The 72,089-nt window shown below is 34.4% G+C and overlaps 5 protein-coding genes and 1 pseudogene across 5 annotated transcripts; 2 read left to right on the plus strand and 4 right to left on the minus strand.

Moving 5' to 3' along the window:
• The first annotated feature begins 670 nt into the window (after positions 1–670).
• LOC133812808 (cytochrome P450 81Q32-like) lies at positions 671–3,875 on the plus strand. Its single transcript, XM_062246625.1, has 2 exons — positions 671–1,561; positions 3,113–3,875. The coding sequence occupies exons 1-2, from the start codon at positions 686–688 to the stop codon at positions 3,737–3,739; spliced, it is 1,503 nt and encodes a 500-aa protein (XP_062102609.1). The 5' UTR covers positions 671–685; the 3' UTR covers positions 3,740–3,875.
• A 1,713-nt stretch (positions 3,876–5,588) lies between these two features.
• Positions 5,589–6,254, minus strand: LOC133781878 (isoflavone 3'-hydroxylase-like; annotated as a pseudogene).
• Positions 6,255–29,956: 23,702 nt separating this feature from the next.
• Positions 29,957–33,197, plus strand: LOC133812809 (cytochrome P450 81Q32-like). The gene is made up of 2 exons (XM_062246626.1): positions 29,957–30,855; positions 32,435–33,197. The coding sequence occupies exons 1-2, from the start codon at positions 29,980–29,982 to the stop codon at positions 33,059–33,061; spliced, it is 1,503 nt and encodes a 500-aa protein (XP_062102610.1). The 5' UTR covers positions 29,957–29,979; the 3' UTR covers positions 33,062–33,197.
• A 1,583-nt stretch (positions 33,198–34,780) lies between these two features.
• LOC133812810 (cytochrome P450 81Q32-like) lies at positions 34,781–37,117 on the minus strand. The gene is made up of 2 exons (XM_062246627.1): positions 36,196–37,117; positions 34,781–35,531 (listed from the first exon to the last, which is right to left on the minus strand). Exons 1-2 carry the CDS (start codon positions 37,096–37,098, stop codon positions 34,902–34,904), a joined length of 1,533 nt encoding a protein of 510 aa, XP_062102611.1. The 5' UTR covers positions 37,099–37,117; the 3' UTR covers positions 34,781–34,901.
• Positions 37,118–38,505: 1,388 nt separating this feature from the next.
• LOC133812812 (cytochrome P450 81Q32-like) lies at positions 38,506–40,941 on the minus strand. Its single transcript, XM_062246628.1, has 2 exons — positions 39,833–40,941; positions 38,506–39,265 (listed from the first exon to the last, which is right to left on the minus strand). Exons 1-2 carry the CDS (start codon positions 40,715–40,717, stop codon positions 38,633–38,635), a joined length of 1,518 nt encoding a protein of 505 aa, XP_062102612.1. The 5' UTR covers positions 40,718–40,941; the 3' UTR covers positions 38,506–38,632.
• A 16,484-nt stretch (positions 40,942–57,425) lies between these two features.
• Positions 57,426–59,747, minus strand: LOC133812813 (cytochrome P450 81Q32-like). Its single transcript, XM_062246629.1, has 2 exons — positions 58,855–59,747; positions 57,426–58,169 (listed from the first exon to the last, which is right to left on the minus strand). The coding sequence occupies exons 1-2, from the start codon at positions 59,728–59,730 to the stop codon at positions 57,549–57,551; spliced, it is 1,497 nt and encodes a 498-aa protein (XP_062102613.1). The 5' UTR covers positions 59,731–59,747; the 3' UTR covers positions 57,426–57,548.
• Between the last annotated feature and the right edge of the window lie 12,342 nt (positions 59,748–72,089).

Consider the following 72,089-nt stretch of genomic DNA (forward strand, 5'->3'; position numbering starts at 1 on the left):
GTCGTTGGCCAAAAACGCGGTCAACAACTATATTATTTTTTTTACCATTAATAATTTTTTTATATTATCAATAAATATTAAATTAATTATGTACTTTTTTTTTATTAATTTGCAACATTAAATATTGAGGCAAATATATTTTAAACGGTTAATTTGTGTGAACTTAAGGCTTTATTTTTAAGTAAAATATATATATTTAGGACAATTCTTCTACAGGGGCTTCACTTTAAACCCTACCGGTAGGGCTCTCAGTGTTTCTCAACCCGTGAACAGTTTTCGGCGCGATATTTTTTTATGACCGTGTATATTGTAGCTATTTTAAGCATCCTGTAAATTTTTTGAAAATTTCGAATAGTTTACAGTACCAAAAACTAGGTTCAAACATGTTATTTTCCACGTGCATAAAAAAAATTAGTCACGCGTGCAATAATATGTTTGAACCTAGTTTTCGATATTGTAAACTATTCGGAATTTTCTGAAAATTTGCCGATGCTCTAAATAGCTACAATATACACGGTCATACAAAAAATCGCGCTGAAAACTATTCACGAGTTATAAACACTGAGAACCCTACCGGTAAAGCTTAAAGTGAAGCACCTGGAAGAGAATTCCACTGTCTATTTATATGTATATATCAACCACCACATGACTACATCTTCTTCATCGATTAAACGATCCATCTAAGATGGATCAGATTCAGGATCCATTACTGTACGCATCTCTCTCCTTTATCTTCGTCCTCTTGGCTTACAAGCTCTTCTTCCAAACCAAGAAACGACACTACAAAAACCTACCACCATCACCGCCCTCCTACCCCATAATCGGCCACCTCCATCTCCTCAAACCACCACTCCACCGAGCTCTGCATGGTCTCTCCTCCAAATACGGCGACGTTTACTCCCTCTGGTTCGGAACACGCCGCGTGGTCGTTGTGTCATCCCCAGCTGCCGTAGAGGAATGCTTCACCAAAAACGACATCGTTTTGGCCAACCGCCCACCTCTCATCATGGGCAAGCACGTGAGCTACAACTACACCACCATCGTCGCCTCCCCTTACGGCGACCACTGGCGGAACCTCCGCCGGATCGGGGCCGTCGAGATCTTCTCCTCCACCCGTCTCAACCTCTTCCTCGACATCCGTAAAGACGAGATTAGGCGACTCCTTCGAAAAATCTCGCCAAGAGTGGAGCTGAAATCGATGTTGCCGGAGCTTACTTTCAACATCATAATGAGAATGATGGCCGGAAAACGCTACTACGGCGATGACGTCACGGATGAGGAGGAAGCTCGGCATTTTCGGGAGATTATGACAGAGGTTTTCGAGAAGGGCGGAGCTGGGAATCCGGCAGATTTTTTGCCGATATTGAATTGGATTCCGAATGGTTTTGAGAAGAAGGTGAAGAGGCTTGCGAAGAGGGCAGACTCGTTCTTGCAGGGATTGATCGAAGAGATTCGGAGTAGCAAAGATGAGAATCGGAACACCATGATCGACCATTTACTCTCTCTGCAGGAGTCTCAACCGGAATATTATACCGACCAAATCATCAAAGGCTTCGTACTGGTAATATTTTCTATTTTTCCTGGTTACTTTTTATACTTTTTTATTTTTGATAAAATTCTATTGGTTTTAATAATAATAATAATAATATGATTTTAAAATTCTATTTTAATATTGATATTTGATATTTTAAGGTTTTGAATACTATTTGAATTATCATTTTCTTTAGTTATTAAATTCTAATGAGTAATACTCGATATTAGATTATACTAATAATAATAATAATAAGACATTTTTTTATAGCATTGGACACAAAAATATTCCTTAGCAATTCTATTTTTTTATATGTTTCTATACAAATATTTATTAGACAAAATCTTATTATTAATTATGGGTTATATGTTTCTATTCAATTATTTATTAGACAAAATCTTATTATTAATAATAATAAGGATTAATAATTGCATAGAAGAATATTCAATAATTATAAATATATATGTGAATATATAAATAATCGGCATCCAATATTTTGTTGAGATACTATTTCTACTATTTTTTATTAAAAAATACATAAATAATAATATTCTAAATCTTTAGACATAAAAAGACTAAAAAAGAAAAGATATAACAAAACTATGTAAAATTAAAAAAATTATGTATGGAAAATTATTCGGTTTTTAACTCACTACCTATACTTACTAAGTTTTTATGATAAGTATTTCAAAAAAAGTATTTTATGGAGAGAATATATACTGTTTTAAAAATATAATAATATAGTGTTTAATATAATAAATTTATATACACATTTTTTTTATAATTTATTTGAAATTTTTATATTAATATGACTTTACATATATTTTTTTTTTAAAAAAATGAGAATATAAAAACCAAAATGATAAAATTAAATAAATTGTATTTTATTTATATTTTTATTTTTAAAAAAAATGAAAGGGTATTATTTAAAAAAAGTTTTGATTTATTGAAAGAGTGAAAAGAAAAAATAGGAACATAGTGAATAATTTTTTTTAATGGAGTAAATAAATATTTGATAAATTAGAATTTATTATTGTGAAGAATTTTTTAATCCTATTTATACATTATCATCCAATAGTTAGTTAGAAACAATGTATAGTAATTATTTTCAAACACTAATATAAAAAGAAGGAATTTATAAAGATATGGAGACAAAAAAAAAATTATCTCAAAAAATAAAAGCAAGTGAATAAGATAAAAATGTGAGGGCTAAATTAATAAAACAAATTAATTATTTTATGTGTAGATGGGTGTCTATATACGTTTTTTGGTGTAAATTAATTTCGTCCCCCAATATTAGAGATATATATATATATATATATATATATATTAAGATTTTAACTCCTCCTACCACGCACACTCACACACCCAACCACTTAAACTAGGCACAAGTGGCTCATAATTCAAATAGTATTTGTGTCAAATAAATATATCACTAGAGTATCTTATTTTATTTTAAATGATTAGACACCAACTAAAAAAAATTAAATCCTTAGTGAACACGTTTTTATCTTCCTTTTACTATTAATTCCTTACTAACGATAAACTTATTTTTTTATATGTGCGTATATATATATATAGATATTATTATTGGCTGGAACTGATACATCAGCTGTGACACTAGAATGGGCAATGTCCAATTTGCTCAACCATCCTCACGTCTTGCAAAAAGTCAAAGATGAGCTAGATACTCAAGTTGGTCAACAACAGTTAGTGGACGAATCTGACCTCTCCAAACTGCCTTACCTTCAAAATGTAATTTCTGAAACCTTACGATTGTATCCAGCAACCCCACTCCTTGTGCCTCACTATTCCTCCAACGATTGCACCATTGGTGGATTTGATGTGCCACGTGATACAATGATATTAGTGAATGCATGGGCCATACACAGAGATCCTAAGTTATGGGAGGACGCAGAGAGTTTCAAGCCCGAGAGGTTTGAGAATAATGGTGAGAGTCAAGGGTATAAGTTAATGCCATTTGGAGTTGGAAGACGGGCTTGTCCAGGTATTGGATTGGCCCAACGTGTAGTAGGTTTAACATTGGGGTCATTGATCCAATGCTTTGAGTGGGAGAAGGTTAGCAAGGAAAAAGTTGACATGACAGAAGGTACAGGACTCACTATGCCTAAAGTTGTGGGATTGGAGGCCTTATGTAAAGCACGCCCCATCATGAATCTCCTCTCGAAACCCATTGATGAAATTTAAAATTTGTTAAAGACTAATTTAATACTTTGTCTAGGTAATGTACTTTTCTAAGGCTATTATATATGTATTTTTAATAGAATAATTAAATTTATAAGTTTTTCATAAGTAATATAATAACTTAGTTTTTCTATTCTTACTCTTATTTTCTTAGCCATGCATGTGCACTTGTTTTTGTTTTGTTTTTTTACGGTTTTTATTTTTTTTCTTCAAAAATACGCACTCAAGTTTTAAAAAATGCGATCTTTAAAGTTTCATATTTACGAAAATACAATTTTTAGGAAAAACTACCAAAAAACAACTTGAAAACAAGGATCAACAAAAAATTAACAAAAATAATATAAATATATGTCATAATAACTAAACATCAATAAAAAAACCTAAAAACAATGTGAAAACAACACAAAAAAAGAAAAAAAGACAATCATACAAATGTAAAAATTTCCTTAAAACCGTAAAAGTGAAAGAAAAAAAAAATTGACTGTAATTTTTAGCAAAAATTAGTATTTTATGTAAAACAAAACTGCAATGCTCACTTAAAATATATTTATATATATATATATATATGTATTTCTTTTATAAATATTTAACAAAACCTAAAATTCAAAATATGTGTGTCATTTTTTTGTGTTCATTAATATATTTTAAAAAAAACAATTTATAAACTTGATTAATAAAATTAATAAATAAAATTCCAAACTAAAACTAAAGCAAAAATAAGTATATTTCATTTTGGATTTAGATATTATTAATAAACTTTATAGATTATTTATATAAAATATCTATTAATGTATTTTAAGTAAAAATATTTTTGTATTTTGATTTTTTTTTTTTTTTTTTTTACTAAAAACAGATAGAAGGAGTAAGCTTTTAATACTTTTTTGTTATTTTTTAGTTTCTTCAAAAGCTGAAGGTTAAACTTAGAAATGAACTTAAATCAAGGAAGTCAAATTGATAATTTTCAATAATATCTATACATTTTTTTTATATATATATGTATATTTTATATATAATTTCTATACAAATTATGCTATCTTGAAATTAATTATTTACCTTCTTTTTTCCATCTAAAAAACAGTGCTAAATTATTAAAAAAAATTGATGATAATAATAAATGGTTAAAATATTAATATTACTTAGTAACTTCTTTAAATCAAAGATAATTATAATAAATTACTCTGTTTCTCCATAAAATCTTATCTTTGTATGTGCTATCATCCTACCCGCCACCTCAACGCATGCCTTCTTCTTCGGATTGGATGATGATCCATACCAAGTCGATGAAGATGAAGATGAAACCCAAAAATCGATTCAGATTTTTTTTTTTCTTTTCTTGATAAAGTTTTCTAATTTTTTAGAATTTAAATAATTTTAAACGAAACCCTTAAAATATGAATTTTAAATAATTTGAATATTTTATTAGATTTTAAATAATTTTTATTTGATTATTTAAGATTTAGATAAATTTTGAAATAAATGATCTGGACCCATGTAGGCGATTACTTAGGATTCAACGACCAGGTAGACAACAAATAAATACTGACTTAATGTATTTTAGCCCTAAAAAAACAAATAATTATGTATTAACGTGTTACAAAGTGTAGAACTTAGGATATTTTCACCGTAAACTACTCTTTTTTTTTTTTTTTATGTATTGATACATGATTATATGTGAAATTTTACAACCGGTGATATATTCATAGCCAAGAAAGTGAGAATGAGAGTAAAAGAGACTAAGTTATATTTTATTACTATGGTAGAATATATATAATTATTATATACTAAACATATATATTGTATTATTCCATGGAAAGAACCCTATCTAGTGAAAGTATTTAGCCATTAACAAATGTTAAATTTCTTCAATGGACTCTGAGAGGATGATATTCATGATGGGGCGAGCTTTCAACAATGCCTCTAATGGCACGAGTTTAGGCATAGTGAGTCATTTACCTTCAGCCATGTCAACTTTCTCCTTACTAACCCTCTCCCACTCAAAGCACTGAATCAATGACCCCAATGTTAAACCTATTACACGTTGAGCCAGGCCAATACCAGGACAAGCTCGTCTCCTAAATCCAAATGGCATTAATTTATATCTTTCATTCTCATGATTACTCTCAAACCTCTCAGCTTTGAAACTCTCTGCGTCTTCCCATAACTTAGGGTCTCTGTGTATGGCCCATGTATTTACAATTACCATTGTGTCACGTGGTACATCAAATCCACTAATAGTGCAGTCATTAGAGGAATAGTGTGGTATAAGGAGCGGAGCTATTGGGTACAATCGTAAAGTTTACGAAATAACATTTTCAAGATAAGATAGTTTAGAGAGATCTGATTCATCCACCCATTGTTGTTGACCAATTTGAGAATCGAGCTCAGCTCTAAGTTTTTGTAAAACGTGAGGATGATATAGTAGATTGGACATTGTCCATTCCAATGTCACAGCAGAAGTCTCCATTCCTGCAAGTAGTAATATCTAAAAAAAACAAGTTTATTATTAGTATTGAAAAATTAATTATATAAAGAAGATAAAATTATATACAGGTTATATAGAAGTATACAAAATATTCAATTCCTATATCATTATTAACTGTTGCCCATTAAAATAAGACACTTCATGAATGTTTTTATTATTGTGTGGAAAAAAAACATGATATTGATATGTCTTATGATAAATAGTCGGATACTAATTAAAACACACTAAATTTGATTGCCATAACAAAATCCAAAAGAATTAATTAACAAGTGATATGTATAAATAAATGTCACTGTAATGCCCAAATTTTCTAATAAGGTTTAGAATCTTGATTAGGAGGTCGGGAGGGCCATAATTGATTTATTATAATATTTAATGATTATATGCATGTTTACGTGAATTATATTATTATATGATGGTGAATGCATGCATATGGGTTCATATTTTAATTATGAGGGCATTTTGGTAATTTGGCCACTGTGGGCGTAATTGTGTATTTTTGGTGCATGATTGTGATTAATTAATATGGCCACATTATAAGGTGGATTGGTTCGAGCTATTCGGCATGAGACGATCATGAAATGTAAGTGTTCGGTCTAGTCATAACAGGTTTAAGTTCGGGGCAAGGGGTGAGTCTCGGGGTCATTTTGATGATTAGAGCATTACCGGGAATAAAAGGGTAATGGGATATGATTTATTGGTATTTGAGAATATTGAGGATAGCAGGAATTGGAGAGCGTTAATTATGATTAACGGGATAGGTGGAAAGTACCAATTTTACCCTTGGAATGGTGTTAGAGGCTTTAAGTGGCTTAAGGGTATTTTGGTCATTTGGGTTTGGATATGTATGACTTTAAGGCTGTAGAAAAACAGAACCAAAACAGAGCCTATCCTCACCTCCTCATCCTCTCTCCCTTTCTTCCCGTACAAGCTTCTCCCTTCACTTTTCTTTGAATTTTGAGAGCCCAAATTGAGGAGTTGAGCTAGGAGATCAAAGGCGGGAGCTAGGGAACTTGATTCAGACATTTAAGGGGATTCAAAATCGTTTTTAAGGTGAGTTCTAGCCATTGAATTCAGATTATGCTCTGTTTTCCTTTTGGTTTTCAGCTTAAGGTTTTTGATGTAAAAAGTGGGAATCAAGGGGAGTTTTTGTGCATGTTTGATTGGGTTTTGATGAGGAGGAGTTATGGGTGATGTTTAGAGGTTTAATTGTGTGTTTGGAGAAGGTTTGGAACTGGTTTGAAGGCTTGGTTCTAAGGGAATATGCAGGGGAGGTCGAGCTGGTGCGTTGCTGGTTTTTAGCTGATCTGGGTAATGAGTCGCGGCCTGGCTTTTGTGTGCCGCGGCCTAAGGTGGCTTCTGAGGCAAAAATGCCTCTGTCAGGGAGATGATCCGCGGCATGGCTCTGGTGAGCCGCGGCCCATCAGGGCAGATTTGACCAAAATTGTGTTTTTAGCTTAGGGATGCTTACCATAGGCCTCGGGGTTGATCCTACTACTGGGTTAAGTGGGGATTGATGTCCCGGAGGCTAGATAATGGTTTGGGAACTTGTGTTGATCATTTTTTTATTGATGGTATCCTATATTTGGTTATGACTAGGTGACCGCTAAAGGACTAAAAGTTGATCGTTCTCAAGGGTCGTTCTTTTAATCGTTCTAGCTCGACTTTGAGGTAAGAAAACTGCACCCTGTGTATATGTGACATGCATGGCTATTAATGATGCATGTTGGTTGATTATTGAGTATGACATGCATGGCTATTATTGATGCATGTTGGTTGATTACTGAGTATGACATGTATGGCTATTCTTGATGCATGTTGGTTGATTATTGAACGTGACATGCATGGCTATTATTGGTGCATGTTGGATTGTGGAATATTATGCATATGATGCTTGAGAAACATGTGATTAGGACATGCTTTGTATACTGTATATGATATCGTTCAGAGCTTGAGCCTCTGTGTTTATGCATAGTCCTAATTGTACTAATACCTGTTAAGTAAGCATGCTGAATACCTTGTTTATGGATAATAGACATGTGATATATGTTTGGTGGCATGGCTTACCTGTGTATGGCGCTGACTTATTAGTCAGAATCGACAATGGTGTCAGATCCGTCTGTGAAGCTGTGACTTATTAGTTAAGTTCACAACGGGCTGAGCACTGGTCGTGTTTCACTGACCCAAGGGTCAGAAGTGGCAGTGCGTTGTAAACGCCGGGCCAAATGGAGATTAGATCTAATCGAGGTCGGCATTGAATGACTCATATGGGGTATTAATGCTGGACCAACTGGAAGTCAATGAAAACTATAAGCGCTTGCCTGGTCTAAGACCAGATGATCATCAGCCAAGGTATATGACCCCGGTGACTGTTTGTCACATGGCTGGGGGACGCTGTCCTTAGTTACGACTCTAGGGTCGAGAGGATGGTTATGTTGGTGACTAATCACCATGCACCTATCCTAACCAAGCTTATGAAAGAATCATTTGTCAGTTAAGCCCTGGTGACCCTATTGTCACATGGCTAGAGGGAGCTATGCTCATTATTGTGACTTTTGGCTATTGTCACCCATCTGTATGGACCGTTGGTTCCGAATGGCTATTATGGTTAATGTTGATATTATATCATGTTATATTGTGTTTTCTTGCTGGGCTTCGGCTCACGGGTGCTATGTGGTGCAGGTAAAGGCAAGAGGAAGCTGGACCATCCTTGAGTTGAAGAGCTTATGTGATGATGTGTACATATGCAGCTGCTCGTCCTCCACAGCCGAGGTTTAAAGTGGAACTAAGGTTGAACCCTGTTTTGCCGCTTAGAACGGCCTGTTGTAAATATTTTCTGTAATAGACTCTGAAACTATATTTTCGGGATCCCAATGTATATATATATTAAACGTTCTAGTGAAACGTTACATCTTAACCAAAATGTTTAATCCCTAAACCGCTAATCATACTTAGTTACACGTTTTTGGCCAAATGACTCGATTAGCGAGTTTAGCACTGTTTACAAGGCACACCGTAACAGTCCCTGGAGTTTGGGGCGTTACAGTCATTGTGTCATGATGGACTGTATAACAAAAAAACCCAAAATGAATATATATCGATACAATCATAAATTTGTCATGTGCTTTCTTTTCAAATTAAGGCATTGATTATATATGGACATCTCTCCTTATCTTTTAGGCATTAATTATATATGTACATCCTTATCTTATGGATTGATGGGTCTTGAATACATTTAATTCAAGCATATTTGAATAAAAATAGACAAATAAAAATTACACAAATATAAGATCTAATATCTTTAGAAATAATTGAAAAGCTACTTTCAATCTTGGTCGCTTACAAAATATGTCTTCTGTCACGCGAATTCTTTGCTGGTCGATGGTCGACCAAAACATAGCCGCATAAATAGCCACGTGCATCCCTCATGCGTACTAATCCTGCCACGTCATAATGCGAATCTTTTTTGGGTAAACAATATATAACTTTTTATTGACTTCAAAATTTTTTAAATTAAATAATTAAAATTATATCAAATAAACTTGTCGGATTCATAGTTTTTAATTGAGAGTTTTTGAATATTTTATTATATTGAATATTTTTTTTTAAAACTAGAATTACCATATATTGTATATAAATCAAAACATAAAAAAAATACCAAAATTTAAATTATTGTAAACACTAAATTTGAAACTAATAAACAACATCAAATAGTTTACTTTAAAACTAGAATACACCATATTTTTATATGTAAACATATCATATTTTTTTAGGCTATAAACAATGTTTTAGCTTAATTTTTTATAATATATGTTGACCCTAGATTTGGGCAACTGACACGGAGTCAAAATATGCTTGACGTGTATGAATGCGTTGAAAAGAACGTAATGACGAAAAGAATAAGAACACGATGTTTTATAGTGGTTCGGCCCCAGGATCTGGTAATGACCTACGTCCACTTAGATTGTTATTAGATTGAGATTCAAATGAGTGATCAAAGAACTAGGGTTCAATGAGTTTCACTAACCTCTGATGAAAGATACAAGTATTCTCGTCTGTTTTTCTCTAATCTCAAAGCTCAAGATATAAAAAATCAGATTTGGATCGGATCCCTTTTACCTGAGCCCTTCTTTTCTATTTATAAGCTCAGAGAAAATTTACATTAATTGTTACAGATATTATTTCCTAAACAATCGGATATTCAGGAAATCATGGGAGAAAATCTCGGATTCTATCATAACTGCTCAAGATCTTTTCCACATATAATGTGCGTACGACTAGGCTGGTCATATGGAAAAAACTGATCGTCTGATACGGGATGCTTTCCTGGTCGATAGTCGAACACAAATTCTTCCAGGTGTCAGCCACGTGTAATTAATGCTTGCCATGTCATTCACTTCTAATTTTTTGGATAACATTTGCCCCCCAAGTTTGTTTGTTGCGACTAACAATGAAGAAACTTAATGGAACAACCGTTCATATCCCCACGATGTTTGTCAGAACCCCCGTGTGTTCTTGGAAATCGTGACATAATTATGTTTAATCAAACCTTTTCAGCTTCCAAAAAGATAATTTTGACGGCTTGTCCACTTCCCCGCGTTTCGAAAGTGGGAAGTGATGATTACCGCCTTTTGGCTGTCCCTTCGCTTTTTATAAGTAGGTCTTTCTTCTCTTTCAAGAAATTTTTACCCATCAACTTTGCTAAAATCTTCAAGAACTCGCACCAGTGTTCAGAGCTTCGAAAACCAGTCCGACGTCGTGTCGCAGGTCTTCCGATTCAAGTTTTCACCTTCCTTCGAATCTTCATTTTGCCCAGGTAAGAACTTTGTTCCTTTAAGATCTGTATTACACCATGCATGCTATTTTTCTACTATGATGTGCCTGCGCTCTTGAATAGGGTTTTTAGGGTTTTTGGTATAAACCGCCTAATAGTATGTAGAAATGCGTCTTTATACTTTGTATGGGTTAGATCAATACTTTGATAGATAGAGTTTCTGATTTGGGACGTTAGGTTGTCGAAAGATTCAACCTTTAAGCTAGACGGAAAAAAAAAACTGAATTTTTTTCTCGCCCTCTAGGAGTTGAAAAAAGTTTTTTTCAGAAAACGTTATTCTTTCCCTTTTTTTTTTATTTTCCCACGTTGAAGTTATCGTAGGATTAGGATGCTGCTGGCTATTTAGGCACGAGCAACGTTATCCCAGCTTCCCCACACTACTTCGTGGATTGTGTCTTATCTCCTCCATTGTCTGTTTGCAGTTCATATGCAAGACCCTTGGGGGGGGGGGGGGGGGAGAGACCTATCGAAGACGAACTCTTAGCCCAACTGCTCGAAGGCGAAGAGAATCCATCCACATTGATTCCAGAAATCCCATTTTCACACTCTAACCCAAATCCTCCACCAGCTCCTGCCCAGAAAATGGCCAGAACAAAAACCAAGGCCAGAAAAAGACGCGACCCTTCTCAAAGTCAGCCTTCTACTGACGCCCCCTCGACCAGTGGTCGAGGGGAATTCCCTCCCGAGATCGAAGTTCAGGCACGTGCCCGTCCTCGTCATGCCAACCAGCCGGCTGTCGAATGGCACGTGGTATCTCCGAGCACGGTGACCATTCTTATGGTTTCCAATTATTTAACTAAGTATAATCTGACGGGGGTGACCCTAGTCAGACCTACCATCGACCAGCGAGCCAACCTGCCAGGGGGGGCTTATAGCGCCTGGTCAAGATACCACCTTGAGGCAGGTGCCACCCTGCCTCTGCATTCATTTTTTCAAGGGGTGGTTAATTACTTCGGGGTGGCCCCTTTTCAGATTACCCCGAACGGATATAGGATGCTGACCACGCTCTATATCCTTTACAAACTCATGAAATGGCCAGCCCCCTCCCCTCATGAGGTCAATTATCTATTTGACCTCAAGTCCAACCCCAACCAAGACGGTACGGGGTTCTTCCATTCTTGCCATCAAGAGACCGGACGCACCTTCCTGTCCTAGACCACCCATATCTCCAATGTGGGGAAGTATCATCTGGAGTACTTTCTCACACCTGACATTGCTGCGGATAACCTGGCATTCACCCGAGGAGGTAAGGGGAATAACGAGCCTTAAACTAGTAGTTCTTGCCCTTAAAATTTTTCTTGTCATAATACTCTACTGTTCCACTGTATTTCAGGTCCATGGTTGCGCCCGACCCCCACTCCAAGAATGGAGTCGAGGGTAGCACTTTTACCCAGTATGTCCAATGCTGCTAAGAGTGTAAAAAATTTGATCACCGAGGCTAACCTTAGGTTGGTTGGCCTTAAGGGCTCCCCACCTGCGACCAGTGAACTTGCGACGGGTGGTGTCCATCCTAGGGGACGTGAGCAGGGTCCCGAGCAGCAACCTCAGTCACCTCCTCCTAGGAGGAGGCCAACTGGGGTTACAATCAGGGAACCTGCTGCTACCCACCGAGCAGCAGAACCGTCGGTCCCCAAGGGCAAGGGGAAACAAAAGGCTGCTAAGCCTGCCGAACAGTCTGACGACTCGTCGGATGTATACGGTACACCATTCTCGTTTTTAAATAACTTGCCAATTCCCATCCACCTATTTTATGGGGATGGCAACTTTAGGAACGCTCCTTCTTTAAATTCAGATTTCTTCCAGGAACTAGGTAGTTCTGTAGATAATTTTACGACCAGTAGGTGTAGCTCGGGTACCTTACTTTTGCAACTCTTATACTCTAACTTCTGTTTCTTTGTGATTCTTTAATCTCATTGTTTGAAATTTTATTCTTTGTGCAGGCATGGACTCCGGGGACTTCTTTGCACACTACCAAGCTGCTGCCGAAGCTTCTGTCCCGAAGAAGGACGGCAAAAGGGCTCGAGGGGAAAGTAGCAAGACCCCTTCGAAGAAAGCCCGAACAGAAGATGCTCCCACTGACGCCCCCTCCAAAGAGGACTTAACACGTCCGCCTGCTCCTGAGCAGCAAACTCCCACTCCTACTGATCCTCGGTCCTCCTCGAAGGCCATAGACAAAGAGACCACGAACCATTTTTCCGAAGGCTCCCTGCCCAGCCACACAGTTAGCATGGCCAGGGAGAGAATATATCGGCTCTCCAAGCACAAGCGCTCCCAGGTCGCCATCAATGACACTGCCACAATGGACATCAACGAAATCATTAACAGAGGGCTGAACGAGATAACTAGTGTAAGTAGTCGTTTGCTGCTTTGTCATTTATGCTAAACTTCCTTTCTTAACCCATTTCTTCCTTTCTTCAGGGGTTTTTTTCCTTAACTGCTAGCTGGCGTCGAGCTGGGCCAATGGTCTCTCGAGAGAAGAACTTTGACTCCAGGCTTGCCCAGGCTAAGCAAGCGCTTGAGGATGAGAAGACAAAGCTGCTCGAGGAAAAAATAAGCTGCTTGTGGAGAACAAGGAGTTGGCTAAGCTGAACGAGCAGCTATGCGAGCACTAATCCACTCTTACCCGGGAGCTTCAGGAGAGTGAAGAGGCCCGAGATAAAGCCTTCGAGGAGCGGAAAAAATGGAAGGAGAGTGTTGTCCTCAATACCCAAGAGTGTAAGCAGTACATTCTTGATCTGACCGCCAGCAGAAATGAGGTGACAAGGCTCGGGGAGCAGGTACAGGAACTCGAGGGGCGCATTCAATAGCTTGAGGAGGATGGTGCCAGAAATCTGGAGAAGTATAAGGAAGCCACCTTCCTAAGCTTTTATGATTTCTGGAACCACAACCAGGGGGCTAGAATCGACTACTTAGCCGAGAATTTGCAACAGTCGCTAATGGCGCAATGCACTGCTCGGCTGGAGGCAGAAGAGAAGGCCAAGGCCAAGACCCCTGCTGCTGGTGCCAAGGTTGATCCTCCAGCTGACAAGAATGCTCCTGCTCCAAAGGACCCTCCTGTTCCAAAATAACTATTATATTTTTCACAATTTTTGCGGCCCACAGGCCTACTTGTAAAGACAATTTCCTTTTATTGCTGCATGGGCAGCTTATTTTACATATGTTTGAACAATTACATCCGAGCAGTACTGCTCGCAGTGTAAAGGTTTTTCCTTTTAATTTCATATTTACATCCGAGCACTAATGCTTGCGGTGTAAACGATTGCCTTAATGATATTATAGTATTTCTATTGTAATACCTGTTCGCATGACCGAACTTAGCATGATACTTTCGCTTGATTTAACAAAATCATAAATTTTGAAAAATGCTCTAAGTACTGTAGCATGCTTTCACTTATTTTGTTCATGTGTTTACATACCTCATGGTATGCTTTGCTATCGATGTACCTTATATGCCCCCCAAGTGATCGAGGAGCTTTAGGCCCTTGGTCACTTGCCTTGACCACGACCTGTTCGAACATTACTGTTCGGTATGAAATTCAACACTTGTAATACAGCAAAACAACACACGTAATGAACAAATACTTGTAAAAATAAATTCACAAAAGTTGGCAAGAATGACTGGCTGCGCACAGTCCCTTATATTCTCGTATTAAAATGGACTAAACATGTCTTTACGAGGAATCCTAAAAAAGGATTTTACATATATAAGCGATTAGCCATATAAGCGATTTTCCAAAACTTGCAAAAAAGGAAAATTTAATACAAGCCAGTCCTTTAAAAGGGACTGTTCACTGATAATACTTGCGCAGGTGTTCTCCATTCCAATAACGTGGAACGAGATCTCCGTTCAAGCGTGCAAGTTTGTAGGTGCCTGGGTGAAGGACTTCTTCGATTTGGTACGGTCCTTCCCAGTTTGATCCGAGTACTCCAGCAGTGGGGTCGCGGGTATTCAAGAAAACTCGTCGTAGCACTAGGTCTCCGACGTGGAATTTTCTTTCTTTTACTTTTGAATTAAAGTACCGAGCGACCTTTTGCTGGTATGCAGATACTCGGAGTTGGGCTCTTTCTCGTATTTCATCAATTGAGTCTAGGGTCTCCATCATCAATTGGTTGTTTTGATCCTGGTCGTATGTAATGCGTCGATGTGAGGGGGGATCTAACTCGACAGGTAACATAGCCTCATATCCGTAGGCTAAGGAAAATGGGGTATGACCTGTCGCTGTTCGGTGTGATGTTCTATACGACCAGAGGACTTCAGGAAACTGCTCTGGCCATGCTCCTTTAGCGTCTTCAAGCCTTTTCTTCAGGGTATCTTTAAGAGTTTTATTCACGGCCTCTACCTGCCCGTTTGCTTGTGGATGCGCAACTGAAGAAAAGCTTTTAATAATCCCGTGCCTTTCGCAGAAGTCTGTAAATAGATCACTGTCAAACTGGGTTCCGTTGTCTGAGACAATCTTTCGGGGCAAACCATATCGGCAAATTATGTTCTTGATGACGAAGTCAAGAGCTTTTTTGGTCGTTATGGTGGCGAGTGGTTCAGCTTCGGCCCATTTGGTGAAGTAGTCGACGGCTACAATTGCATACTTTACTCCACCTTTTCTTGTTGGCAGTGAGCCAATCAGATCTATGCCCCATACTGCAAAAGGCCATGGACTCTGCATCTGTTTTAATTCGTTCGGAGCTGCGCGTGGAATTTTGGAAAATCTTTGACACTTATCGCATTTCTGCACGTATCCCGCAGAGTCTTCCTTCATCGTTGGCCAGAAATAGCCCTGCCTTAGGATCTTCTTCGCCAAACTTTGCCCCCCAGCATGATCTCCACAGAAGCCCTCATGCACCTCCTTCATCAGTTCCTTAGCTTTCTCAGGCATATCTGAGCAGTGGCATGGAATAACCCCTTCAGTACAAAATACCATCGACCAGTATATATCTCGCGGCTTGCCTTTGAAGAGTTCTGGCTTTGTTTCTATCTGTTGGCAGGGCACCACTGGTAAGATACTCCAAGTATGGTGCCATCCAGGTATCTCCCATCCGAATTTCCATACTAGTCACATCTGCTCGGATGCTCGGCTCGCTCAATCTCTCTACTGGCACGATGTTCAAAGTGTCAGCATCTTTAGCGCTTGCAAGTTTTGCTAAGGCGACTGCATTTGAATTCAGGTCTCGAGGTATCTGCTGGAGGGTATACTTTTGGAACTGTGCCAATAGATCTCGAGTTTTATTTAAGTAGGCCCCCATTTTTAGACCCCGCGCTTGATATTCCCCTAGAACTTGATTCACCACCAGTTGTGAATCACTGTAAATATCGAGCACCTTTATATTCATGTCTTTCGCCAATCTCAATCCTGCGAGGAGGGCCTCGTATTCTGCTTCATTGTTCGAGGCTACGAAGTCAAACCTGATGGCACAGTGAAATCGATGCCCTTCCGGCGTTATCAATATCACTCCTGCCCCTGAGTGGGATTCGTTTGACGATCCATCTGTAAAGAACTTCCACGAGGGAGCTTCATCATGAGGGTCAGGTGCATTAGGTTTTTTGCATTGCTCGTCATCTGTGAGTTCGGTGAACTCCGCAATGAGATCAGCTAAGACTTGTCCTTTTATTGCTGCTCGCGGTGAATATGTGATATCGAACTGCCCTAGTTCGACTGCCCATTTTAACAGACGCCCAGCCGCATCTGGCTTCAGGAGGACTTGTCGAAGGGGCTGGTCGGTCAAAACTATGATTGGATGGGCTTGGAAGTAAGGACGTAGTTTCCTAGAGGCCAAAATTAAGCAATACGCTAACCTTTCGATGGGCGGATACCTCTGTTCTGCTCCGATTAGCCTTTTGCTTACATAGTAAACTGCTTTTTGTACGCCTTCTTCCTCTCGTACTAGTACCGCACTTGCAGCAACTTCAGTGATCGCCAGGTAAACAAACAAAGTTTCTCCTTCTATGGGCTTCGATAGAACGGTAGGCTGTGCCATATGGGTTTTTATAGCCTGGAAGGCTCACTCGCAGCCTTCCGTCCATTCAAATTTCTTATTGCCCCTAAGTATATTAAAGAAAGGGACACATTTGTCTGTTGATTTCGAAATAAATCTACTTAGGGCTGCAATCCTCCCGGTCAAACTTTGTACATCCTTGATCTTTTCGGGCGACTTCATATCGATCAGGGCTTTTATCTTGTCGGGGTTGGCCTCGATTCCTCTTAAATTAACAATAAACCCCAAAAACTTCCCTGATCCGACTCCGAAGGAACACTTAAGAGGATTCAGTTTCATTTGGTACTTGTTCAATACGTCGAAACATTCCTGCAAGTCCTTCACGTGTCCTTCTGCCTTTCTAGACTTTACCAGCATGTCATCCACGTATACCTCCATGTTCACTCCGATCAACTCCTTAAACATGTGGTTAACTAACCGCTGGTAAGTCGCACCTGCGTTTTTCAGTCCGAAGGGCATTACTTTATAGCAGTATAAGCCCGTATCGGTCCGAAAGCTGGTGTGATCCTCATCAGGGGGATGCATGCTAATCTGGTTGTAGCCTAAATATGCATCTATGAATGAGAGGATCTCGTTTCCTGCAGTAGCATCGACCAACTGGTCGATTCTGGGGAGTGGGAAGCAGTCCTTTGGGCAGGCTTTATTAAGGTTTGTAAAATCCACACAGGTTCGCCATTTGCCATTAGGCTTGGGAACCAGCACTGGATTGGAGACCCGCGATGGATAAAATGCCACCCTGATGAACCCATCCTCCTTTAACCTTTCAACTTCTTCTTTTAAGGCTCTCGATCGATCCTTATCGAGCAGCCTTCTTTTTTGTTGCACGGGTGGAAAGGTCTTGTCTATGTTCAGGACATGGCTGATAACTGCAGGGTCTATCCCAGCCATGTCTTTGTGCGACCAGGCAAAGACTTCTTGGTTCTTCCGCAAAAGTTCCACCAGTGCATGCTTTGTGGTTGGTTCTAGGTTTTTCCCGACCTTTACGACTCTGGCCGGGTCTTTTTCGTCGAGTTGGACCTCTTCCAGGTCCTCGACGGGTCCAACGTTTTCTTCAAAATCCCCAAAGAGAGGATCTAGATCTCTATCCTCACTTTGGGCAACACCCTATTTGGTGACTTCATCACCGAATTGGGCTTGCGTATCTATTGCCATCTGCAACCTATCTGAGGTAGTGCTCTTTGACGTCCCCTTTTTTGCCTTCGCGATAGAGGCGTTGTAACACTCTCTGGCCTCCCTCTGGTTTCCCAATACGCATCCTACTCCTGCGTCTGTCGGGAATTTCATGGCCAAGTGCCATATGGAGGTGACGGCCCGTAGATCAACTAGTATGGGCCTCCTAATGATGGCATTGTACGCCGAAGGACAATCGACTACTATAAAAGTAGGGAGTAATGTCCTGGTAGCAGGCGATGTACCTGTCGTTACTGGTAGTTTGATTGATCCTGCGGGGGCGAGTCCCTCACCAGAGAAGCTGTATATCGTCTGGTTGCAAGGCTCCAGGTCCTTGACAGACAAATTCATGCGTTCCAGCGAAGACTTATACAGGATATTCACCGAACTTCCCGTATCGACTAGCACTCTCTTCACCATCATGTTGGCCATTTGGATATCCACGACCAGCGGATCAGAATGTGGGAACCGAACATGTTGGGCATCGCTATCAGAGAAGGTTATCTCACCTTCCTCTGATCGAGCCTTTTTGGCGCGCGGTCCTCCACAGTCATCATCTCGATGTCCTGGTCGTGATGAAGAGTTCGAGCGTATCGTTCTCTGGCCTTTCTGCTATTTCCCGCGAGGTGCGGGCCTCCACAGATGGTTAATAATGTGCCAGTCACAGGGGCAGGCTGCAAAGGTGGCGAGCGTTGGTGCGTGGGCGCTTGCTCATTGCCACCTGGAGCTTCTCGTTGGGAATTTCCCGAGGCCCGTACGTATCTTCTCAAGTGTCCTTGTCTAATAAGGAACTCGATCTCATCTTTCAACTGGTTGCATTCGTTGGTATCATGTCCGTAGTCGTTATGATAACGACAGAACTTGGAAGTGTCTCTTTTCAAAATATCTTTTCGAATGGGGGCAGGCTTCTTACAGGGCACACTGGAACTCGTGGCCTGATAAACCTCTCCCCGAGACTCAACAAGGGCAGTATAGTTAGTGAACCGAGGTTCATAATGATTACCCTTGGCTCGTTTATTGTCAGAGGTGGAAGGCTCATTGTGTGGCCGTTTTCCACCATACTTGTCATTGCCGTTGCCGTTGCCGTTAGGTTTAGACCCATTGGCGGCTTTGGCGGGCTCGACAGCCTTCTTACCCTTGCTCGGATGCTTTCCATCATCGGCAATGGCATCTTCGAGTTTGATGTACCGATCAGCCCGGTCCAAGAATTCCTGGGTAGTTCTAACCCCTTCCTTTCGGAGGCTTTTCCAGAGGGGGGAGCGACGCCTAACCCCTGCGGTTATGGCCATCATTTTGCCTTCGTCCCCCACCGTTTTTGCTCCAGCGGCTGCTCGCATAAAGCGCTGGATGTAATCCTTAAGCGATTCTCCATCTTGCTGGCGAATTTCAACCAGCTGGTTTGCCTGGGTCGGATGCACACGACCTGCGTAGAATTGTCCGTAAAACTCCCTTACGAACATCTCCCAGGAAACTATGCTTGCAGGAGGGAACTTGAAAAACCACTCCTGTGCGGCATCAGAAAGTGTTGCAGGAAAGATCCTGCACCGAGCGTCTTCAGACACTTTCTGAATGTCCATTTGTATCTCGAACTTATTGACGTGAGATACTGGGTCACCGTACCCGTCAAATTTAGGAAGCGTAGTCATTTTAAACTTGCTAGGAGTCTCTGCCATAGTTATTCTTTGGACGAAAGGAGTGCCTTTCCTCCTGTCGTGGTCGATATAAGATGTTCTTCCCTCGACCAGCTGTTGCACCGCCTGGTTGAGGGCATCTATCTGGGCCTGTACCACGAGAGGAATCGCTGTGGCCTCTGTTGCTGGGGGATGTTCTCGCCATGTCGCTCACGGCGATCATTGAGCACATCTCTCAAATCCACGTCTCTTTTCCGCTGCTCGCTAGCTCCGAGCCAGTTGAAGACGTTATTTTGCCTAGGCTGCCCCCCAGCATCCCGTCTGTCGGGTTGGTCATCCTGAGGTGGCTGACTCCTGCCTCCACCTCTTTCATCATTCCTACGACCGGCGTTTCCTCTGCCGGAATCGGCTTCATCATAACCATTGCCATCTCTGAATCGTGACTGACCATGACGGGATTGACTGTTCCCTCGATTTCCATCCCGGGCTGAAACGTCCCGAGCGTTAGCGGATAGCCTGCGTTGGTCGTTGGGTTCCCGTGCATTACCATGCCGTTGGGGACCACGGACCGCAAAGCCTAACTCTGAGTTCCTCCTGTTATTAGGAGGATGCTGTCCTCTGTTCAGAAGGTTTGGCTCGTCGCCCCTATGGCATCTAGGACTGCGAGGCTGATGCCTGGTCCTATTCTGCCTCTCATGTGGGGGATTGCCGCGATCAGCTTGGGATGGAGGCTGTGCCTCAGGGTCCTGCGGGACATCATCATGGGGCACCTGAGGCTGTTCGAGCCTTTGGGGACTTAAGGGTTGGATAGGAGGACTAGGATTGGGACCCCTGTGGGGTGGCCCATTTGTGGGTTGATCAGGGTGCGTGGCAGGTGCAGCCTGATTCCTAGCCAATTGCAAGGCTGCCTCTAGGGCTGCCATGGCCTCACTCTGGCGACGGTCCATCTCCGCCTGCCTTTCGCTTAACTCCGCGCTCTGCCATTCAATCTCTTGCTACTGCCGCGTCATAATTTCAGCAGCACTTTCTTGACTGGCCCTCAAATTAGCCAGCTCTTCATGCAACGCCCCCAGGGTATTCTTCAGCGTTGCGTCATCCATTTCTTCCTCCTCAAAGTCCAAATGTGACTCATCCTCAGCCACGCTTGTAGGAGGAGGAGGAGGTGAGTTTGATGGTGCAGCGGCGACCGCCTGTCCAGTTTTCCTTGCAGTTTTCGCCATTGGTTTTCTCAACAGTGATAAATCAAGCTCTCAATGAAAGCACCAGAATGTTGACCCTAGATTTGGGCAACTGACACGGAGTCAAAATATGCTTGACGTGTATGAATGCGTTGAAAAGAACGTAATGACGAAAAGAATAAGAACATGATGTTTTATAGTGGTTCGGCCCCAGGATCTGGTAATGACCTACGTCCACTTAGATTGTTATTAGATTGAGATTTAAAGGAGTGATCAAAGAACTAGGGTTCAATGAGTTTCACTAATCTCTGATGAAAAATACAAGTATTCTCGTTTGTTTTTCTCTAATCTCAAAGCTCAAGATATAAAAAATCAGATTTGGATTGGATCCCTTTTCCTTGAGCCCTTCTTTTCTATTTATAAGCTCAGAGAAAATTTACATTAATTGTTACAGATATTATTTCCTAAACAATCGGATATTCAAGAAATCATGGGAGAAAATCTCGGATTCTATCATAACTGCTCAAGATCTTTTCCGCATATAATGTGCGTACGACTAGGCTAGTCGTATGGAAAAAACTGATCGTCTGATACGGGATGCTTTCCTGGTCGATAGTCGAACACAAATTCTTCCAGGTGTCAGCCACGTGTAATTAATGCTTGTCATGTCATTCACTTCTAATTTTTTGGATAACAATATATTTATGTTATTTCTTTTTACTTATTTAAAATTTAAACAACAATTAAAATATATAATAAAAATAAATTAATACATTTTCTAAATAAACCTAAACAAACGTGCATTGCACGTTACTTGCAACTAGTATATATATGTCCGCGAGAGCTTATTAATTTTTTATGGTTGAATCAAAATAATTTTTGATGGTGTGTCGTGTGAGTGACAAAAATTACATCGTACTAACACACGACTACAAAAAAGGCTTTTTAGGGCTCGCAAGGGCGCACCCCCACCGAACTCTCTATTTGAAAGCCTTAAAAAGTGAAGTATTTTAGGGCGTGGGTTGCGAGCCCTAAAAGAATATTTATAGGGCGCACGTTCCGAGTCCTAGAATAATATTTTTAGGGCTTGCACTATGTGTCCTAAAAGATCTCATTTAGTGCCTTTAAATAAAGTTTTTAGGGCTTGCACTATGTGTCCTAAAAGATCTCATTTAGTGCATTTAAATAAAGTTTTTAGGGCTCTCTTCGCGTGCCCTAAAAGATTTTTCAGGGCGTGCAATGCGTGTGATTAAAATTTATATTTCTAAATTTTTAAAAATTAATTTATATTTATTTTAAATTAAAAATTATGATTTATAAATGAAACATATATATACAAATAAAAAAACTTATAGATTTTTTTTTTTTTTTTGTAGCAGAAAACTTATAGATTGAAATAACAAAACTTATACATTAAATGAGATAGTTACAAATCTAAAAATACAAATTTTAGAATAAATATGAATAATCTTAAAACGTATACATTCAATTTTTTAAAATCCTATCCAATCCAGAAAAGAAACAATTACGGTTTGCGTCTTTTTCTTATTAGTCTAAGTATAATGTAAGAAGAGTCAATTCCATAAGTTTACAATAATCATTTACAAAGTCTCCATCATCCACTATAGTAATCAACAATTTCATGTGTTATCATTTCCTCCTTGCTTGAACATAAAAAGGATTGCAAGAGCCAAGAGCTATGATATTGATGAGTAAAAAATTGACAATCAATTTCTATTGCTTTCTTTAATTTTTCTCATGTGGAACGATAAATTTTATTCTATTTCTATTATATATATATATAGAAGACTTCTCAATGGTTACTACCCATTGATGGGTACTAACAATTATGATAGTGTAACAGCATAGTAATTTGGTATAGCAAGTTACCAACAGGTAAATACTTTTTTTATACATTAATTTTGAATTTTATTATTAATTTTTTTCCATAATTAATGTTGTTTCTAATCAAAGAAAGACACTAGCTATATTTAAAAATTGACATGCATTTGAAAAATGAAAAATTTACAATATTATATTTTTATAATAAATACACATTTTTTTATTATGTAACTTTTCCAAAAATTTGAAAAAATTAAAATTTATATTTAGAAATATTAATTAACAACTATATATATATATATATACAACATTGATCTTAATCTAATAATTAATATTAAAGTAATCATTTATGAATAGTAACCATTAAGAGTACACTCATATATGAAATTAAGAACGCACATATATATATATAAGTCTTAATAAATAGAGTTAAACACCATTGAATATATACACATAAAATAACACTTATGATAAAATATCTTTCAATCACATTGCAACACTTATATATGAAATGGTATATTCGTCTGTATATCTAGTTTTTTTTCTCTTTTTTTTGCAATATATCGTAGGCTGAATGATATAATATGTAATAATATTGTTACACTAGTCACAATATATAAGGTTTAGATTTTGTCTACTAAAAAAATAAAGTATATATATGTTGAACTTGTTTGGAAGTGAGTATTGCTATAAAAAGAGGAAGAGAAGGCTTTCTAAAACTGTTAGAGAATCTCACTTGTAAAAAGTGTCAGAGATCATCATACTATATCTAATTAATTTTGAAATTAAATCTCATACTTTTTACCATTTTTACCATGTACCATAGTTTACTTTTTAAACTACATTTTATATTATAACATAGCATTAAAACCAAAGAAAATTCAAAATAAAAAAAACCATATAACTGTGATATTTGACTCTTTTCCCACATATACAAAGATTAACAATATAATACTTTTATTGTCAATAAGACAAAGTTTATTAACTTTGTGTAATCAACCCAACAATAATTAATGATATTTAATCTCATTCCCATAACAATATAATGAAGTTTATTTTCCTACTAGTGGGTACTGAAAACTCGTGGATGACATATCTAATGGGCAATGTCCAATTTTCTAACTCTTCCCAAATTAAGTCTTGAAAAAAGTCAAAGATGATAAAGTTGGTCAACAAACTATCTTGAAGTAGAGCTTGCTCCGTAGAAGGCCTGACCCAACGTGTACTGGGCTAGACTTCAGGGTGCGTTGATCCAATAGAAAATTAAGAAGAAAAAAATATTACTTAAAATACTAATATTTTATAAAAATTTGCGTTTTTACCGTCAAACAATTTTTTTCTTCAATTTTACAGTTTTAAAGAAATTTTTACATTTTTATAGTTTTGTCTTTTTTTTATTGTTTCCACGTTATTTTTAGGTTTTTTTTTGTGTGTTTACGTTATTTTTGTTGATATTTAGTTAGTCGAGTGAGTTGTTTTTAAGTTGATTTTTAGTTGTTTTTCCTAAAAATTATATTTTCGTAATTATGAAAGTTTGAAAATTGTATTTTTAGAAGAAAAAAAAATAAGAATCATAAAAAAGTAAAAAAAAAATGTATTTAAGAAAAAATCTCAAAAACAATCACAACTTTAGACTTCAACATCAATTGTTTTGAAGAGGAAACTGTATTTTAGAAGAAAAAAATGCTGATGTGGTTATTTTGAGAAAACAAAGTTGATGTTTCGGTTAGATGCAAAAAAGTCTCGTAATAATCTAATGCTTTGATTGGGAGAGAGTGAGCAAGGTGGATATTGATATGACTGAAGGTAGAGGTTTTATCACGCCATTAGCTATGCCACTCAAGACCAATTGCAAAGCACACTCCATATCTTTGATTTGAGACTGACTGACGTAAACCCTGATGGAAAAAATCAATTGCGGTAGCTAAAAACTACCCCAACTGATTTTTTATTTTTTTTTAGTAGTGTCTTATCTAATTAGGTATGAAAATGTATAAAAAAAAAACTAATAGTCACAAAATAATAATGTATTAAAAGAAATATAAATACTTTTTTAATGTATATAAAGAATTATATGTAATTAAATATTTTTTAATTTATATTATATGTAGTCAGATTGTATTAGTTTTTAATTGAATTTTGACAGTGTCATCCGCTATTCGATGTAATCCAATTAAAATTTAATTATTCAAATCCAATCAAATTCAATTATAATTAGATATCTAATTTTTTGTAATTAGATTGAATTAGTTTGGTGTAATTAGATTGGTTTGGATATTCTCCACCCTTAGTTACTTTCCATATAGAGCTGTAAATGTGGGCCGCCCGGTCCGACCCACATTTTTCGTGCCTCCGGTAAATTCGGGCCGGGCCAGCCCGCATAAAAATATATAGGCCCAGCACGGCCCACACGGGCCACGTGCCAGGCCGGACCGGGCCCAGATCGTGCCAGCCCATATTTCTAAAGTGGGCCAGCCCATTTTTTAAAATGGGCTTTTTTCGTGCCCTAAAAATGGGCCTCAAGTCAACCAAAATCTGGGCCTAATTCGAGCCCACTTTTTTTTACATGTTTTACTTTTTTTCCTGTTTTACTTTTTACGTATATAAATATATGTATATTTACTTAATTAACACAATAAAAATTCCAAATTTAAAAATAAAAATAAAATAAACATTGCCTCATTAAAAACTTTACCAAGAAAAAGTTTAAGAAATAAAATCTATAAAAATAGTATGATATTTTTACATACTATAAAAAAATGATGATATAATAATAATTTTTTTATTTATTTGAGTTTAATTCGGGCTTTTTGTGTGCCGTGCTTTCGGGCTTTTTATATTCGTGCTTACATGTCGTGCTTTCGGGCTTGTCGTGCCGTGCCGTGCTAAGCCCGTGTCGTGCCCGTGCCTGGCCCGAGCCCATATTTTTTCGTGCCGTGCCTGGCCCAAGCCCATATTTTTTCGTGCCGTGTCGTACTCGTGCCGGTTTCGTACCGTGCTCAAAAGCCCGGCCCTATTTTTTATAATTTTTTCTAAAATAACTTTCGTATACGCTCAACACTTTGTGAAAATTTCTTAACAATATGTAAAAAATTTCTTTACATGTCAAAATTTCTTGACACCTTATTATTTAAAGTCTATTTGACAAATAGTATTGTGTGGGTTCCAATCCATCTAATTTTGTTATAGTATTATAGTATCAAGTTATAATATATTATACAAATCTACTCCTTTATTTAATCGATTGTAACGACTTTTACAAAACAATTGACCAGATTAAAGATAGAAATTAATAAATATTCCAAAGGAAGTTATGAATTGATTAATACGTCAGAGTACTTAGACCGACCAACTCCATCTTTTGTTAAGAGAAATGTAAAAAACAAGAAAAGATAATTTGACCACTTGTGTAGGAAATATCCTGGCATCATCTGCTACCAACCGTATATTAAGAATTACTTAAGTAAATTTTCTTGACTAGTGACTTCGAGAAACATTGAACATAAATTATCTTATTTTAATATAGGGTAAATATTATTTTTGTGTCTCTTTATTGTGCAAAAGTTACCGGTTGGACCTTCTGTTGTGCTAAATGACAATTCAGACTAAGTGTTTTACAAAATAAAACAAAATAATACCCTAAATCTGATTTTGATTAAAGATTTACAAACCCCATTCTAACTAAAACTACCATCGAAGGTCCTCGACCTAGATTCACCTTCGAAATGGTTGTCATCGACCACTGTGCTTGAAGGTTGAAGTCTTTGTCGACCCAACGTGCCTTATGCCTAGATCTGGGTCGAAGTCGCTGCATGCTGTGTTGGGGGAGAGTGAGATAACACTACTTCAAAAAATAGAATCTACACAAAAAATGAATTGATAGAGACTTAAAAAAATATTGAGAAAGAACTCGCAAACCCAAGTAGATCAATGATGTTCTTCAACTTTGATGAAGCTTCAAAAACTCTTGGCAAAACCACCACTTTGAGCAAATCCTTTGAGCAAATAAAAAACACAAAACCAAGGCTTATACACGTTGCAAAACATTGGCCTAATACTCTATTTCCTAGCCACCATGGATGCTTGAGGCCTTCTCTTGAGGAAATGGGGATTGAGATTCTCAAAGTCAACCACTTTCTTTGAGAGTTCTTGGATAAAAAAACTAGAGATTCTTGGAGCTAGAGAGAGATTCGAGAGAGTAAACAAGTCTTCCCAAACACTATTTTGACATTTATATAGAGTAGGCACTGTCATTAGGTCTAACCAATATGATTAGACTTGAAAAATACATCATTATAAGCATTTTACGTAATTTCACGTATTGCAGTAGGCGATGCATCGCCTGTTAGAGTTTCTTGAAACCTTAAACATCAGGTGATGCCTTGCCACTTGGGTGGCGACGTATCACCATCCTCTCTGTTTGTGGACACTTCCAAATGTCCTAAAAATGCTCTAAATGCTACCAAACTTTTTGGGAACCCTTAAATACTCTCATGCACCACTTTGGACCCAAAATTACATTTTATAAGTGCCTACAATTGAAGCTCAAATTTCATATCTTCAATATGTGAATTTTACTAAGTGTTTACACGTTGTTTGTATTTTAACACTTATCATTTGTATTTAACCAATCATAACATGGTGTAGATCGAACCTCAGCTCAGTGTAGATCGTCATCGAGCTTGAAAGAACCCTTCCTGGTCCCAAGCACTTTTCAGATCCGCTTCAACTCTCGCAACGCCGATGCAAAGCACCAGCAAAAGAAGTAGAAAAAGAAGAAGAAGAAGAGCCAACTTTTCTGTCGTCCCAAGCCCTTCTCATATCGGTTTCAGATATCGCGATGCTGTTCTGGAGCACCTACAAAAGAAATAGGTGAAGAAGAAAAAGAGAAGACAAATTTAAATTTTAGTGTTAGTTTTTAATTTTATCTAATTTAGAATTAGTTTGTTATAAGAAGAAGATACAGGGTTTGCAAATCTATGTTTCATTATTATTTAATTATGTTATTTTTTATTGTTTAAAATATTTTTTTGATTATCTTTTATTTAAAAATATTTTATATTTCATTAATTAGTAAAATATAATGTCATTTTGGTCATATTTAAAATAAAATTTTGTTCTATTTTAAAAAATACAGAATCCTATTTATTTTGTATCATAGCAGAATGTCTAATTAGTAATTTTTGCACAATACATACCCTGATATTTATTAATATATATCTTAAGAAATATGAAAAAAGTTAAAATATTGAAATTATTTAATGTATTAAGCAAGAGAGTGCAAAAGTGTCATAACATATATATATATATATACACGCACTTGCTGACGATGGCTTGAGGAATTTGAAAGAAGCTCATGTAAATAAATATTTCAGAAGGATTTTGTTTCAAGAAAAAGATAATATAAAACAATTAATAAGGAATATTCACAATCACATTTCTTTTTCAAAATTTTTGATATAATAAAAGTGTAAGCGACAAAAGTGGAAAGTGTGGACATGTCTTCGAGAAGTGGCAAAATAGACAATGCATAATATTATGTAATTCTCATTGTGTAGATAGGGGGATCCTAGTCATTAATTATATTAATTATGTAAAGTGACATAATTTTTCACTTCAAATATAGTCTTTTATTTCTTTTTAATTTTGTTGTGAAATTAATATGTCATTATCCTATATATATATATATAAATAGGGGTTGCCAACTATTTGTGTATTTAAGTACCTAGTATATTATAGTCATTTAATATATTCGAATTTTTTTTTAAAAATTTAAAATAATTCACAGTATCATAACATAAATTTTCATTTTTATTTTTTTTATATTGTGAAATAAATATGTCATTGTCCTGTATATAAATAACCAAATAATATGAATAATATGTCAATCAATACCCAACAAATTTTTTTATGCATATATATATATATATATATGATGAATAATTATATGTATCGTTTTTCTTGCAATATTAATGTAGTTTTTTTAATTTTGGTATCTAGATAGATATAATTTTTTTTTATATGATATTGTACATTATAATTATTTAAAATATTATATAAATTTTTAAAAAATTATAAATAATTTACAAATTCAAAATAGACTAAAAAAACACCAATATTATATTAAAAAAAATGCGTTAAAATCGATCCTTATATATAAGTGTGGCTTAAACAAACAAACAAAAATAAAAGTAAATTTTTCGTTCATGCTTTAGTCAAATAAAGACTAAAATTGATGGAAGAGAAGTCGTATACTTAATATCTAGAGTGCTCCATTTATTTATTATTATTATTTTGACAAATAAAGTTCTCCATTATCATTCCACAAAGAACTTGACAAACAAGGCTCCACCACATAAATAAAGTGAAAATACATAGACAGGTCTACACTACAAAAAACATATAAATTTTTATTTATATAAATATAAATTATATGAAACTATATGGAATGAAAAGAATAATTAGACTTCCTTGTGATGAAAGGCGAAGATAATACATATATATACATATATATATATATATATATATATATATATTATATATGCAGCACGTTTCATGCACGTGTCACATAATGTGTGGATGGATCTAATTTTATTTATTTCCGAAAAGATAATACATTGATAAATTTAGCATATTTTTGTTGTTTCAAATAAGCTTAAAAGTTATGTCAAATTAAATGACACTTTTTTTATTTACTATATTATTAATTTATGAGAATTGCTAAGAGTATTATTTTGTCTAATATTATAAAAAAGTGAGATATTATTAATAGTATAATTTAATTTTGAGTCTCATATATTAAAATTTAATAAATATTATAAAATATTAAAATTTAATAAATATTACAAAATATTGGTAAGTAATATCTTCATTTATTAGTTAACAATTCATAAATAATTATATATTTTTTTTTTTACAATTAATAATTTTTTTAAAATTATCAATAAATATTAAATTAATTATATACTTATTTTTATTAATTTGCAGCATTAAATATAGAGCCAAATATATTTTAAACGGTTAATTTGTGTGAACCAAAGACTTTTAAAGTAATATATATATATATATATAGCAACCACCACATGCTTTCATCTTCTTCATCGATTAAACGACCCAAAATGGATCAGATTCAGGATCCATTGCTGTACGCATCTCTCTCCTTTATCTTCATCCTCTTGGCTTACAAGCTCTTCTTCCAAACCAAGAAACGACACTACAAAAACCTACCACCATCACCGCCCTCCTACCCCATAATCGGCCACCTCCATCTCCTCAAACCACCACTCCACCGAGCTCTGCATGGTCTCTCCTCCAAATACGGCGACGTTTACTCCCTCTGGTTCGGAACCCGCCGCGTGGTCGTTGTGTCATCCCCAGCTGCCGTAGAGGAATGCTTCACCAAAAACGACATCGTTTTGGCCAACCGCCCACCTCTCATCATGGGCAAGCACGTGAGCTACAACTACACCACCATCGTCGCCTCCCCTTACGGCGACCACTGGCGGAACCTCCGCCGGATTGGGGCCGTCGAGATCTTCTCCTCCACCCGTCTCAACCTCTTCCTCGACATCCGTAAAGACGAGATCAGGCGACTCCTTCGCAAAATCTCGCCAAGAGTGGAGCTGAAATCGATGTTGCCGGATCTTACTTTCAACATCATAATGAGAATGATGGCCGGAAAACGGTACTACGGCGATGACGTCACGGATGAGGAGGAGGCTCGGCAGTTTAGGGAGATTATGACAGAGGTTTTCGAGAAGGGCGGAGCTGGGAATCCGGCTGATTTTTTGCCGATATTGAATTGGATTCCGAATGGTTATGAGAAGAAGGTGGAGAGGCTTGCGAAGAGGGCAGACTCGTTCTTGCAGGGATTGATCGAAGAGATTCGGAGTAGCAAAGATGAGAATCGGAACACCATGATCGACCACTTACTCTCTCTGCAGGAGTCTCAACCGGAATATTACACCGACCAAATCATCAAAGGCTTCGTACTGGTAATTATTTTCTATTTTCCCTGGTTACTTTTTATACTTTTTTATTTTTGATAAAATTCTATTGGTTTTAATAATAATAATAATAATAATAATATGGTTTTAAAATTCTATTTTAGTGTTGGTATTTGACATTTTAAAATATAAAAAATTAGTTAAATTATTATTATTTTTTTTAAGTGATACTTTATTATAATTATTAAATTTTAATATATATAACTCGATATTAAAATACATTAATAATATAATTCTTCATTTTACACAACAATACTCCTCAGCAATTTTTATTTTTTATATGTTTCTGTACAAATATTTATTAGACAAAATCTTATTATTAATTATGGGTTATATGTTTCTATACAAATATTTATTAGACAAATTCTTGTTATTAATTATGGGACCCAGCAACTTGTAAAGATCCTGTTAGGATATCTTTTTCAAAGATGTCAGGCACATGATAATGATTAATAATTGGATGGAAGATTATTCAATAATTATAAATATATATGTGCATATATAAATAATCGGCATCCAATATTTTGTTGAGATACTATTTCTACTACTTTTTATTAAAAAAAACACATAAATAATAATATTTTAAATCCTTAGACATAAAAAAACTAAAAAAGAAAAGATATAACAAAACTATGTAAAATTAAAAAAATTATATATGGAAAATTATTCGGTTTTTAACTCACTACCTATACTTAATAAGTTTTTATGATAAGTATTTTAAAAAAAAAAAGTATTTTATGGAGAGAATATATACTATTTTAAAAATATAATAATATAGTGTTTAATATAATAAATTTAAATACACATTTATTTTTATAATTCATTTGAAATTTTTATATTAATATGACTTTACATATATTTTTTAAAAATAAAAAAATGAGAATATAAAACCAAAATGATAAAATTAAATAAATTGTATTTTCTTTATATTTTTATTTGTTAAAAAATCAAAGGGTATTATTTAAAAAAAAGTTTTGATTTATTGAAAGAGTGAAAAGAAAAAATAGGAACAAAATGACTAAATATTTTTTTTAAATGGAGTAAATAAATAATTTAGAATTTATTATTGTAATGAATTTTTTAATTCTATTTATACATTATCATCCAATAGTTAGTTAGAAACAATGTATAGTAATTATTTTCAAACACTAATATAAAAAGAAGGAATTTATAAAGATATGGAGACAAAAAAAAATTATATCAAAAAATAAAAGCAAGTGAAAAAGATAAAAATGTGAGGACTCAATTAATAAAATAATTTAATTATTTTTATTTTTGGGTGTAAATTAATATCATCACCCAATATTTTCTTTATATATCTATATATATATATATATTAAGATTTTAACTCCTACCACTCACACCCAACCACTTAAACTAGGCACAAGTAACTCATCATTAAAATAGTGTTTGTGTAAAATAAATATATCAATAAGGTATCTTATTTTATTTTAAATGATTAGACACCCAACTAAAAAAAAATTAAATCCTTGGTGAACACATTTTTATCTTCTTTTTACTATTAATTCCTTACTAACGATAAACTTATTTATATATATATATATAGATATTACTATTGGCCGGAACTGATACATCAGCTGTGACCCTAGAATGGGCAATGTCCAATTTGCTCAACCATCCTCACGTCTTGCAAAAAGTCAAAGATGAGCTAGACACTCAAGTTGGTCAACAACGGTTAGTGGACGAATCTGACCTCTCCAAACTGCCTTACCTTCAAAATGTCATTTCTGAAACCTTACGATTGTATCCAGCAGCCCCACTCCTTGTGCCTCACTATTCCTCCAATGATTGCACCATTGGTGAATTTGATGTGCCACGTGATACAATAATATTAGTGAATGCATGGGCCATACACAGAGATCCTAAGTTATGGGATGACGCAGAGAGTTTCAAGCCCGAGAGGTTTGAGAATAATGGTGAGAGTGAAGGGTATAAGTTAATGCCATTTGGAATTGGAAGACGGGCTTGTCCAGGTATTGGATTGGCCCAACGTGTAGTGGGTTTAACATTGGGGTCATTGATCCAATGCTTTGAGTGGGAGAGGGTTAGCAAGAAAAAAGTTGACATGACAGAAGGTACAGGACTTACTATGCCTAAAGTTGTGGGATTGGAGGCCTTATGTAAAGCACGTCCCATCATGAATGTCCTCTCGAAACCCTTTGATGGAATTTAAAATTTGTTAAAGACTAATTTAATACTTTGCCTAGGTAACATACTTTTCTAAGACCAATATATATGCATTTTTAATAGAATAATTAAATTTATAAATTTTTCATAAGTAATGTAATAACTTAGTTTTTCTGCTCTTACGCTTATTTTCTTAGCCATGCATATGCACTCTTTTTTTTTGTTTTTTTACGATTTTTATTTTTCTTCTTCAAAAATACGCATTCAAATTTTAAAAAATACGCTATTTAAAATTTCATAATTACGAAAATACAGTTTTTAGGAAAAACTACTAAAAAACAACTTGAAAACAAAGATCAACAAAAAATAACAAAAATAATATAAATATATATCATAACAACTAAACATCAATAAAAAAACTAAAAACAATGTGAAAACAACACAAAAAATGAAAAAAGACAAAATCATACAAATGTAAAAAATTTCTTAAAAAAGTAAAATTAAAAAGAAAAAAATTTGACCGTAAAAACGTAAATTTTTAACAAAATTTAGTATTTTATGTAAAACAAAACTGCAATGCTCACTTAAAATATATTCATATATATATATATATATTTCTTTTGTAAATATAATTTATAAATATTTAACAAAACCTAAAATTTAATATATATGTGTCATTTTTTTGTGTTCATTAATATATTTTATAATATTTAAAAAAAAACAATTTATAAACTTGATTAATAAAATTAATAAATAAAATTCCAAACTAAAACTAAAGCAAAAATAAATATATTTAATTTTGGATTTAGATATTATTAATAAACTTTATAGATTATTTATATAAAAAATCTATTAATGTATTTTAAGTAAAAATATTTTTGTATTTTGATTTTTGTTTTTGTTTTTTTGGACTAAAGCAGATAGAAGGAGTAAGCTTTTAATACTTTTTTTGTTATTTTTTAGTTTCTTCAAAAGCTGAAGGTTAAACTTCGAAATGAACTTAAATCAAGGAAGTCAAATTGATAATTTTCCATAACATCTATACATTTATATATATATATATGTATATTTTATATATAATTTCTATACAAATTATGCTATCTTGAAATTAATTATTTACCTTCTTTTTTCCATATAAAAAATAGTGCTAAATTATTAAAAAATTGATGATACTAATAAATAGTTAAAATATTAATATTACTCAGTAACTTCTTTAAATCAAAGATAATTATAATAAATTACTCTGTTTCTCCTTAAAATCTTATGTTTGTATGTGCTATCATCCTGCCCGCCACCTCAACGCATGCCTTCTTCTTCGGATTGGATGATGATCCATACCAAGTCGATGAAGATGATACCCAAAAATCGATTGAGATTTATTTTTGTTCTTTTCTTGATAAAGTTTTCTAATTTTTTAGAATTTAAATAATTTTAAGCGAAACCTTATATGAATTTTAAATAATTTTTATTTGATTATTTAAGATTTAGATAAATTTTGAAATAAATGATCTAGACTAGTCTTATGCTTCCATGTAGGCGATTACTTAGGATTTAACGACCAGGTAGACAACAAATAAATATTGACTTAATGTATTTTAGCCCTAAAAAAACAAAAAATTACGTATTTACATGCTACAAAGTGTAGAATTTAGAATATTTTTGCCTTAAATTACTTTTCTTTTTTATATATATTAATACATGATTATCTGTGAAATTTTACAACGGTGATATATTCATAGCCAAGAAATTGAAAATAAGAGTAAAAGAGATTAAGTTACATTTTATTACTCTTGTAGAATATATATATAATTATTATACTAAATATATATTGTATTAGTCTATGAAAAGAACCCTATATAATGAAAGTATTTAGCCATCAACAAATGTTAAATTTCTTCCATGGATTCTGAGAGGATGACATTCATGATGGGGCGAGCTTTACACAAAGCCTCTAATGGCACAAGTTTAGGCATAGTGAGTCCTTTACCTTCAACCATGTCAACTTTCTCCTTACTAATCCTCTCCCACTCAAAGCACTGAATCAATGACCCCAGTGTTAAACCTACTACACGTTGAGCCAGGCCAATACCAGGACAAGCTCGTCTCCCAAGTCCAAATGGCATTAACTTATATCCTTCACTCTCATGACTACTCTCAAACCTCTCAGGTTTGAAACTCTCTGCGTCTTCCCATAACTTAGGGTCTCTGTGTATGGCCCATGCATTTACAATTACCATTGTGTCACGTGGTACATCGAATCCACTAATAGTGCAGTCATTAGAGGAATAGTGTGGTATAAGGAGCGGAGCTGCTGGGTACAATCGTAAAGTTTCAGAAATAACATTTTCAAGGTAAGATAGTTTAGAGAGATCCGATTCATCCACCCATTGTTGTTGACCAATTTGAGAATCGAGCTCAGTTCTAAGTTTTTGTAAAACGTGAGGATGATTTAGTAGATTGGACATTGTCCATTCCAATGTCACAGCAGATGTATCCATTCCTGCAAGTAGTAATATCTAAACAAAACAAGTTTATTATTAGTGTTGAAAAATTAATAATATAAAGAAAATAAAATTATATAGAAGTATACAAAATATTCAATTCCTATATCTTAATTAACTGTTGGCAATTAAAATAAGACACTTCATGAATGTATTTATTATTGTGTGGGAAAAAAAACATGATATTGATTTGTCTTATGATAATTAGTCGCATATATACTAATTAAAACACACTAAATTTGATTGCTATAACAAAATCCATTTGAATCCCATACAAAATCCAAAAGAATTAATTAACAAGTGATATGTATAACTAAATGTCACTATGTCATGATGGACTGTATAACAAAAAAACAAAAATGAATATATATCGATACAATCATAAATTTTCCATGTGCTTCTTTTCAAATTACGTGCGAATGTGCACTACCTACTTTACTAGGCTTGAACTTTTCTACTAAGTCATTGATTATACAGGGACATTCTCACTTTTATCATATAATTTTTAGTATTTTTATTGTTGTTATTTGGTGGTGTCAACATCAACTAGATGATATTTTATGATTTTTATAATATTTTATGATTGGTTTGTAATATTTTGATACTTAATAAATTATTGAAGTAATTTAATAATAATAATTTTTTTATAATAATAATAAAACAAATAATAAATAATTACCACTACGAAGCCTTTGATAATTTGATCCGTGTAATATTCCGGTTGAGATTCCTGCAAAGACAGTAAATGGTCGATCATGGTGTTCCGATTCTCATCTTTGTGATTCCGATGCTCTTCGATCAAACCCTGCAAGAACGAGTCTGTCTTCTTCGCAAGCCTCTCCACCCTCTTCTCATATCCCCACGGAATCCAATTCAATAACGGCAAGAAATCGGCCGGATTTTCAGCTCCGGCGTTGTCAAAAACCTCCCTCATATTCTCCAGAAACTTCCGAGCCTCCTCCTCATCCGTGACGTCATCGCCGTAGTACCGTTTTCCGGCCATCATTCTCATTATGATGTTGAAAGTCAGCTCCGTTAGCTTTGACCTCAGCTCCACTCTTCCGAACTCTCCTCCAGGGGAGCCGCAGCTTCGCGAGATTTTGCGGAGCAGCCGCTTGATTTCGTCTTTACGGATGCCAAGGAAGAGGTTGAGACGGGCGGAGGACAAGATCTCGACGGTGGCGATTCGGCGGAGGTTCCGCCAGTGGTCGCCGTAAGGGGAGTTGACGATGTTGGTGTAGTTGTAGCCAACGTGCTTGCCCATGATGAGAAGTGGGCGGTTGGCCAAAACGATGTCGTTTTTGGTGAAGCATTCTTCTACAGCTGATGGGGATGATACGATAATCACGCGGCGCGTTCCGAACCAGAGAGTGTAAACGTCGCCGTATTTGGAGGAGAGCCTGAGCAAAGCTCGGTGGACTGGAGGTTTGAGGAGATGGAGGTGGCCGATTATGGGGTAAGAAGGTGGCGATGGTGGTAGGTTTTTGTAGTGTCGTTTTTTGGTTTGGAATAAGAGCTTGTAAGCTAAGAAGATGAAGATAAAGGATAGAGATGTGTATAGAAAGACTTCTAGTTCATTCATTTTGTGTAGTTCAATGATCAATGTAGCTAGTATACTTATTTATATAGCTAATACTATTTGTTTAGTTAGTTTTAAAAGTATATTGGGTTAAATATTTAGAATATTATCTTAATACATTGTTAAAATTAAGAATTATGATATATAATATATTTATTGTATATATATATGACTATTTCTCACCAAAGAAATTAATATAAAAGGATTTGTTTAACAAATTTTGTAATGTTATCTCATTTACAGTCTCTTTCGTATGTATTTATTCAATTTTTTATATTTTATTATTATTTAAATAATTAATAAAACTCATTTATTTTATTTATTAATGTATATTATTCATTAATTTAAGAAAGTGCTAAGATTATTTAATTTTGGCGTCGGTGATGTTGTGGATTGAAGATAATCTCATTAATGTGTATCTTTCAGAATTGGAGATAGTCTCATTAATATGAATCACTCATTAATTTAAGAAAGTAAAAAAAAAAAAAAAACTTTTTTGGTCTAATCATTTTCTGACAACTCATATTAGTCAACTTTTTATTGTATGGTGGCGTCGTTATTAATTGTTAGTAATTTTTTCAGTGTGGTCCATCAATATGTTTATTTTATTTATTTTTATATTGAATTTGTAATCTTCTCAAAAGAAATAAAAATATCATAGTTTTGAATGATTATTGGTCTATAGTCCCAACTGCCAACGAATTCTAATCTTTGATTAAAATAGTCACATAAAAAATACATATTGTACCAAAAAGTCATTTTCTCTTCAATTTTTGTTAGAGACCACAATTTTCTTAAAAAAAATGGCGGACAAAAGTCTTATAATTTTTTAAAACTTTCAACAATTATAATTTTATGTTTGGGTGTCCGTATTGAGTGTTTTTTTAACTTGAGTATTTTTTTGATATCTATTTAAAGAAAATACTTTTTTTTTTATTTTTCTCTGTAGTTTTCTTTTTAAAAAACCGCATATAAAAATAGTGCAACTTTTTAAATCGCAGAGAAAAAGTTTTCACTCCTGACGTTTTCTATTTTACTTTGCATTTTTAAAAAAAAAAAAACTTCAATAACATAGTGCCTAAGAATTCTTCAAACGTTTCCTCTGCGCTTTTTAATTAATGTTGAAAAAAAAATGCAGAAAAATCCTATAATTATAGTAGTGATTTAAGATGCCGAAATATATATTCAAACAGTTTTTAGCACGCGTACTTGTTTCAATATGTATGCACATGTACAATAGACTATTTAAATCTTAATTTCGACATTATAAATTATTCATAATTTCCTGAAAATTTGCAAAAGGTCTCATATAAGTACATTATATACATTCATGTAAAAAAAATAGAATTACAACTTATTCATATACTAAAAATACCTATTAGTAGCCTAAATTTTTTCCAATATGTAATATTGACACAACTAAATATGCAGCTTTTATTATTAATGCAAACATTTAATAGTCTAATTAGCAAATTTTATTGTACAATGACAATACCTAACTTACAAGCTCAGAACATATCAAAAACCTTGAACAAATTTAAATACCATTAATAAAATGTGGGAGAAGCTTTTTCATGATAGGACAAGGTTTACACATAGCCTCCAATGACACGACTTTAGACATACTGGCCCCTGTACCTTCAACCATATCAATTATTTCATTGCCAACTCTCTCCCAATCGAAGCATTGAATCAAAGACCCCAAAGTCAAGCCCATCACACGTTGAGCTAAGCCATTTCCAGGACAAGCTCGTCTTCCAAGCCCAAATGGCATTAGCTTAAATCCTTCGATGTCACCTTTGATGTTCTTAAACCTTTCAGGCTTGAAACTCTCGGCATCTTCCCACAGTTTAGGATCTCTATGTATGGCCCATGCATTAACCAATAAAATAGTGTCACGTGGCACATCACATCCATTGATGGTGCAATCGTTAGAGGAGTAGTGAGGTACAAGGAGTGGAGCTACCGGGTACAATCGAAGGGTCTCAGAAATGACACATTGGAGGTAAGAGAGTTTGGAGAGATCTGATTCTTCCACCAATTTATGTTGATCGATTTGAGAGTCCAACTCAACTTTGAGTTTTTCTATAACATGAGGATGATTTAATAGATTGGACATTGCCCATTCTAATGTCGCCGATGTTGTATGTGTTCCAGCACTAATTATTACCTACAAAATAAAATAAGGTTTTGAGTGTCTAAATAAAAACAAAAATTAATGCCCTTAGATTTGATATAAATATGCTCGAAGCAAAATAGATTAAACATCTATTTGAATGTGAGGAAGTCATATGTGAAAGAGTGTTGATATTTGACACCTTAAGTTGCACAACACCATATGAGGTGTCGCCTCATGATTAGTTAGCGATACTCCATAATTTTTATTAAATTCAAATAAATAGGACTTGATATTGGATTGCATCAATAACAGTATGTCACCTATTTATTGTGTTGGGCACCAATAGTGGTGCCTCTTAGTAATTCTATATGTCAAATTTAAATTAACCTATTTTTTTATATAAGAATTAATATGTGGGTATATAAAGTATATGAATGAGAGATGCCAACACAAGTAAGTGTCATAGCTTTATTAGTGCAACCTAATATTAGATCCCACACATTTAAATTTAATAAATATTATAAAGTATATAAAGTATCGATAGATCTCACTTGTGCTCGGCAAAGTAGCAACACTCAAATATATATAGAAATAATAACGTAAAGGAGAATAGCATACCGATACGAAGCCTTTGATAATTTCGTCAGTGTAATATTCTGGCTGAGACTCCTGCAAAGAAAGTAAATGTGCGATAATGGTGTCCCGATTCTTATCTTCGTGACTCCGATGCTCGTCGATCAAATTCTGTAAAAGCAAGTCCATTCTCTTCGCAACCCTTTTCACCCTCTTCTCATACCCATTCGGAATCCAATTCAGGAACGGCAAAAAGTCCCCCGGATTCCCAACTTCGGCAATCTCGAAAGAAGCTTCCACAACATCCCTAAACTTCCGTGCTTCCTCTTCATTCGCCATATCATCGTCGTAGTACCGTTTTCCGGCCAACATTCTCATTACGATGTTGAAAGTCAACTGCTGTAGCGCCGATTTGAGCTCCACCTTCTCGGATTCTTCTCGGCGAGAGAGTTTGCAGAGTAGTCGTTCGACCTCGTCTCTTCGGATCCCGGCCAAGAGGTTGAGTCGTTTAGAGGAGAAGATCTCTATGGCGCCGATTCGACGGAGGTTTCGCCAGTGGTCTCCGTAAGGAGAATTGCCCACGTCGGTGTAGTTGTATGCCATGTACTTGCCCAAGAGGAGACGTGGGCGGTTGGCGAAAACGATGTCGTTTGTAGTGAAGCATTCCTCTACGGCGGAAGGAGATGAGACGACGACCACGCGGCGAGACCCTAGCCAGAGTGAGAAAACGTCGCCGTATTTGGAGGAGAGTGTGTGCAAGGTTCGGTGGAGTGGAGATTTGAGGAGATGGAGGTGGCCGATTATGGGGTAAGAGGGTGGTGATGGTGGTAGGTTTTTGTAGTGTCGTTTTTTGGTTTGGAAGAAGACCTTGTGAGCCAAGAGAATGATGATAAAGGATATAGATGTGTATAGTAAGAGTTGTTGATCCATTGTGTGTTGTGGTATTATTCTTTAATCTTTATTCCGTGTGATGAATATGGGTAGTTTCTTATGGCCATTTATATATATTGGAATTTTTTTATGGGTGTTTTACTTTAAGTTTTATTAGTGGGGCTTTCAGTATTCTCAATTCGTAAACAATTTTCAGCATGATTTTTTTGTATGACTGTGTATATTGTAGCTATTTAGAGCCTCCTGCAACTTTTTAGAAAATTCTGAATAGTTTACAGTACCGAAAACTAAGTTCAAATATGTTGTTACACGCGTGACTAATTTTTTTTATGTGCGTGAAAAACAATATGTTTGAACCTAGTTTTTGGTACTGTAAATTATTCAGAATTTTCTAAAAATTTACAGAATGCTCTAAATAGCTACAATATATACTGTCATAAAAAAAATTTCTGCCGAAAACTATTCACAGATCAACAAGAATACTAAGAGCCAATAATGTAAAGCTCGTTAAAAAAAATTGTCATATATATACTTTTAGATATATGCATGTATGTATATTAGGATGAATTTTCAACTATAAAGATGTATAAGGTCATGAATGGTCCACGTACAGCTCAAGAAAAAGGTAAAAGAAAAAACGTACACTCATTGAAGTCTTCAATTTACCACAAGAATTTTTAAGTATATATAGACATGTATGTGTCGACGAGTTTTTAACTATAAAGATGTGGCCATGGCACAAGAATGTGAGTAGTCTTATGGATTTATATATACCTATATAGATTGATATATATAGATATATGCATGTATGTATGTATATAACGTTGAATTTTCAACTATAAAGATGTATATAGACATAAATTATGGGAGAGAAATGAGAAATTTCGACCAGTCAAAGAAAAACACCCAATGAAGTCTTCAAATTACCCGGAATTTTCTTAGTTACATGTATTAATTTTTCGGATGTTGTTATTTAGCAACTTAATTAATGTGTACAATACACATGAGTGGTTTAAATTCAAATAAATGGGACCTTATGGATTGCACCAATAACCCACTGAGTACTAGTAATATTTTTAGCAATTCTCTAATTTATATAGATATATACACGCGCACACATATATATACTAGTTACAATCAACATGCATAAACGACATATATATGTATAAATTTATTTAATTGATGACTAAAACAATTAAAGTAAGTAATTTCTCCTTAGAAAAACTAAACAACAAAATAATAAATATATATATTTATGCTGTATGTACCTTACCAATTTTCTTATTTATATAGATATATACATATATATATATATATACTAGTTGCAATCAACGTGCATAAACGACATATATATGTATAAATTTATTTATTTGATGACTAAAATAATTAAAATAAGTAATTTCTCATTAAAAAAATTAAACGATAAAATAATAAATATGTATATTTATGTCTTATGTCATAATTATATATATGTTTGGATAAACAAAATACATTAAATAACAAAATAAATAATTAATAAAATAAACCACATAAATATTTTTCGGTTATAGTTTTGAAAATATAAGTGACAGAGTAATTTAAATATTTTAATAAGAAATTTTAAATATGTGATGATAAATTATTATAGATTATTTATTATTTTTATTTTCAATTTATTTATATGATTAGATGACTTTATTATTATATTATTTATTTACCTTATTTAGATGACTTTTAACTAATAGTGTTGGAAAACAATAAAAAAATGTTGAAAACCAACAATTTCCATTAAACTCACATTTATAATATATAAAGATATATCGATGGATTTTCCACTAGAAAGATTTAGCCATGGTTGATGGACCCAAAATAGGTATGTTTTAAATATGTAAATCGCAAGCACACGAATCGTATATATAGTATAAAGTTCGTATAAGTAAGGATGTCGAACCCAAATGAGTTGTCTAAAATAAAAAAATAAACTATTTTAAACCAAAATTAAATAAATTCAAACCTAGCTCCAAAGATTGATAAGATTTAATGTCAATAAATTAAAATAAAAGATTGAAAATAAAGCAATTTATGAAAAGAAAAATAAACCAATTATGATTTGTAAATAAGTTGTAAAAGAAAGATTATTAAGATACTAGAATCCACAAAATGTAAGTTGAATAATATTTATTAGTATATTGATTCCCAAGTTTTAGTGATAGTTAAAATAAATCAAACTATCATTTTCCAAATAGATTTATAATTTAAGCACAAATTCTTTATAAAATATAGGATTTTTCTTCACTTAAAAAAAAATATAATTTCAAACTATTTAATGTGAATCAACCTAATGAAACAAAAAAAATCAAATAACATTATTTATAAGGCAAAACACATAATATTTTTGTTCTTAGCATTGAATGTGTAGAATTTAATGACACATCTTACACAAAGAATGTTATGTTTTGCAAAATGAAGAACAAAGTGTAATATTATCTAACAATCTAAAATATAAGATATTAAATATGAAAAACATATATGAAGAAGAAAAATCCATAAACTTTGTTGCATTACAAGGAAAATCAACATACAACATAAATAATATCTAGTTACAAGTTACTTCATCATGATCTTATGAAAATGATTAGAAGCACATAACAAAAAGTTGGGCTTGGCTCTCCAACTCAATTTCTTTCCTCCTTTTTGCAGATTTGCCACATTTCTCACTTCTCTTTTGAGCTTTTACACCTTTTACAAACACATGCAACTCAAGATCTCAATATATAAAATAAATCATATTTTACATGCGCGACGTAAGTAAAAATACACGTTTAAGACACAACATAAACCAAAGGTTAAAAACCTTTATAATATTAATACATAAGTAGCAACCCCATGACCCTCAGGTCAACCAATCATGACATGCACACATCTAACCGAGCCGGCTCCAACTCATCGTCTCATTAACTACGCATATACCTTTACCTACAACACAGAGTACATATGTGTTGGATTAGCTTATACAGGAACTTTATTTATTTTCATGTATATCTAATATTAAACAAATTAATACGAGATAGCCTAAAACATGTTTCTAAAATTGAATTCAAAGATAAACAAATAATATAATACTTACAATATACGCAGCGGAATTAAGAGTCCTTCCTTCAGTTTCTCTAACTCTTGTATCCTTTCTGTCGCAGGATATTATCAAGAAACTTAACGATCTTCAATTTTCTTCACAATCTTCCAATGTATCCTTAGAACCACCTAGACTAGTGTGGGAAATTCTCAACACATGAGATAGATATAGAGAGAAGAAGAGAAAATAACAAAGAGGCTTAGAAAATAACTTGTGTTTAGAGAGAATCTAAAATTATCAGAAAATCTGACTTGTAACTTACAAACTTATGTTTTGACTTATCTATAAGCACTCCTTTTATAGACTCAATTAGGCCATTTAATTTAATTTAAAAAATTAATAAAATAATAGCCATTTTGAAGCCCTAGGTCGAAATTATCATGGGCTATAGGCCCGTAAAATTTCCCATTTGATTATAAGCCCATTGGACTTAAAATCAAAGCCTGTATTATTTTCTATTTATTTAATTAATTAAATAATTATTTAAATCCTTTATCAAATTAATTATTTATAATTTGAACATTGATTTAAACTTATTTATTAATTTAGACACCAATTTATCTTAATTAATAAATCTGCCACAATTTCTCTTTTCTTCTCAAAATTACACAACTCTGTGAAACTATCCAAAATTGACCTGGTCAACTTTGATAATTCTAATTGATGATTAAATCAATTAATTGAGACTATCTAGATGATTTTATCCATGGTACAATGGGGACCATGGGCCTATGAAATCAAGCTCCAATAAGTTATCATAAATCTAACAAATAAATTTACTAACTTATTAATTCCTCGTGACTCCACTATAGACTTGGAATTGCACTCTTGAATTCATAGAACGCTCTATAACAAATATAGATACGCTATTAATTATCCATTGTTACAACCATAATTGTCACTCAATCCTCTATAGACGGTCTACATTGAGATAAGACTAAAATACCGTTTTATTCCTCATTGTATTTTATCCTTAAAACACTTAGTTCCTTGTAAATGATATTTCAGTAAACTAATTTAATTATTGAAATGAGATCTCTATCATTTAACACCTTGAACCAAACTAAAAGGAAACCATCGTTTCACTTCTTCATCAGAAGCTATAGATGTTCATATCTATGATTAACACTCCCACTCAATTATACTACCGAGTTCCCAAGATGTAAGTATGGGCTAGTCCGTAGGGTAAGCTGGTAACGAACAAGTCAAAGAACTCAAATAATACAATCAGTTAGAATACTAACCACTCAGAATTGAGATTGAATTGACCTATGGTCAACTATATGATATGACTAGAATAGATAATAACAGTATGTTTACTTATCTTATCAATTGTCAATATCGATCCTGTCCGATGTAATAAATACATCCGATCTTATCTACTTTGCTAATGTTCTGGAAAGAACATAACACTGTAATGTGTAAGTAGATCATATCGTAGATTGGCAAGTCAGTGTAAATCCGGTGCACTGACTAATCTTAGGACTAACTTATTTTGAACATATAATCATATTTATATTCCACTGTGATTACGTCACTATAAATAAGATTAGCTATATGCTCGGGATTTAATAGAAGTTTATATTAAACAAATAATCATGAAAATAAAACATGCGAGCAAAGTGATTGACCAAGTCAAAAAATGATTTCTATTCTTTTATTGATAATAAAATGAGATTACAAAGAATTTGGGTTTTAATTAGGGCATAAAACCCCCAACAAACTCCCACTTTCACTAATTGAAACTAATGCCTTAATTCTACTAATCCCATATCCTTGAAATGCTTATCAAATGTAGCTTCTGGTAGTGTCTTTGTAAATGGATCCGCAAGATTGTCTTCAGTTGCAATCTTCATAACCTTCACATCTCCCCTGGCCACATATTCTCGAATAATGTGATACTTCCTTTCTATATGCTTACTCCTCTTGTGACTTCGAGGTTCTTTTGAGTTGGTTATCGCTCCTGTATTGTCACAAAACAACACAAGCGGTTTATCCATTTCTGGAATAACACCAAGATCCGAATAGAACTTCTTTAGCCAGACTATTTCCTTAGCTGCTTCTGACACGGCTATGTACTCAGCCTCCATGGTAGAATCTGAGATTGCAGACTGCTTTACGCTTCTCCAAATCACAGCTCCACCCCCAAGAGTAAACACCATTCCAGAAGTAGACTTTCTGTCATCGACATCAGTCTGAAAATCTGAATCGGTGTAGCCTACAGGGTTCAGAACACCACCCTTGTAGACTAACATATAATCCCTACTCCGTCTCAAATACTTCAGGATATGCTTAACTGCTATCCAATGTTCCGGTCCTAGGTTTGACTAATACCTACTCACTACTCCCACTGCATAGCAGATATCTGGTCTAGTACACAACATGGCATACATCAGACTTCTAACTGCAGATGCGTAAGGAACTTTTCTCATTGCATCTTCCTCTTCAGAAGTCTGGGGAGACTGCTTCTTTGAAAAATGAATTCCATGACGGGACGGTAGACGCCCTTTCTTGGAATTTGTCATTGAGAAACGTTCAAGCACTTTATCAATGTAAGCTGCTTGAGATAGATCTAAAAGTTTGTTCTTTCTATCCCTGATGATCTGGATACCTAGAACATAACTTGCTTCACCCAAATCCTTCATCTGGAATTGAGTACTCAGCCAATTCTTCACATCTGATAATTTCTTAACATTGTTCCCAATGAGTAAGATATCATCTACATAAAGAACCAGGAATACCACTATTTAATTTGCCTTCAGTTGGTAAACACAGGGCTCATCAATATTTTGGTCAAAGCCATAGGTTTTGATTATTTCATCAAACCTAAGATTCCAGGAACGAGAAGCTTGCTTAAGTCCATAGATGGACATATTTAACTTACAAACTTTTCCTTCTTATCCAAATACTTTAAATCCTTCTAGCTGATCCATATAAATGACCTCATCAAGCTTTCCATTAAGAAAAGCTGTCTTGACGTCCATTTTCCAAATCTCATAGTCGAGAGAGGCTGCTATGGATAGGAGGATGCGAATGGATTTGAGCATGGCTACCGGACTAAAAGTTTCCTCATAGTCCACGCCTTCTCTTTGGGTATAACCCTTTGCCACTAATCGAGCTTTATAAGTCTCGATATTTCCATCAACACCTCGTTTCTTCTTGTAGATCCACTTGCACCCAATGGCCCTAAAGTCACTAGGTGCTTCCACAAGATCCCAGATGGAATTTGAGTACATAGAATCCATTTACTGTTTCATAACTTCGAGCCATAGTTCCTTTTCAGGGCTAGCCATTGCCTGTTTGAAAGACAATGGATCATCATCACTAGTGTCACCAACAACCATATTGGTTTCACCATCTAAACCATAGCGAACTGGGTTTCTAGAAACCCTCCCACTACGACGAAGCTCCGTGACTGTTTGCTCAGGAACAGTGGTACTTTCTTCATTTAAATCGACTTGCGTCGGTTGTACATGAAGAGTGGGAATTTCATCATCAACTCGAGTTGATGACGATGGAACATTGGTTGGAGTCAATTCTTTAACCATCTCCTCTAAAACTACTTTGCTGCGAGGTTTAAAGTTCTGGACATAGTCATTTTCCAGAAAAGTAGCATTTGTAGAAGTAAACACTTTCTTTTCTGAATGACTATAGAAAAGTCCACCCCGAGTACCTTTAGGATAGCCAACAAACAAGCAAACTTCAGTTCGAGGTTCTAGCTTTCCCTCATTTTTCCTCAGGACGTGAGCGGGACACCCCCACATTCTATAATGGCATAAACTAGGTTCACGACCATTCCAGCGTTCTAAAGGTGTTTTGGGGATTGATTTTGACGGCACGACATTGAGAATGTCATTTGCGGTTTCAATTGCATGTCCCCAGAACGAAGTTGGTAGAGTTGAGTAACTAAGCATGCATCTAACCATTTCCAATAAAGTTCTGTTTCGGCGTTCCGCTACACCATTTTGTTGCGGAGTACCTGGGGCAGTAAGTTGTGATAAAATCCCAAGTTCAGTTAAATGATCTTGGAACTGCATATCTAAATATTCTCCACCCCTATCAGATCGCAAGATCTTTAATCTTTTACCTAATTGGTTCTGAGCCATTGCTAGGAATTCCTGAAACTTTGAAAATGTTTATGATTTCCTATGCATTAGGTAAAGACATGAGTATCTAGAGTAATCGTCAATGAAAGTGACAAAATACTCAAAACCACCCCTGGCTTGTATATTAAAAGGTCCACAAAAATCTGAATGCACAAGACCAAGTGGTTCTTTGGCCCTATCACCCTTTGCAGAGAATGAACGCTTGGTCAGTTTGCCTTCTAGACAAGATTCACAGACAGGTAATTCACCTAAGGTGAGTTCCCTCAAAGGTCCGTCCTTTGTAAGTCTTTAAATCCTATCATAGCCAATGTGACCTAGTCTCAAGTGCCATAAATGCGTCATATTATTGTTATCGGTCTTTTGACGTTTATTGGTCCTAGGTTTTGCTATTTTGAATAAATCATTGTTAAGAGCGAGGGGTTCGTGAGGTCGCAGAATATAAAGCCCGTTTTCCAAACATGCAATACACAATTGTGATCCATTGAAAGAAATAAATATATTAAAACTTGTGAAAGTCATAACAAATCGTTCTAATTGCAACATGGAAACTGAAATTAAATTTCTACTAAAATCCGGAATAAAAAATACATCTTTTAAAATTAAAAATTTATTTATGAACTTCAAACGAGCTCTTCCTCTAGCTTGGACTGCAACGAACGCTCCGTTCCCAACTCTAAGCTTTAAGCCGCCTTCGTTCACTTCCTCCCACAATTCAAGAAGCTATAAAGAGTTACAAACATGGTTAGTAGATCCAGAATCAAGAATCCAAACAGATTTATCATTCTCTAAAACGCATGTTTCCAAGATAAATGAACTATAATCATTACCTTTGTTTTTCACTGCTAGAAACTTAGGGCAATCTCGTTTCCAATGCTCATTCTCTTTGCAGTGAAAGCACTTATCTTTACCTTTCTTGTTTTTCTTGTTCTTCCCCTTAGGCGTCTGTGCACTTGGTTGTGCACTCGTATTTGCAGCCTTTGCAGGCTTGGGGTTGTTTATTTGTCCACCTTTCCTCTTGTTTCCAGCTTTCGAAGACGAAGCTTGGTTAGCTTCAGCCTTAGCTAGATGAGCAACAACATCAGTAGTCTTATTTTCACCTCATTTACTAGGTCCACCCATGACAGGTTCAATAATTTGAAGCTCGTTCATGAGCTGCGTCAGACCATAGTTGAGTTGAGCACGAACATGCAGACATGGTGCAATCCGAGAATTTACGGTGCCATCACGAACGAGCAGAGACGGTGCTATCCAAGCATTTACGGTACCATCACGAGCATTGACGGTGCCATCACTAACGTGCGGACACGGTGCTCGTTCTGAGGATTCCTCAATCATGACGAATTCAGAGTTGTCACCAATCAACTCTATGTTGATATTCTGCTTCCAATTAAGGAAGTTTTCTGTAGTGAGTTTCTCCATCGAAAGTTGAGAAAGGATGGGAGTAGACACAGACACAACTTAGCTTAAAACTACAAATTATCAATAAAATAGAAATCAATCACATTTGCTCAATAAAACTTCTATTCACACAAATTTCAAGAAATAGCACAACATATACCAAAAATATGTAAGATATAAGAAAAAAATACCAAAAACAATCATATCTCTATTTCTTTAGGTTTTTAACTAATCTATGATTTTCTTGTCCCGGTTGGCGAGAGTAAAAAATACCACTAGTTAAATAGAGTTGTAAACTCATTTAATAATGGACACCACTATTAACAACCTACTATTCGATCAAAATAAGAAAACAAAATCTCTTATTTTATGAGCTAGACCCACGGTTTCAATAATCATAGATTTAGTCCTAGTAGTCACCGTAGGGGTGAGTCTAGTAGAATTTGACCTATAATTATCTATCTTTCGAAATCTAACATTGTCAAAATAACTAATGAACACCTTCCGTAGGGGGATGAATCAAAGCGCCTTGAGGCCCCATTAAGCTATTGACTATGTTAAACCAACGGTGGAGATCGAATAAAATCCTTAAATTAAGCTCATTATAAAATTAAAATTAGTATTTTTAGTATTTATTTTTAGAAAATTAATGACTATGGTTTTCCAAAAAAAATTAAACAGATTAAAATTTTTAAAACCAAAGTCCTATAATTTCTTATTAATTCTAAAGTGTCACATTGAAACAAATTCAATCAACTTAGAATTAATTTGTTGCTAATCAATATTTAGGTTTAACTAATATAATGAACCTATACAATTAAGTCCAACTCAGGTAAATGGGCCTTAACAATTAGGCTTGTATGGAGGAGGGTTGGGTCCAGTATGTTGTTCCCACTACAAAGGCCCCCTATCTTCCATACAAGGTCCAAAAGACAGGAATTTAAACCTTCATTTTATTAATTGTTATTAATTGATTAGGCCCACTATAGTCATGCAAAGCAAATGGGCCTTCACAAGTGGAATCGCGCACAAGAGAGGAATTTAAACTTTACATTTTCTAATGGGCCCAAATAAAACCTATCATTTTATGAATATTTTATTTGGCAAAATACCATATATCCAACAAACATATGGGCCACTATATGCATCTAAGCCCAATTGCAAAAAATACCACATATAGTGCAAACAAACATGTTATAATTGGATGGGCCTAATCATGTTACTATATGAGCAATTCTATGAATTTATGCAAAAATACCACAATTTATTTCATTTGCAAAAATACCACAATTAATTATATAGAATTTATCAAAAAATTCAAATTAATTAAATTTTTACAAAAAATAAGTTAATTTAAATGAAATTTATCAACAATTAACAATAGTTAATTTAAGTTTCATTTATCAACAATCAACTTGGTTTTAGGTTAATTTGATAAAAAAAATATTAATTTAATTTAAATAAGATTTATCAACAATTAACCAAAGTTAATTTAAATCCCATTAAAAAAATATTTTATTAATTGGCTAAAAAAAATGATATTTTTCAAAATTTAACCAATTTTAAATTTTAAAATCAATATCTTAACTATTTTCCAAAATATCTTGTGTTGTTATAACTATTAGCTAATATTTTAACAATTTAAAAATATATATATATAAATAGTTATAACAATCCTAAAATATCTCAAAATAGTTAAACAAATTCAAATATCCATAAAAATATCTAACTAACAATATTCAAATTTCAAATAATTTAAATATTAAAAACTATATAATAAAAAGATATTTATATTTTCAAATAAAGATTTAATAAAAAAATCAAGAATTTAAATGAAAATGTCTTAAATATCTGATATCAAAATTCTAATATTTTAATATATTAAAAGATTTAAAATTAAGTTGTTAGTCTATTTTTAAATTTGAATTTGAATGTTTGTAGAAAATATCTAATTATTTAAATCTCAACTAACCAAAATATCTTATTTTAAAAAATTTAAATGATAAAACAAAAAAGATATTTTAGGTTTTGATTATAAATAATAAATTTCCACAATTTTAATTTTATTTATTTTTCAAAAAAATAAATTAAAAAAAAAGATGAATAGTACCTGTGGTACTGTTCACGCTGGTGGCTGGTGTGCGCGCGGGTGCGCGCGGGGCGCGCGGGTGTGCGCGCAGGTGCGCGGCGCATGGGCAGCCAGGCCAAATTTTTTCCAAAATTTTTTTTGAGCAATTTTTCAAACCAAAACTATTTTCTAATTAATTTTTAACATGTTTTACACAAAATAAAGTATATATAAAAATTAATAGCATAGAAAACACAACAAAATAACCTAAAAATTGCTAAAATTCACATAAAATCAATATGCTAATAAAAACATGAAAACCATCCAATTATTCAAACATATCAAATAATCCAATTTTAAACATGTTCATGCATGAAAATAAAGATTACCAAAGGCTCTGAGGCCAGTTGTTGGATTAGCTTATACAAGATCTTTATTTATTTTCATGTATATCTAATATTAAACAAATTAATACGAGATAGCCTAAAACATGTTTCTAAAATTGAATTCAAAGAAAAATAAATAATATAATACTTACAGTATACACAGCGGAATTAAGAGTCATTCCTTCAGTTTCTCTAACTCTTGTATCCTTTCTATCGCAGAGTATTATCAAGAAACTGAACGATCTTCTATTTTCTTCACAATCTTCCAATGTATCCTTAGAACCACCTAGACTAGTGTGGGCAATTCTCAACACATGAGATAGATATAGAGAGAAGAAGAGAAAATAACAAAGAGGCTTAGAAAAGGACTTGTGTTTAGAGAGAATCTAAAACTATCAGAAAATCTGACTTGTGACTTACAAACTTATGTTTTGACTTCTCTATAAGCACTCCTTTTATAGACTCAATTAAGTCATTTAATTTAATTTAAAAAATCAATAAAATAATAGCCATTTTGAAGCCCTAGGTCGAAATTATCATGGGCTATAGGCCCGTGAAATTTCCCATTTGATTATAAGCCCATTGGACTTAAAATCAAGGCCTGTATTATTTTCTATTGATTTAATTAATTAAATAATTATTTAAATCCTTTATCAAATTAATTATTTATAATTTGAACATTGATTTAAACTTATTTATTAATTTAGACACAAATTTATCTTAATTAATAAATCTGCCACAATTTCTCTTTTTTTCTCAAAATTACACAACTCTGTGAAACTATCCAAAATTGACCTGGTCAACTTTGATAATTCTAATTGATGATTAAATCAATTAATTGAGACTATCTAGATGATTTTATCCATGGTACAATGGGGACCATGGGCCTATGAAATCAAGCTCCAATAAGTTATCATAAATCTAACAAATAAATTTACTAACTTATTAATTCCTCGTGACTCCACTATAGACTTGGAATTGCACTCTTGAATTCATAGAACGCTCTATAACAAATATAGATACGCTATTAATTATCCATTGTTACAACCATAATTGTCACTCAATCCTCTATAGACGGTCTACATTGAGATAAGACTAAAATACCGTTTTATTCCTCATTGTATTTTATCCTTAAAACACTTAGTTCCTTGTAAATGATATTTCAGTAAACTAATTTAATTATTGAAATGAGATCTCTATCATTTAACACCTTGAACCAAACTAAAAGGAAACCATCGTTTCACTTCTTCATCAGAAGCTATAGATGTTCATATCTATGATTAACACTCCCACTCAATTATACTACCGAGTTCCCAAGATGTAAGTATGGGCTAGTCCGTAGGGTAAGCTGGTAACGAACAAGTCAAAGAACTCAAATAATACAATCAGTTAGAATACTAACCACTCAGAATTGAGATTGAATTGACCTATGGTCAACTATATGATATGACTAGAATAGATAATAACAGTATGTTTACTTATCTTATCAACTGTCAATACCGGTCCTGTCCGATGTAACAAATACATCCGATCTTATCTACTTTGCTAATGTTCTGGAAAGAACATAACACTGTAATGTGTAAGTAGATCATATCGTAGATTGGCAAGTCAGTGTAAATCTGGTGCACTGACTAATCTTAGGACTAACTTATTTTGAACATATAATCATATTTATATTCCACTGTGATTACGTCACTATAAATAAGATTAGCTATATGCTCGGGATTTAATAGAAGTTTATATTAAACAAATAATCATGAAAATAAAACATGCGAGCAAAGTGATTGACCAAGTCAAAAAATGATTTCTATTCTTTTATTGATAATAAAATGAGATTACAAAGAATTTGGGTTTTAATTAGGGCATAAAACCCCAACAATATGAGCTAATGCCCAGCAAGAAGAGCTATATAGGACACAATCCCTAAGCCCAACAATATGAGATTTAAAACATAAAGATAAACTAACTCATATGATCACAACCTAAAACTTATACAACTCCTATCTTATAACTTTACATAAATTATAAAGTTCAACAATAATTCATATTGTAACATATCATTCTTGTAGCATAACTTTACATACAATAGCATATTATAACATGCAACAATCATAACATATCACAAAACATTCATAACACGTATTACCAGTGTCGGTTCAGTCGTAAACTAGTGCTAATCTGGTCAGTTGTGCAACCGAGCATGAATTAACGTAAGCATGCATTTTCATATGGTAAGCATGCCACACAAACATACAACATATTCACACATAATATAGTCACACATAACATTCATAACCTATAACATACCTCATAGCACAACCCATGACATAATTCTTAATGTAACTCATAACATAATTCACATCATAGTTCATAGCATAATTCTTAGCAAAGTTCAAAACATAATTCCTGACATAATTCAAAATATAATTCATAGCAGACAAAGTTTACCAAACAAAAGTACGTCGTGCGTACACCCTGTGTGCAGGTGTCTACTCTTCTTACCTTAGGTCCAATATCGACGCAATCACCTCCCTTCACGTGTCTTTCCAAGTCCTAAATCCAAAACATACAACATATATCATTTAGAGACTCATAACTTAAGTCAAAGGTCATGTACCAAACCTTACCCTTCCTAAAACCCAATCAACCTTATATTGTCCTTTAGGGAAGTCCTAAAAATGTCCCTAAGAAGTTAGGGAGAAAGTTCCCAACGAACCCTATATGAAACAGCTTCAAAACGACCTAAAAACAACCAAAAATGACCCCGACGCGGTGACCGCGCCCCTATCATTTAGAGCTGTGACTCTAATTTGAAAACCTGACGCCGACTAAACTTCGAAAGGACATATCTCCCTCAATATAAATATGATTTTGATGATTCTTTTTGGGTTTTTCTCTTCTCAAATCCCTCTATATCATCATACAAGTTTTAGAGATAAATAAAATACCAAAAATTAATGATAAGCCCCTAAAATCCATAACCCTAGTCATTCTTATGATTAAAAATTCTTCTTCCCCAATCTATGAACATACATCACAAAACTAGACCTTATATCATCATTAATTCATCCCTAATATGTTTCTAACCATTATTTATTAACCACCTAGTCTCTAACGTGCATATAAAATCAGTCATTCCAACCTATGCTTTCTAATCAATTCCACCATTAACATAGCTCAAAGCTTCAAGAACTATCAAAGAAACTTTAAAAGTGTGAGAAGTTTTTGCCAAGATCATGTGGAACAACCTAATCCTTGAAAATCTCCTCCCAAAGCATCCTAATTGAGCCCCCACACAAGTGCCTAGTGATCCATACGCATATGAAGAGATCATCATCCTTCTTCTTCCTTAGATCTTGAACCCTATTCTAGAGAAAAGGTGAGAGAGATTTCTCTTCTTTGATCATGTGTTGAACAGCCACCATATTCAAATTGTGAGTCTAACCCTAACCCTATTCTCTCACTTTCTATTTATAATGACTCATTATCGCCAAATTACCATCCTACCCTTGATATAAGTCATTCTAACAATTTCTCTAAACCCTTTTTAATAATTCTCCACTAACTGTCAGTATTCATAATCCATTATTAACTTATTCCCCATAAGTTATCTTTATTCCGTTATGACCCCTATTTCAAAAATTCTTGATAGTAAAGCCCCTAACACATGAAGGAAACTGTGATTCGCCACTTTAACACATATCCCGAGCACTTTTAGTATTTTCCAATGTCAAATATCTTACACTGATATAATATATGTTGGCCTGTAAAATTGGTCAACGGTCGTATGTACAGTATACAACACATTTTGAACAAAATAAATAGAATAAACGACAGAGTATGATTATCTTAAATAAACACAGATGAATTTTATAATGGTTCAGCCCTATTCTGATGAACAATAATAACCTAATCCACTTAGTCTTTAGTATTGAATTACTCGACAATTACAAGTACGAACTGATGAGTTCACTCCTCAGAAAGATTTTTCTCCCAAATTTCCAGAAATATAAAGATCTTAGGAAAAAGCCCAAAAGTCCTCTTTCTGAAGCTCTTGGTCCTTTATTTATAGTACTCAGGGGCTGTTACATGATTAGTAGTACTGGGGATCATGGTTTGGTACACAATCACTGTGAGTGGAGATACGTGTCCACCTCCCCATGATTATGAGATCGTGGGTCTTCCTGTTGTCTTCTCTGGATCGTGATTGATAGTGCACGATTGAGACCCTCAAGAAAATGCTAAGTCTTAATTGGTCTATGAGACTTAGGTGTTAGGCCCTATGACCCGAGCTTGGGTGATAAGCCTATGACCTTCTAGGTGCTGGGCCTGTTGATCCTCTGGGTGCTAGGCCTGTGACCTTCTTGGTGTTAGGCCTGTTGATTTCAGTTTGAACGAGAGTAAGTATTTCTCAGTGAAGTGTACTTGGGGGTTTAGGCCGACCACCCTATGAAGAATAGGGTGGGCCGACCACCCAGGTGGTTCTTGAGCATGTTAGGCCGACCACCCCTAGGGGTCCCTGGGCATACTGGGGCCGACCACCCCTGGGGTAGGGGTTAGGCTTGGTCGATTTCCCTATAGGTCCTAGACTTATCTTTTTTGCCTGTCGGTCATTTTTCAATACTTCGTCGTGTTTCCCTAATTTGTGATGTCACGTGTCCCATTCTCATTCGCTACGTCATCCTCGTATTTTTTAGGGATAACAATATCATATATACATATTCATATAATCACATAATACATAATTTCACAAAATTACAAAAATACTCACCAAGAGTATTAAATTACCAAATTGTCATCACATGACAAAAATACCAATATACCCATGAAATGAAAAGATGGATATTACATATAGTGTAGGCACCGTCATTAAGTTCAACCAATGGGATTAGGATTTTTAAACACATTATTTGGAGCTTAAAACACATGTATGTACGAACACGTCAGGCGACGCGATGCATCGCTTGCTGGGCATCGCCAAAACCCTAGGGTTTTAGGCGATACAACGCCTCCAAGGTGGCGACGCATCGCCACGTAGGCAGGTCAAAATTCTCAAAATTGACCTTAAACACCTCCAAATGTTCCCAAACTTTTTGCATATCCAAAATCTTAAACAAATTTAAATACCATTAATACACTATGAGAAAACTTTTCATGACAGGGAGAATCAACAACATTGACTACCGAGTTTAATAGTCGCGGATTATAAGTGCCAATTGATCTATGATGCCTATCTCGCATTTTAGGTATAGGGCATCAATCATTCAATGATGCCTATAATTCATGACCATTAAGAGCCTCACGCTGTTGATTGACGCCAAAGGGTGACTACACCGGCCAAATGTGAGTATATTGTAGTAACGTTGAGTAAAATATAAATTTCTTAAAGATGACTAATTTAGGAGGTAATAAATTTTAATTTTATTGTAATAAAAGTGACATTTTATTATAAAAAATTTATATTATGACAAATTGAAGTGTATAATAGCTACAACATAACTAGCTAAATAGTTAGATAGGGATCTACAACTTTTACACATTTAATATATTCAATATTTTATTGCATATAATGAGAATTAATACATAAATATATGACTCTAAATTTACTAATTAGTGGTGAGTTTTACTTCTTACACGCTACTCCTATTGAAAGAGACAAATATATTAATACTTAATGTTGACACACAACTATATACGTATATTTTATTATTGATACAAACATCATAATGACCATACCACCTACTAATCTAAAAGAAAAAACCCACAACATATTCAAAGGCCTAAACAAATTTAAATACCATTAACAGAATGTGAGAATATTTTTCATGATAGGGCGAGATTTACACATGGCTTCTAATTGCACGGCCTTAGACATAGTGATTCCTTTACCTTCAATCATATCAATTTTATCATTGCCAATTCTCTCCCAGTCAAAGCACTGAATCAAGGACCCCAACGTCAAGCCCATCATTCGTTGGGCTAGGCCTTTTCCAGGGCATGCCCGTCTTCCAAGCCCAAATGGCATTAGCTTGAATCCTTCGCCGTCACCATTGTTGTTCTCAAACCTTTCGGGCACGAAACTCTCGGCATCTTCCCAAAATTTAGGATTTCTATGTATGGCCCATGCATTTACTAATAATATAGTATCACATGGCACATCGTATCCATTAATGGTGCAGTCTTTGGAGGAGTAGTGAGGTATAAGAAATGGAGCTACTGGGTACAATCGTAAAGTCTCGGAAATGACACATTGGAGGTAAGGAAGTTTGGAAAGATCTGATTCGTCTACCAATTGGTGTTGACCGATTTTAGAGTCCAACTCAGTTTTAAGCTTTTTTAAAACATGAGGATGATTTAATAGGTTGGACATTGCCCACTCTATTGTTGCTCCAGATGTATCAGTTCCACCTGAAAATATTACCTGCAAAATAAAATTAGTTTTTTAGAGTGCCGACTATATGGATAGTGTTCGTAATCACTGTAGCGACAACATTTTAGTCACAACTTATATTTTTTGGGACTAAACGTCTCTTTTAGCTACAACAAAAAAATTTATATGACGAAAATGTCATATTTAATTACAAGTTGTCACTAATATAGTTTTAGTCACAACCTATAACTTTTAATAATAAATTTTATTGTGACTAAAAATATATCTAGTGACAAGAAATTGTAATTTTTGTGACTATTACAAAATTCATAGACTTTTTAGTGATGATATAGGTAAGATGATTATTGTCACTAAAACTAAAGTTTTTTGTGGTGAATATATGATTCAAAATGGAAAAATTAGCAAACTTAGATTTAATATGAAAGTTTAAATCAAAATAGTTTTTTTTTATTTTTTGAAAAAAGGTAATATGCTAAATTAACCTATATTTTTTTTTATATGAGAATTAATTTGTTTGTACATAATTAAAAATATTTTGATTAAATTCAAGACAAAATGAATTACTTATTTTTTAATTATATTTAAAATATATAATAATTTGATTTGTTGAATTAATAAATATAAATATGGTATATTTAGATTGTTTATGAAATGTAGTTCTTTATAAATGTGTATTTCGATATTCACTGTAGAAAAAAAAATGAAAATAGCATACCAATACGAAGCCTTTGATAATTTCGTCAGTGTAATATTCAGGCTGAGACTGCTGCAAAGAGAGTAAATGTTCGATAATGGTGTTCCGATTCTTATCTTCGTGACTCCGATGCTCATCAATCAAACCCTGTAAAGCCAGGTCCAACCTCTTCGCAACTCTCTTCACTTTCTTCTCAAAACCAGTCGGAATCCAATTCAGGATCGGAAAAAGGTCCCCTGGATTCCCTGATTCGACGAGCTCGAAAGTAGCTTTAACAGCATCCCTAAACTGTCGCGCTTCACCTTCATTCGCCGTCTCATACCGTTTTCCGGCTACCATTCTCATTAGGATGTTGAAGGTCAACTCCTCTATCATCGATCTTAGCTCTACCTTCTCCGAATCATTACGGCGAGAGAGTTTGCAGAGTAGTCGGTTGACCTCGTCTCTTCGGATCCCGACGAAGAGGTTGAGCCGTCTGGGAGAGAAGATCTCATCTGCGCCGATTCGCCGGAGGTTGCGCCAGTGGGGGCCGTAAGGAGCTTCGGCCATGACGGTGTAGTTGTAGCCTGTGTACTTGCCCATGAGGAAACGTGGGCGGTTGGCCAAAACGATGTCGTTTGTGGTGAAGCATTCCTCTACGGCGGAAGGGGATGAGACGACGACCACGTGGCGGGACCCTAATCGGAGTGAGAAAACGTCGCCGTATTTGGAGGAGAGACTGTGCAAAGCTCGGTGGAATGGAAGTTTAAGGAGGTGGATGTGGCCGATTATGGGGTAAGAGGGTGGTGATGGTGGTAGGTTTTTGTAGTGTCGTTTTTTGGTTTGGAAGAAGAGCTTGTAAGCTAAGAGAATGATGATAAAGGATAGAGATGTGTATACTAAGACTTGTTGATCCATTTTGTGTTTGTGAATTATATGTATATGTATATATATATATATATTTATATGCATGGACAATTTTGAAATGAGAAATGTCAAATGGGTATTGTTTACAAATACCAAAGTTGTTTATTGTCAAATGGATATTTTGTATTATTTATTATGGGTGGAATTCAATTATATATTTGAAATAATAACACTTTGAATTGTAAGAAGATGTGTATGGTGAAGAAAGAACTAAAAAGAAGTGATCCACACAAGGAAAAGTAAGATTAAGAAATGTGAGAGAAAGTTTGATCAGTCAAAAGAAATTTTCTATAATTGATGCTGTGTATATAGAATTCGTGTATATATGCGGGACACGGCACACATGCAATTTATGGAGAAAGAATTAAGTGATTCTCTAAGTCAATAAGATAGAGAAATGTGTATTTATATATATATATATGACAATTTTTTTTTATGTGTTTCATTTTAAGCCCTAGCTCTCGATATGTGAATAGTTTTCGACGTGATTTTTTTATGATTGTGTATATTGTAGCTAGCATAAAAAAATGAGTTACGTGTGCAACAACATGTTAGAACTTAGTTTTTAGTACTGTAAATTATTTAGAATTTCCTAAAAATTTGCAGATGCTCTAAATAGCTACAATATATACAGTGATAAAAAAAATTACGTCGAAAACTGTTCACGGATTGAGAATACTGAGAGCCCCACTAATAGGGCTTAAAGTGAAGTCCGTAATAGAATTCTCGTGTATATATATATATATATTGACAAATTATATATACCTATACATATCTTATTCACATATATATATATATTGACAAATTATATATACCTATACATATCTTATTCACATTTATTAGTGTATTATCTATTATGACTAAGTTTGTTGCATCAATAGTATAAAAGTTATAAATTTTGAGATAATGTTACACGAATCTAACTTTTTTTTCCCCTTAATTCACATATAACTACGCCAAATAAAATAACATAATAATAATAAAAAAAATTATCATTTTGAATACGTAAATAATATATATATGTTAATATTTTCAGAAAAATGTACTATTCAAAATATGTTTATATAAAGATAGACAAATGGGAGAGAGTTCATTAGTCAAAATATGTGTGTGGTGAGTGTATGGACTAATTTTCAAACTATAAAAATGTATAGATATGTGTGGCCACGGCACAAGCAATATTCGAGAAAGAACTAGAGAAAAAGAGTGATCCTTATTAAATTGTGATCAGAGAAAGTTCGATTGACCAGTCAAACGGTCATTATCATGTTAGACTTTATGGGATTACTCGTAAAAGTCTCCATAGATTTGGTCAATATTAATTTATACATATCATTACTCTTTACAAATTGTGTCATACATATATTATTAGTCATGTACATGGAAAATGCAATCACAAGGACGTTGTTGTTATTATTATTATTATTATTATTATTATTATATAATTTAATTTGCTTTTGATTCATATATATAATCCCAAGAGAAATTATATGTATGAATATATTAATTAAATTAGGAGAGATGGAAGGAAGAATTCAAGAGAAATTATCATTAACAATAACAAACAAAAAATGGTTGAAGGTAGTACAAAAAATTATTAAAATTAATAAACTTATTTTAAACAGAATTATTAAGAGAAATTAGTGAAAATAGTTTCTTTTTTTAAGTGTTCTTGCACTCTGTTCTACTTTTGATAATTTATTACAAAATGACATCTGTCTAAAATTCGATCAGTTGTATAAATTTTTCGACTAGTTGTCTAAATTTTTCGACCAGTTATTTTAAATTTTTGACCACCTGTCTAAATTTTCGACTAGTTCTCTAAATTATGAGAGATCATTTTGAAAAGAATTATTAAAACTAGGCTAGAGTGCAAAATAACTTTAAATTTGCCAAGAAGCCCAACTATTAATGATTCATTTGTCTTTAAGTGCAACTCTATACTAAATTAATTATTATTATTTTTTTTTTTAAAAGTCATAACTAAACTGTAATGACCCAACTATTTCTATGACCTTGGACCATTAGATCTACTATACATAGTTACTATTTTAGGAAAGATACATAAGAAATAATATAACTTTATTAAATCTCAAAATATTATATCAAATACATAATAATAGAAAATATGGCATGGGTACCCATTGTTTAAAAGAAAAACATAAACTTTAATTCAATTGTTTAAAAAAGCTAAATGCAAAAAAACATGATCTAAAAGACTAAATATAAATAACTTAATCCTCGATCGACACGCAGTCCACTCAGTTCGTTCATCCTTAACACACATGCCAAGCTTCCAAGAATCCTTCCGCCTCCGTATCTAGTTTCCTGCATCACACTAAAAAAATAAAGGAATGAGCCTAATGCCCAGCAAGGAAAACCTAACACATAACTCATATTCATAAAATTCATAACGTAGCATATAATAAAACATATCATAAACATATGTCACACATACTATAATGACAATTATTACTTGGGGTCCCATAACTAAACAAGTCATATGCCCATTAGATTTGTGGGGCTTGCTAGCTAAGCAAGTCATATGCCCATAAATTTATTGGGGCTTGTTAGTGTACAGGTCATATGTCCAAGTCTACAAACATACACAATATAACATTTCATAACACAACATAACATAAGATAACATATCACATATCATATAACATATAAAATCCTATCTTATTTTCCTTACCAATATACCGAGATGATGAGAACAAAGTCGAGATTTTGGAACACTCCTAAAAACCATAATATAGAGGTGAGTATACTAAAGAAAAGAGATGGAAAGAATAAACTACACCATCGAAACGATACTTACCAACGAAAACCTTAAGTTCGAAGAACTTAGATGCCTAACCAAGAATAGAAAAGACTGAGTTAGGATTTGAGTAAAGAAGAACTATAAGAATCAATACAGAAAGGAACTAGAATTAGGAATACCTTGAATGCTTCTGTGACCGAACTATACCTCAAAACCGAAATACACTATAACCTTACTTCCCAAGTGTTTATTAAGCTTATAATCTCAATCCAAGTGTTTATCACTCTATAGTCTCACTAGCACATGGAAGGCTCTGATCAATGCTTGAAGAATGAATGAAAAGGCTTGGTGCTAGGTCCTATTTATAGAGTTCTAGGAATAAAAATCTTCTTTTTGGCTTTGAATAAAAATAATAAATTTAATTGAAAATATTTGTATATCCTTCGGCCAAAGGCTTAGGAATTGGTCAAATTTTTCAGAGAGATTTAAGGATTCAAAGCTTTATTTTTAAAATAATAAAAACAAATAGAATCATAACTTCTAACTCCCTAAATCTCGTAACTAAACTCCCTTGCAGTAAAATCAACATATCTAGAGCTGTAGAACTCCGATTTGGACTCTATTTATACCATTAGAAAGCTAATTAAATTATCTACAACTTTCTTGAAATAATATTTTTCGAAATTCATAACATAACTGGGTCAAAAATAGGTCAGAAGTTACAGTACCCTAAAGTTACGAAAAATCTATTTACAACCTGTTAGAATTTAAATAAAGAGTATGGAGAAAATTAACAAACATAATAATATATTATTAATCGAAGAACAGAAAAAAAAAATACAAAATAATAAATTATAAAACTGGTAATTGAAAAGAAAGCCGAGGCACGTAAAACACGCTTTCCTTAAAGCAGATTTGCTCCCTCTACCTGATTGGTGTTAGAGGATACGTGAGCAACCACTTCCCAGGATACAACGACTAACGAGTAGAGGAATACACAACTTTCACTACTCCAGCGAACTCGGATTAATACATTCACTCTATCACCTTAAGACTTACAAAAACAAAGAAGAAGACAATAGAGCTTTTTAGTGAGTGACTCTATTTGTTGGTGTCTCTAGAATGAAAGGTGAAGCCTCCTTTTATAGGCTTCATATGGGGTGGAATACCAAGTGTGGACACAAGGGAATTAATGCCAAAAATCCCACAAAATTAGTGATATTGATCAATCACAATATTTACCATAATTTCTGATATCAATCAGAATATTTACCATTATTACGGTGATTACATCCTTGACAAAATCTGCATTTATTAGCAGCTATCAATGGACCACATTTAAGGCATCAATTTTTCATTCACACATTAGCCTAAATTGGCTATTTATTATATATAAAATATAATTTTTTCCAACACAACCTAATCCACAAATAAATAAAATTGTGACAAATATCATGCTCCTATCAGATTTTGGTGAAGACTAAGTCTTATATTTCCCTTATTTTATCATTAAGATAATAATTCCTTAATAATCATGCATATGACAAGTGTTACTATCTTATTAGGTTTATCTAAACCTTATAATATAATAAATATCACCATCAATATCAGTCATATTAATCAAACGTTAGATTAAAATTAATATTCTTAAATTATAGGTTAAACTTAGAAAATCTACAGGTGTTACTATGAGTATCCAATTAAATCCCAGTTTGAACCAAAATCCACAGTCATAAAAATACTACTACTATTACTATTATATTACTATCTAACTAGCTAAGTAAAGTTCTTGGACTCTACATAAACATAAAGTCACTATTTAATTATTTTTTGACAGATGATCAATGATTAAAATTATAAAATACACTACAAACAACTTCGTTTTCTATTTACAATATATATATATATCTAGTTAAACATAAAGTCACTATTTAATTATTTTTTAACAGATGATCATTGATTAAAATTATAAAATACACTACAAACAACTTCGTTTTCTATTTACAATATATATCTAGTTAAGTCATGAGAAACTCTATTACTATTAAGTAACACATGAATAAGATATACACCTAAAAAGACAAAATATATATATATGTATATATATATATATAATAATGCTCCTTTATACAACCGCATTGAGAAACAGTCTCAGAAGGATAGATAATAGAGATAACAATAAACTTTGCATCATCACTCTCAAAAAAGATACTAAACCAAGCTCCAAGCACCAATATAAAGTGTAAGAAAGACCTGTCAACTGCTTTGCAAGACAACCTAAAGAAAATCTATCAAAATCACAAATAATTGCAGCATCCACAGTCACTTAAGATAGCCAGGATGGGAGGCATGCCACAAGCACTACAAAAAGTGGCATTTTCCCTTGCACTTTTTTCATTAGGAAAAACCCTTATTTTGTATAAGGAAAGGCAAAAAAAGAAAAAATAATCATGTGTTAGGAAAGGTCGGTAGGATATTGAAATTTAAATCTAGGTGCATGCTTCTTATTATTTTTCTAAAAACATAATAGAAACATAGAATAGCATGACATACATATGAACATCACATTTGTAAATTAAAACAAACACAAATATGTAAAAACTTATGAATACATAGTGGAACAATGACTACTTCCTTTAGATTCTCTAACCTTTGATTCTTGGTGGTAGCAAGATATTGTCAATAATCTAAACCACTTGAATTGTGCCAAAGTCATCCAAGTCTATCTCTAAACCAAGACTAACAAAGAGTTGGCAAGTTTTCAACACATGAGATAGAATTAGTGAGGGAAGAACAAGAGAATGAGCGACCAAAAAGGAAATTAGACAGACTAGGTTTTCACTTACCCAAATGAATCAATTTAGAATAACTTATGAAAACCCTAGATATCACATTTTTTATATAGGCAACTTAATGGGCTTTATTTAAATTTAAATTAATTATAATAATAAACAAAAAATCAAAGTCTTAACATCTCACAAATGGATTTGAGCTCAATCTCTTTATTTTGAATTTAAATCACTACAATTGGACCTAAATTCAAAAAAAAATTATTTATTTATCTTTCAATTAATTATTTAAATAAATAATTAAATCATTATTCAAACTAACTAATTATAATTTGAAACTTGATTTAATATTATTTATTTATATTGACACCAATTTATCAATATTAATAAATTTTCCCAAAGATTCTCTTTTATTCCCAAATTCTTATTACATGTAAATATTACTAAATTGACCTAGTCAAATTGATATTTCTAATTGATGATTAAATCAATTGTTTGAGACTATTAAACTTGATTCGATAAGAGACGAAATGTAGACCATGGATCCATGAATACAAGCTACAATAAATTCCCGTGAGTTTATTTATTAAATAAATTATCACACAATTTATTAATTCCTCATGACTCCACTATAGATTCAAAATTGAACTCTTGAATTCATAGAACGTATTTTCCAAACCACAAATACGTTATACATTATTATAACCATTATAGTCAGTCAATCCTCTATCGATGACTTACTATAGAGTTGGGTGTAAATTATTGTTTTGCCCCTCATTTGTATTTCATCTTTAACTCCCACTAATTCTCTTGTAAATGGTAAATTTGTGAACTTAATCACAAACATGAGCGCTCAATCATTTACCCTTTTGGACTAAACTATTAAGGAAGTCTATATTTTCACCTTTCATATAGAAGATATAGCTTTCGTATCTATGAATAATACTCTCACTCAATTACACTACTAAATCTCCAAGATGTTAGTATGGGATAGACTGTAGGGTAAGCTAGTAACAAACAAGTTAAGAGATTTAAATAATATAATTAGCAGAATATTATCACTCAAAATTAAGATCAACTTGACCTATGGTCAACGTTGTGACGTTGATTAGATTCGATAACAACGATACTTATTTATCTATCAATAATCAATATCGATCCTAGTCTAATGTACCCATATACATCTGATCTTATTTACTTGGCCAATGCCTTGGATAAGACATCACACCCCAAATGTGTAAGTAAATCGTTTGTAGATTTTCAAATCAATGAAAATTCAATGCACTTACTTAATCTTAGGACCCATTCTTTTGAACATACAATTACAATTATAATCCACTGTGATCTAGTCACTATAATTGTAATTATTTATATGTTCGAGATTTTATAAATGTTTGTATCATTCCAATAATCATGTAATAAAACAAGCAAGCAACACGTGTTATCCCCATTTCCTGTCATGGGCCCGGGACGATGGTCCAGGCCCATGGTCTGGGGCGTTCGGATGTGGGCCCAGCCAAGCCCGCTTGGTACAGGGATAACCAAGGGCTATGGCCCAAGTACGATTCTGGACCCGGATGGTGTCCGGGATGGTGATCCAGGACAGTCGTCCGGGAGACGTACTGACAGTTCGGATTGCAGGTTAAGTATACATAAACGATCCTGGAGCCTGGTAAACGGTCCGGGACTGTGGTAAACGAAGAGGGACAAAGGTAAACGAACCCGGATCAGGTCCTCCCGGTTTGGCAAGGAAAAGCATCCGTGACCCTGAAGCCGCCCCACGACGCGTGGGGGTTGTCCCCACTTTTCATCTGCGGAAAAGGCCACCTTGGGATTGCACGCCGCTGTTTCAAACCTGCACTGCCAAGTACTCTGACTGGCTTTGTCCCCTGAATCTGCCTCGTAACTCGAAGTGCCCAGACCAAAAGCACCATTTTGTTGGGCGAAATATAGTTCTTGGGCCGCCCTAGTGGGCCTTAATTAGTCTTGAACCTATGTATGTTTTATCTTTTATATTGGGCCTTCGCCAGAGAAGCCAAGAGTATTCACATCCTTGATGGGCCCGGGTCATGCCCAGCCCAGATCCAGCGCTCCTATGAGCCTATAAATACAGGCGATAGAGCACTGAAAAAAGGATCTCTCTTCGACTTGTATACAGTTACTCTGTCAAAAAATGGAGAGAAACTCCATTGTAAAATACTTTCCAAGTTCTAATACAACTGACTCGTGGACTAAGGCTTATTAACGCCTCAACCACGTAAAAATCCCGTGTTAATCTTCTAAATTCCATACCATTAGTCTTATCTAATATTCATTAGTATAGTTTCCGAAAATCTCGGTAAACAACACGGTTGTCAAACTAAATGATTTCTACTACATTTATTAATAATGTAAAATTTCATTACATATCCGACATGGTTTTACAAGGGCATAAAACCCAACAAGGTTGTCGGTGTTATTTTGACGATAATGGAACCCTTCTCGTTAAAAAAATTGTCACATTAAATATACTTGATTTTTTTAAAAAGATCAAGAACTTAGAAAACATTAATTGTCTCACGACAGGACAACTATTGAACTTGTTGTGAACACTTTTGAAAATAAAACAAATTGTCTTTCCCCATCAGCATCGTGGCCTTGGTGGCACATTCATGGCTGATCGACCTTGCATGTGTTATGATTGGTTAAATATAAATGATAAATGTTGTTATACAGGCTAGGTTTAAAGCACTTATGAAATTTGAGTTTCAATTGTAGGCACTCAAAAATTGTGTGCTTGGGTCCAAAGTGATGCATGGAGATATCTAAGGATGCCCAAAAGGTTTGGTAGCATTTGGAGTATTTTTAGGCCTCTTATGGGGGTCGTTTGTGCATTGAAAGCGGCGATGCATCACCTCCTTAGAGGCGTTGTATCGCCTAAATGGAAAGGGCTTTGATCAAAACCCCAGCAGGCGATGCATCACCTATATAAAGGCAAGCGACACGTGTTTTACGTTCCAAATGATGAGTTTTGAGATTATCATCCTATTGGTTGGAACTATTGACAGTGCCTACACAATAAAGGGGTTCTTATAGAGTTTTAGAATACTTGATCACTCTCTCAAATCTCTCTCTAGCTTTCAAGATCTCAAATTTTCTCCAGGAAACTCATAAAGAAAGTGCTTGGCCTTGTTCATTCACAATTCCTATTTCCTCTTAGAAAAAGCCTGAAACATCAATGGAAGGCTAGGAAATAGAGAATTAGGATAGTGATATACTCGTGTATAAACCTTTAGTTGTGTTTTTCAAAAGGAAGAAGGTGGTGTTTAAAGAAGGGCTTTGAAAGCTTCAAGAAGGATGAAGAACTTTGAACTACAACTCGGATTTGCATCATCTAACTCAATATTTTCTTGGTCTCTTTCAAGGATAATTTAGTTTAGATTCATATTATTTGGGTGGTATATGTGACTTTTCCCCAACAATATCTTTGATTCTAAATTTACGTGTAAGTTTTATTTCGATGGTACTTGGTCATTAAATGTTTGTAGATACATATGTGACAGCCTTCGATTAGTCCACGTAACATAATTTTTATGTTTAATTTAAAAAAATTCATTTAAATATTAAAAAATTAAATAAAAATCATACAAAATCCCAAAATTATTAATAAATTATTTAAAGTTCATTTGAACATTAATTGTTTTTTTTTTTACTTTATTTAAAAAATTGAAATGAAAAGCTAAGAACAAATCCACATTTCAAGACACAATTACACATAAACTGATCTAAGAACACATAAACTAAAACTCATAAAAGTACTGACTATGAACATAATTAAAGTTATCATGTTTATCAGATTTTGAACAAATCCAGAAATATATTACATGAACAATAAATAAAAATTGGTATAAACAATGAATAAAACAAACTAGAACATAGAATAAAAATTCATAGAGCATCGTCAACTGCAATGTCCTCATCTCCGTTCGTGACACCTTTCTTCCTCAGATCCAAGTCCATGTCTTTGTTCGCCTAATAGCTTTGTTGGGTGTCGTCCCTATTATCCAAATCTGATTTCAAAGACCTGGTAGAAGTATTGTTCAAAAAATTTCACACCAAGCAACCAATAAAATTAGATCTAACCCAAAATCAGCCCACTACCCAAAATTAAACCAAATCTGAAGAACAATGAGGAACCAACATGGCCTAGCCCTCAAACGATATGACCCAGCCCGAGCGTGGAAACAATCTGAGCCCCCGATGATGCAACCCTCTTTGGATCAAACCCAGCCCCAACCCTCGTCTGATCTGAGTACCACACGACACACACACCTCGATGCATCCTATAACTTGGGTTGGGTTCCCCTCTTCAGCAACGTGGCTATGCCCATTTTGTATGACCGCCCCAAAATCAAGCAGCCCTCGACTAGTACATATTGCAACATCCATGTTCATTTTGAATTGCATATGGTCTGGTGGTTTCCAAATAGACATTGTTTTCCTTCCTCCATCACCACGAGTAGTAACCTACGAGCTCGGTTCTCAACCAGGGTAGCTGCATCAACTTCATTAGTGTTATTAACCTTGTTGATGGTATTGAGAATTCCACCCTTGCTTCTGTTATCTAGACGAACCACTTTACCTGATGGATAGTCAACTAGGGTGCAGTTTATACTTTCCTGGAACTCATAAACAAAGTGCCCAGCCGCCTCACACACTTTGGTAGGCTCATGAAGAGAGAGTGTTTAATTGTTTCAGCAGCTGACCCACACTGAAAACATCTCGGACTGATGTTGATCCCTCTCTTACTAAGCACCTGGGCAGTAGGAAATAGCCCATGGTGTACCCTCCACAAAAATATTTTAATCTTAGAGATTAAATGGAGTCTCCATAGTCTCTTCCACCATTTTGACATGCATATGTTTGAGGATGAGGCTTCTTTACCACAATCCATAATAGATTTATAGCCCGATATTACTGTATAAGTACCATATTAGAGTCAAAATGCCACAGCCTCTAGTCATTATCCCTACGTACTCAATGGTATATTAAAATCTACACAACTTCTATTCCTTTATTTCTTTGTAATATTTGAGAATTTTCTTTATGTGAGATTAAGAGTATAATTCTTAGTTTAGTGTATATGTTGATGTTTAGCATCTTTCTGTTAACAGTTCATCACCTTCGGGAGGCATAAGGTATTATCTTTTGCAAAATGATTTTCTTTTTATTTTTGATTTATCATGTAATAACTTTTTAATTGTAAGTCAAAATTTGATTTGATTTGACTTTGTACTATTACTATCAGATAGGGTGATTAGAGTATTATTTATGCAAATAAAAAATTATGTATCATTAGTGTTGATACTTTCCCTTAGTTGTATGCTAACAAAAAAAGCCCATTATTTTAGTGCTATCTTTGATTCTAAATTCATGTGTAAGTTTTTTATTTTTTACTCGGTTAATACTTCAATTGAAAATGACACATCTAATAATACATAATATTGATGCACAACTATGTAACTTATTGTTAGAATATTTGGTCTGCATTAAACATCAGAACACATCAACAAAGTTATGTTTTTTCTTCTAGTCTTGTCTACCATTTCGCCAGATAAGTCTGTGTTTATTTGTAACGCTCTACTCTCTTAGAGCCGCTACTAAGTGAGTTTTAAAACGAAAAAATGTGCAGTGAACTCGTTAACCGAGGTTTTTAAAACAAAAGTGTGACTAAGCAAAAGTTAAGGCTGTAATCTTTAAAAAAAAAATGCGTTGTTTCATTGAAAACTTCTAGTATTTAACATTTGGGATCCCAAAATAAGGTTTGAAAACTATTTACAACTTAAAATAAGTTTACAGTCGATTAATTATTAAAATCACAGATTATTACAGCCATTTCTCGAATAAACCCCCAACCAAAGCAGTCGGGCAGGCCAAACATGTACGCGTCGCTTCACGCTCTCCGTACTCATGGCTGGTTGACTCAATCTTTGCCCTTACCTGCAACACAGAGCACCCGTGAGCCGAAGCTCAGCAAGAAAACTCATACAGTATATAACATATGCGAATTATATAGTTAACATATCAGATTATCCACAGATAAACAAGTATTCCATCAAACTAAACAAACACGGCCATGCCGTCCCAGAGGCATTACCTAAGCCTGGGTCTCGGTCCTCACCGTAAGGATATCCCCTGTATCCATTGGGGTCCCACCCTGTCTACAAGCACTTCACGTGCTAAGTGTTACTTCCGGCCCAGCTGCCGTTCTCGGCCCTTCACCGTTCTCGGCTCCCTTGCCGTTCTCGGCTCCTTGCCGTTTCGGCTCTTTTGCCGTTCCCGGCTCCTTTGCCATTCATTCTTACTATAATCACAAATAGTATAACTCAAATAACATTCAAACATATATCAATTCAATTAAGTCTGCACCCTAACATGTAATGCAATATAGGGTCGTGCCCTGCAATCACACTATGGGCCCATGCCCTGTCCTACGGGTGCTATAGTTTTCTTACCTGTCAAATTAATAGCTTTCATCACTTGACTCCTTGAGCACGATCCCACTCGAGCCCTAGCACACACCTAAACACTGCCATAGGTCAAAGTCATCACCGAACCTCAAGTTCAAAAACCTAGCTTCGGGACCAATCCCGAGCCCCCCGGGAAGTCCTAGATCCACAAAACAAGGTGGTGGAATCGAACCCCGTACCCTAGGTCAAAATCCCTTAAAAATAACCCAAAAACCCCTTTATGGGAACAGGGTAGCGCTACAGCGCTCAAAAGAGGGCGCTATAGCGCTACAAGCAGAACCGGCATCC

This window comes from Humulus lupulus, chromosome 1 (assembly GCF_963169125.1).
Source record: "Humulus lupulus chromosome 1, drHumLupu1.1, whole genome shotgun sequence".
Lineage (NCBI taxonomy): Eukaryota > Viridiplantae > Streptophyta > Magnoliopsida > Rosales > Cannabaceae > Humulus > Humulus lupulus.

Bases quoted from the DNA above. Each gene is read 5' to 3' on its own strand.
- LOC133812813 (XM_062246629.1), bottom strand. From the start codon at position 59,730: ATGGATCAACAAGTCTTAGTATACACATCTCTATCCTTTATCATCATT. The intron at 58,170-58,854 runs GTATGCTATTTT...TTTATTTTGCAG, and splicing joins TTATCAAAGGCTTCGTATTG to GTAATATTTTCAGGTGGAAC.
- LOC133812810 (XM_062246627.1), bottom strand. From the start codon at position 37,098: ATGAATGAACTAGAAGTCTTTCTATACACATCTCTATCCTTTATCTTC. The intron at 35,532-36,195 runs GTAATTATTTAT...TGTTTTGTTTAG, and splicing joins TTATCAAAGGCTTCGTAGTG to ATATTACTACTTGCAGGAAT.
- LOC133812809 (XM_062246626.1), top strand. From the start codon at position 29,980: ATGGATCAGATTCAGGATCCATTGCTGTACGCATCTCTCTCCTTTATC. The intron at 30,856-32,434 runs GTAATTATTTTC...ATATATATATAG, and splicing joins TCATCAAAGGCTTCGTACTG to ATATTACTATTGGCCGGAAC.
- LOC133812812 (XM_062246628.1), bottom strand. From the start codon at position 40,717: ATGGATCAACAACTCTTACTATACACATCTATATCCTTTATCATCATT. The intron at 39,266-39,832 runs GTATGCTATTCT...TTTATTTTGTAG, and splicing joins TTATCAAAGGCTTCGTATCG to GTAATAATTAGTGCTGGAAC.
- LOC133812808 (XM_062246625.1), top strand. From the start codon at position 686: ATGGATCAGATTCAGGATCCATTACTGTACGCATCTCTCTCCTTTATC. The intron at 1,562-3,112 runs GTAATATTTTCT...ATATATATATAG, and splicing joins TCATCAAAGGCTTCGTACTG to ATATTATTATTGGCTGGAAC.